The sequence below is a fragment of the Salarias fasciatus genome, unplaced genomic scaffold (genome assembly GCF_902148845.1).
Source record: "Salarias fasciatus unplaced genomic scaffold, fSalaFa1.1, whole genome shotgun sequence".
Lineage (NCBI taxonomy): Eukaryota > Metazoa > Chordata > Actinopteri > Blenniiformes > Blenniidae > Salarias > Salarias fasciatus.
Genome location: NW_021941374.1, coordinates 989,461 through 1,055,372, shown reverse-complemented (window position 1 = coordinate 1,055,372; position 65,912 = coordinate 989,461). Strand labels below are relative to the sequence as shown.

Genomic DNA, 65,912 nt, shown 5'->3' with positions numbered 1-65,912 from the left:
GCGACTGCGTGTTTTGCCGGAGGAGACGTAACCCCGCCCCCCAGGGCCTGACAGCCAATCCGTGGCCGGGGCCAGACCGGAGCCTGAGCTGGCCCAGCTCCGGAGTGGTGCCAGAAAAGCCCCAGTTTTTGGGAGCCAGAGCCAGGGCCGTGGTTGGTGCGAACACAAGGAACCGGTTCGAAGTTGGGACTAGCCCCGATTTGGCCCTGGAACCAGTTTGGTCAAAAAGGGGTATTATATCCTCCTACATCGGAGTGGTAAACGCCCCCGACTCAACAAAGCCCATCTTCAAAAGAACAAGACTGATGGTGGCTTGGCACTTCCAAATTTATTGGTACTATAGAGTAGCTGACGTTACACACCTGGCCCCGCAATGCATGCTGGGATGTCGCCGCCATGTTGGAAGGAAACAAACCCGGAGCGCCACAGTGTTTCTGGTGTGTTCAGCAGAGAAATCTGCATCAAAGTAGCGAAAAAATGGTTCTTAGCCGTGTAGCAGCTGGTTTAGCGACTACAGAGAGAAGAAGGCAGGATCGCCGCTTCACAGGTTTCTGGTCGATGTAGAACGAGAGAGAAGTGGATCGCTGCACTTCAGCCTGCTGGTGAGGAACGCACAACGGAGCAGTGGCGACCAGTAAGAACCAGTGGAACGTTTTGTTGGAGGTGTGTGTGCTATTATATATTTGCCCTCTTCCTATGTTAAACCGATGATTGATAGGATCAGGCGTCTCTTCCTCCAGTGCTGTCCTGTAAACCTCTCACCGGCGGCAGAACCAGCCATGGCTGCACTGAGACCAAAAATAGATCCGCAAACACTATGCAGGCTTGAACACTACTTTGTCTCTTTAAAAAATATGTTGAACGCCTTCCGAATTGTCCGTCCTGTTAGTCCGTGCTGATCGGAGCCTTAACCTGTCATTTTCCTCTCTTCCTCGAGGCTCTTGCTCGCTTCTCTCCCCTCCCCTCGGGTCTCCTCTGCACCCAGACTAATGTGGACCGCACGTTTAATGTCCTCATGTTAGTCTCAAAGCTGCAAGCCGCTCAGCTTTTACTTGATCCAAATTAATTCATATGAATCACGAACCAATCGTGATCCATATTAATTCATTGTAATCTGGACTCGGTACATCAGCCTCAGCAGTGATCATAACGGTATCTGAGTGGCATATGCACTGTTTAATGTTGATTTTCTTATTTCCCCGTTTCTAAATTATTTCAGGACCTGTCAGCAGCGATCCTGTCTGTCCTGCATACTACCACATCCATCTTCCAACACCTGCCATCCTCCAAAAAACCACGAAGACAGCGAGCTCTTCAAGCTCCATGCACAGAGAGGACGCAAAAAAAGAAGGGCGATTCAGAGACACACTGAAGCTGCAGAGTGTTGTTAACCCTGCAGGAAGCCTTTCAGGACGTCCCCAGCCAGAATTCTTGTGAGAACCAGCATGAGGCGGTAGTGAGTTGGGCTGCCCAATAGTACCACAGGAGGTTGGGATTTTCAGCCCTCCTCTGTCATAAGGAAGATACAGCAAAGATAAACGAAGTCTAGCCCGTCTGTTGTTCCAAACAAAATTACTAAACATGACTCTCGTCTTTGAAAAAAAATAAGCAGGAGGACTAAGGGGAATAGACTGGAAGAGGTAAAGAAATTTCGTAAGAACATTCATTTTAAAGGTCCCATATTTGCAAAATCCACTTTACAATGGTTTTGTAACAGTAATATGCGTCCTGAGGCTGTGCACAAACCCCCCAAAATGAGAAAAATCCAGTTCTCTCCTTCTCGCTTGCTCCACCTTTCTGAAAATGTGTGCTCAAACACTCCGTTTTGAAATTCCCTGGTTGTGACGTCATAAACCCAAAGCGCTCCTCCTCGGGTTGGTAACACTACTCACACTAATGTTTATTCAGCACCCCGGAAAACGCTGCTGGTTCAGTGAACATGGCGAAGGAACATGCGAAGCCCGGCAGCTGCTCTGTTGTCGGCTGCACTAGCCAGCACCGCAGTCTGTTTTGCCTCCTTTGTCTGAGGGTTTGAGGGCCCAGTGGATTCATTTCATTTTCGAGGGCAATGCACCCGCAAGAACGCCTAAGAAGTTGTACATGTGTGCTCACCACTTCACTCCGGACTGCTTTCACAACGAGGGCCAGTTCACATCAGGATTCGCCAAGAAGCTGAAGCTAAAGCCTGGATCGGTTCCAGCTGTCCGTGACCAAGCTACAAACGTGGAAGCTGTAAGTTTTACCATGTTATGTTGCTTTACGATATCATCCTTCCGAGTGTTATAGCCTGTTGAAAGTGGTTTTAGCATGGCAGCTAACGTAAGTTACTGTTGCTAACATAGAGTCCTCTCTTCACATTACTTTAACACACAACGGTAAATAATATCAGGGGACGATGAAGAGAAGACGTATCAGGGTTTCCACCAGAGAGAGAAAAAAAAAAACTCTCCGACAGTCGAACACGGCAGTGTTGGCAGCATTAGCAGTTAGCATCGTTAGCGGCGACACCACATGCCCCCCCCCCCCCCCCAGCCAAACTTCTTTGCTTGCAGGAAACACTGCCATATGAACATATATTTCATGTAAAACCAGCATTATATACGTAAGGGATAATGTGGACGATGCGGACGGTGATAATGTACACCTCATCCATTTACTTAGCACCAAGATGCTAACGATAGTTTTTGTTCCCTGATAGTAGTAGTAGTTGAATTACAGGGAATAAGTGAAAGGGGGGATACAGTGGTCGAGATGCACAGCTCCACTACTCCTGAAGTTCTGACAGAACCTTTATTTCCAGTCTTTCATGACAGGATGAACTGGTCAGACACACCTGGATGAATCAGTTCATCCTATCATGAAAGACAGTAAACAAAGGTGCTGTCAGAACTCCAGGAAGTAATGGAGCTGTGCACATGTACTTTTTGCAGTATTTGTTGCTGTAGTAACTATGTATTTGAGAGGATGCAGGTGTAACCTCGGTTTCCTGTATGCAGGCCAGCACATCAACTGCAGCCACAGATGTTCCTGCATGGAGGGATGCTGCCTGCCAGACTGACCCAGTGGAGACCCGTTCTGGAGGCACACAGCTGTCCTGGAGGACTCTACAGTCTCATGTCAGAAGTAAAGGTCTGTAGCCAAGTGTAGTTCATTTACTGTTGATGAAGTTAGTAACCATTCACCTGTTATAATACTATTCACCTATAATGTAATGTATTACTGTCTGTGTGTCATGGAAAGACTTCCTTTAGTAAAATTGTATTTTTCACAGGTGTCCAGGCTACTGTGTCAAACACCAGGATGTTAGGAAAGAACTCTGTCATTGTAAAATTAAAAAACCAAAACAAAAACAAGTTTCTTTGTGCATGTCTTTTCTGAAACAGGGTATGTTGCTGAGATGATGGACCTCATTTTTGAAGAAATCTTCAAGGATCCGGCTCCACACACAGAGGCAGTCCTGGCCATCCCCTTCCAGAGGACCTCACTGCACAGTTCAGCGGCCGGACAGAGGAGGTCACCGCCAGTGGCTGGCCCCGTCTTATGGTTATATGTAAAGTGTGTGATGTCAATAAAAGCTTGTCTGCAGAAGTGACTCTGTGATTACATGAATGATGCACAGATCAACGGCTTTTGGAAGAAATATGCAGTTTTAAAAAAAGCAAAATCAATTCACATTCATCACGTTTTGTTACAACTGTAAGATTATGCTCACTGAAGCAAAGTAAACTACATCTTTGATTTAGATACAAAGCATAACATACTGGTGTATTCCTCTCAGCTGTGAAGGACCACAGTCAGCACCATACATCTGGCAGGCTTTCTGCAGAGAGTACACACTGAGGCAAACAGGCTCCAACCCAGGATGGTCCACCATACAGGACGGCTGCTGCTCCACCTCCCGCAGCCGTCTGTTGACCTACAGGGAGTTACAGAAGGTAAATGTATGTACTGTATTTTATACTGTAAAGTAACATGGAGCCTAATCAAGACACATTATTTCAGTTTGGGTATGGATGAAGCTACCTGTGGTATCTCCAACAGCAGATGTTCTCAGCTTCTGTGGGCATGGTAGCTCAGTTTCCACAGCTGCACCTGTCCAATGAGAAAGTGAACATTTCAACAAAAAATGAGTGGACAAGCAGAGGTGGATCAGAAGTAACCTTAATCTAACCACTTCAGGTGCAAGAAATATCTAATTTATAGCATGTGACTAATGTGGACATGGAGAACAGTGTAGTTTACACAACACTGTGCACTGACTCCAATTATGAAACTGACTAAAAGATTATTGATACAGTCATATTTACGCTAAATTAGTACATAATGATGTGAAAAAGAAACGGCAGGGAGCTGTTATGACAAACGACTCTGCTCTAAACATCACAAAACAAGACTTTTTCTGGCCTTCTTTGTCAGCAACAGCGGAGGCTAGTAACAGTCCTCTGACGACACCTTTTCTCCGTAGGCTGCAAGAATACAGTCATGACAGATAACTATCAGCTTTTCACAATCGTGCTCATTAAACAAAAGAGCTCCAAGTAACGAGACGACAGCGGAGATGTAACCGTTAGCAGGAGCTAACGTAACCTAGCTGCATAAGTTACTGTGCAACAACACACACAAAAAAAGTAAAAAGAAAAATATCAGGGACACATAATATCGAGAACTTATCATTCAGAAACGTCCTCAGGGGCCTTCAGGGGCCTCTCCTTCTGGGTCAGACTCTGGATCAGATCGGTACGGCTGAACCACAGAGTTCATAGCAGACATGCCGGCTCTGCGTGTGTCAACATTACAGCGTGATACCAGAGCAGAGCCACGCCCTCTCCCATATATGGTGTGGAGGAGGCGTGGTCAGAGCAGCTCATTAGAATGTAAAGCTACAGACCAGAAACAGCCTGTTCTCAGCAGAGCTCAGGAGAGGGGACTTCAGGCTGGCTGAAGTCCAGGAAAAAAATGGATTTTTAGGCAAAAAACATCAAATAGACTGGTGTTGGACCTCTGAGACCCACTGGAACTTGCTGAAACTTAGCATAATATGGGACCTTTAAGTATATTGATCCGCCCTATCATGGAACTCGGTAATGTCGACCATCTGTTAATGGATTCTGAAACTGATTTTATGACTGGATGATAATTTGTCTCCACTAAATCGTTGATTTTAGGAGTGGTTTTTATACTGAGATAGGTAAAATTGTCCCTAACTATTTGAATGTTGTTTGAATTGGGGATTTATTCTTTCAGAATCCCTAAGAAAGAGGATAGTAGATTTTGATTCATTAATTTTGTAACCAGAGATTTTACCAAAAGAGCCAAAAGTGTCAAGCAAGTAATGAAATGATTTTTGTAGGTGGGATATAAAAATAACAATGTCATCCGCGAACATGCCTATTTGTTCTCAATTTCATTTATTGTAATTCCGGAAATATTGCGGTTGCTCCTAATGGCAATAGCCAAGGGCTCGACTGCTAACACAAACAGAAGGGGTGAGAGGGGACAGCCTTGGCGTGTACCTCTTGAAAGATTGAAAGGTTTGGATATGATATCATTTGTTAACACAGATGCAACAGAATTGTTGTATAAAACTTTGATCCAGTTGCAAAAATTATTTAAAGCCAAATCGCGTGAGTACCTCATGGAGATATGGATGTTCAACTTGATGAAATGCTTTTTCTCCGTCTAATGACATTATTGCTGTGTCTGGATGTTCTGTCTTGGCGTATATAATATTAAGGACCCTGCGAACACAGTGAAAGGCTTGACGCCCCTTAACAAACCCATTTTGGTCTGGATCACAGAGAAAAGGCAAGTATTTCTCCAGCCTTCGTGCGAGTATTTTAGCGAGAATTTTAGCGTCAGAATTAATTAAAGAAATTGGTCGATAAGATTCACATTTCGTCGCTGGTTTTCCAGGTTTTAGTATCAAAATAACGAGTGCATTACACAAAGAGGGTGGAAGTTTACCAGAGTCAAAGCTTTCTACAAACATATCTAATAGAGGTGTTAACAACTTGTTCTTAAACATTTTATAGACGTCAGTTGGCAGCCCGTCTGGACCAGAGGCCTTACCCCCTTTTAATTTGTCAATTGCTTCAGATATTTCAGCTGCTGTTATGGGGGAATCTAAATCAGCTTTAGCCTCCTCACTTTGAGATGGGAGAGCTAACTGATTAAAAAAATTCGAAAAAGAATTATCAGTAGCTGAGCCCTCTGCTGAATATAACTGTGCATATTAAGTTTCAAAAAGTGTATTACTAATTTGAGGATCAATGTTTTGCCCCCCTCAGAAGTATCCATCTCAGTGATAGTTCTGTCATTTTGTAGTGTTTTTAATCGCCATGAAAGTAGCTTCCCTGCCTTCTCTCCTTGATCATAATAGGTCTGTTTTAATCTTGTCAAACCTGCCAGGGCTTTATTGCTGGATAAGTCATTGTACTTTGCTTTCAGCATTGCTAGTTTCTGTTGTTTTCCTTGCTATTACCACCAGTTACTTCAATTTCAAGTTCCTGTATATCTCTTTCTAGCTGCATCTCAAATAATTTTTATTAGATTTATTTCGTGTGTATCCCATCATATGTCCCCTAATAAAGGCTTTGAAAGCTTCCCATCTTATTGAAGCAGTCGTTTCTGTAGTGTTCAATAAAAATAATCATCAATATTTTGTCCAACATAATCAAGGAATTTGGGATTGTGTAACCAATGTGGTTTTAGGCGCCATAGAGTTTTCCTTTTGACCGTAGCCGTAACAGAATAGTTGAACTGTAGTAGTGCATGATCTGAAATGATAATACTCTTGTATGCAAAATTACTAATATTTTGAGCGAGTGATTTGGATACGATAAAGTAATCTATGCGACTGTAAGTATTATGTGTAGCTGAAAAACAGGAATATTCTTTCTTTGTGGGGTTTTCTACTCTCCAAATATCAATAAGATTAAGATCCTGCATAAATTGGTGGATAATTTTACGGCTCCTTGCATGAGTCGGATCTTTACCGGAAGAGCGATCAAGTTTTGGATCAGGCGTGCAGTTAAAATCACCACCAATCATTATGGCTCCACTAAGAGAAGAAGTCAATAGAAATAAATTGTTGTAGAAATTCGGATCGTCATCATTTGGGCCTATAAATTCACAAGAATCAAGTCCTGATTCATAAGTGAAGCTTGTATAATAATAAATCTTCCTGCAGGATCCAGAATGGTCTTTTGAATACGTGAAGGAACTGACTTGTGAATCAGCACTGCAGTACCCCTGGCATGTGATGAGAAAGCGCAGGTGATTACCTGGCCTGGCCCCGCCATCTACTCTTTAAACGACCATTTTCATTTGAAAGCAAGTGTGTTTCTTGTAGGAAGACAATTTTTGGATGAAACTGTTTACAGTTTTTCACAATTGCTAAAACACTAAACTCCACTGCCTGAACCAAACTCTCAGTGGCCTAAACTCATTTTTCGAATCAAACACTCTTTTGGCAAAAACTTAAACACTGTTCAGGTCCTATGCTCAATTTTCAAAACCGATCTGCTCTTTTTTGCAAAACCTGAGACACATTCTCAGTCACTAAACACATTTCACAACATTTTTGCAAAATTGTACTCACTGGCAGCAAAATGTGACACAACTCCAACACAACTGTCATCTTTACACACAACAGCTCAAAACTGAACACACATATTTCTAATGATGAGATCAGACCAAGTGTGCACAAAGACAAGATGCTGGAGACTGAATCTCCAGGACCGTGACCATGCAGGAGTCTGCTTTTGTTTTGTTTGGTTCGTATTTATTTTTTGTTATGACAGTGAATTTAGATATCACTTTGACTTAGATGCTTTTTTTTTCTAAACGCATTTCCTATGTAAAATAAAAAATTTCTGTGCACTACACACTCTGAAAACTGCTGGGTTATTGTAAAAATAACCCACATTGGGTGGAATTGTTAACCCAGTGCTGGGCCCAAAAGGGACCGAGCCAATGTTGGGTGATTTCTACCCAGCTGTTTGGGTTGAAGCTTTGACCCTGATGCTGGGTCAAGATTTATCAGCAGGTCTGGGAAGGTTACTTTACTGTAAAAATGTAAACCCTTAGAATTCAGAAACATGTGCCCTCTGCCATGCAAGACTGTCAAACCCTCCACTGGAAGCCAGCTGGGGTTCAGGGCAGTTCATTGACATGTAGAGGAAAAGATTTGAACTAGCAACGTCACAACTGCTGGACAACCACACTACCAACTGAGCCACAGCCACACATGAGTATAAGGAGAGGGATGTCGTATGTCTTTTCCTTCTTAGCCATTTCAATAATCCTCTGTGAGAACACAGGACTCCAGTTTTCTGTTGCGTTTGTTGCCAGAAGTCTCCAGATGCGAGAAGGAGAAGGAGTTGCAGGAGTGTTCAAAATGGTGATTTTGTTCAAATCATCAACTCACTCTGCTGGGTCGACACAATTCATCTAATTTGGGGTAAAAGTGACTCAATCTGCACAAAATCTAGGACTACCCAGGAAATGTGTTGGGAAAATAACCCAGCAGGTTTAAAAGTGAGGACTGCTGCTGTGTCCTCAGTGATTTCATGTAGTGTCTAATGAATGATCTGAGGTGAACATGTTTTTACTTGCTGTGTGTGAGATCTGAAGCCAGAGTGTGGTTTTGATCACAAGAGAACTGGTATTGAGGCGATAATTCGATTTTGACAGAAATGTCTGAGGTTTTTGTGAATGTAGTGTGGATTTTTGGATTTGTGTTTAAGGTTTGAGAAAATAGATGGAGGTTTCAAGAAATGTGTCTTAGCAATTGTGAAAACTGTTTAATCCTATTCATTACTTGTTTGACTTTAACTAATTTACGCAAACCTCTGACGTTCCAGGAGATTATCTGAAGGTCTAAATTCTGACTCAATATAACGGAGAACTTATGGAATGGTCCTGATAAAAGTACTTTGCCTGTCTGTGAGAACATGCACCTCCACGTACACTAAGAACATAAACCCATATAGCAACATATAACAGAACCTTCATAACAACACAGAACAAGTATCCTTCCCTCACCCTCAGTTCTGACTACACAGAAAACCCTCCCCTCTTGTGACGACTTGGTTAACGTCATTGTTCCTTTAAAAGGAGCAATGAAGAAAAAAGAGGAAAAAAAATTTTTTTTGCCAAAACAATCCACCTGAACTCGGTCCATCACTCCCTCCCTGTGACTAACGGTGATTATCACCCATCTCCCTTCGTGTCAGCTGTGCTAATGTGAAACCCGTTATAATAAGCCCAACAATTAAATCTTATGGGAATATTCATTCACCACACTTGCGTGGTATAAATATGTTAAACATAATATGTTGTGGCGATCGAGCACATATGCTGCAGTAGTAACGCTGGCCGTTTTTTACCCATCGTTTTCCTGGTGAAGCCGCTGAATGAAAGCTTCCACGTCCTCCGGTGTGTGGAACAGGTGTCGGCTCCCTTTGTGCATGATCCTCATCGCTGGGATACAAGTCCAAAGTCCAATTTCAACTCGTGGTTTCCGCTTCACATCGTTGAACTGCCGTCGTTGTTTCTGTACCTCCACGGATAGATCTGGAAAGAACATGATCTGGCGCTCCCGGTACATCACTTTTTCTTTCTGTCGAGCTGCTCTCATTACTCTCACTTTACCTTGATAGTTAAGAAACTTCATGATGAGAGCGCGGGGGTCCGCTCGGGTCCTGGCGGCCTGGCAGGCGGTGGGGCACGTTCAACAACGACCGGGCTCGGAAGCTTGTCTGGTCCGAGGACCTCGGGTAGCCAGGCCTGAAGAAATGCAGCCGCATCTCCTCCTTCACTTTTCTCGGGCAAGCCAATCAGCCGTGGGTTCGATCGTCGGCTTCTCGAGGTCATCAAGTTTAGCGTGAGCTCTTGAACTTTCTTTTCCAGCTGTTTGTCTTTGCCTGTTAGCGCTGTGATGTCATCCTCAGCTTCACCGATGCGGGCCTCCGCTGCAGGCAGTCTCTCGGAGAAGACGTTAGTTGAATCTTTTATCTCTTGCTTGGAAGAAGCGAGCTCCTTGAGTTGCACAGAGATGTCTGCTTTCATTAAATGAATAGCAGTTAAAATGCCGGCGCCATCCTGTTGCTCCGCTTCGGTGTCCGCCGAGTGCAGCTCGCCATCTGCCGAGGAGAGTTTCATGCTGGCTTCGTCGTCGTTTTCGTCACGTTGTTGGAAGTTTCTATTTTGATTTCTTGTATTTGGCCTTTCTGTTAACAAACTTAACAAGCAGCCGTAGTTGAGTAAAAACAGTTACCCCTAAATTCCACATCCTCCGGTCCGCTCCGTCTGCGCTCAGCTCAGCTCCGGTCCGACCGCCGCAGCAAATACGTTGCTATGTTAATGACTGTAGCTGATTTCATAGCCTCCGTTCTGCTCCGGTCCGCTGCGCCCCTCTCCGCTCCGTCAGTCCAAAATAGAGCCGAGGTCTATTTTTCTCTCCGGTCCGGTCCGTCAGGTCTCCGTACGCATAAATTTCCACAGTTCAGATGCACTAACAGGAAAGAGAACTCCAACAACCTCCGGTTTTATACAAAATAAAATCATTTTGTCTTTATTAAAAACTTTAAACTGTTAAAAGACTTTTTTTTTCCGTCACATTAATTGTCGGATATATCACGAATAGACATACCATACTGATTAAAATATACACTTTAAAAAGCGGGCAAACAAAAATTAAACACACTATCAAATTTTATTTGACAAACTTCTGTTTTGCCTGTAATCAAACTATAGTCGAACGTTTCTGAATGTTTACACAGCTGCATATATGGCCCATTTGCAGGCTATTGTCCATAAATTTCGTGTTTTCTACAAAATACATAGCCTATTCAGGACCATGCATGCATTTTATTCTGAATGGCCCGAATGTCAACATCCTGTTGCATGAAATTCAGCGTGTGGAAGCACAACAACCAGGATGAAGAGACGCTGATTTTGGAAGTGGAGAATCATAAAATTTTATATGACCCCATCATCCTTTTTACAGGATGTACAGAGAAAGATGCCAGTGTGGCCCAGACTGCTCAGCTTCTGGAGGTTGATGCGAAATAGCGCATGCGCTGCTCTGCTTCTCCCCGGGCGGAATAGAGACGCAGCGGAGCAAAGCGCACGCTGTGGGTTTTGAACAAACGGAGCAGTCCGGAGCGCAGCGGAGCAGAGACGCACGCAGTGGAATTAAGCAGTTAGTCGAAGGTCGAACAGGCAAAATGGAAGTGCAAAGTATAGCACAAGGGATCGGAGCTCAGAGACCTGCTTCTGCTCAGGCAGACGCCATAACCGGCAATAAGACAAATCTTTACTAAACTCATACACTTGATCAAAGCTCTAATATTAAACTCCCCTTCAGGAAGCATGTACACAGTGTTTAAAGTTCATGCTTCACTCACAATTATGAGGTAAAACAAGGATGACTTGACTCCAAATTCAACCTGTCTCCTTTACATAGCTGATGTGTCTACAACTTTGTCTGCTGGTGTCATAGAAACAGTTAAGTGTTGATCATCAGAATTTGTTGTATAAACGTCTGGTGCATGAAAACTATCACTCGAACCAATACTTTGGTGCTATTTTGTGAATAAAGCTTGAAGCGTCCCACAGAGAATAGAGTCAAGCAACACTTTGGACTGAACTGCCGTCATGGTGACCTCCGCCAGGAGGTGATGGAATCACGTCGGCTTGTTGGTTGGTTGGTTTGTTAGCTAGATTCCGGAAAAAGTAATGGACAGATCGCAATGAAACTTAGTGGAAAGGTGGGTCTTGGGCTAACTTAGAATCCATTAAGCCCGGGTAATGCGTGCGTGCGTGTGTGCACGCGATCATGTGCGTGCGTGTTGGAATCCTCTCGCAGGCCAGATTGGACGGTTTGGCGATCCCTGATATCAGGTGTTCTTATTGTTGGTGAGTGATTTGAGCTGTGGCGGAGGTCTGCCTCTCTGAGGGCCACATTCTAGTTTATTAGTCAGATCGATCAGGAGAAGCATTTAATTTAATAAACAGACATATCAAGACATATTCAAAGCTGTTGGAGCCTGTTGATCAAATTATTATTATTTAAATGACGATGATGATGAGTCTGAATCTGAAGTCATGGCGCTATTCTTTGTTCTGATTGGTTGCTAAAAACCACTCACCTGCCTCCTCCTCCGGGCTGACGGCCCTCTCCAGTAATTAAGAGAGAGGATCAGCTGTTTGGGAGAGGTAATGCCCTTTGTGTGGAAGGAGTGAGGAGTAACAGTTTTTTCAACCACTCTAAACACATTATTTATATATTTTCTTTGGAAAGTCAACCACGGAGCCGATATGATTTTGGTTGGAAATAAATATAATCTCTTTTGACATATAGATCTCCGCGAGTGCTTTTTGTTTAAGTGAGTCACAAACCTCCTCCATGAAGACGAGACAACTCTTTTGACGTCTTTTTTCAAGACTACAAGGGCCGTATCAAAAGCTTTTATATACAGATGTATTGAAAACAAAGTGGTTAAGAACAACACATAAAACATTTTAATGTCAGTTATTGTTAACAAGAAAAAAAATCTAATGAATGAGGCACAGCTATTTTCATGACATCCTTCTTCATATGTCTTTGGAGTTAGATACAAACTGAAAAAAAATTAAGCACAGAATGAGGTGTTACATCCTGTCTATCAGATCCCAAGTTATTTACAGATATAAAGGGTTATTTTTAATTAGGGACAGACACAGTATTAAACCTCCCAAGAAGCATTTGTTGAAGTAAAAATCATGTCAGTCATGTTGGTTTTCATTTCCATATTCAAGCAATCTGCCAGTGAGAGCTGTGGCTTCTCCTTCAGTCGTCATCTACTGAGCGCTTTAGGTTTGTGGTTTTGCTTCAGGTGGAGACGCGGCGTCCACAGACTGTTGTTACTTTAAGGGGATTCTTTCTTTTCGATACCTTGGTCATGAACTCTGCTTTCTCCTTCATGGCCATCAGAGCGTTAATTCGTTCTTTAAAGCCAGGTTTTCCTTCTCTTTTCTCTCCCTCAATCAGCATGTCAATGTACTCTGGAGTGGACAGAGGGTTGGGCTTCAGCGCGATCTCTTTCAGCCTGTTCAGACATTTGGCAGACCGGGAGATCAGTTTCCCCACCTCAGTCTGCATCTGCCTGTAATCAGCCTTTAGGCCATGAATGATCCCCTCAACTGATATTTTCTCTCCTTTAGCTTTCCGGTACTTCTGTTCCAGCTCACCAATGGTTTGTTTTTCTTGAACCTCCTCATACGACCATTTGTACTTTTGGTTGAAGTGCACACTCCAGTAGCACTTGCCTGGACACTGTTCGCAGTGTCCATCTGATCCCATTGCACTGCAGCGATGTTTATCTTTGTCATCAGCATAGATACATGGGTAATGGCAGGTGAAATGACACTGCTGACAGTTGGTGATGTAGTGCCCAGTTCCGGAGATATCCTCCTGTTTGGGCTTCTTGACAGGAACGTAGAACTCAAAGTTCTTGTTTCTGCTGATTTCTGCCTCGTGGTCTTTGAGCTGTTTCTCTGTTTCATTTATCTCCTCCATCTTTGCTAACCCCAGTTTAACCCGAGTCTGCAGATTTTCGATTGAAACTTCAAGCTGCTGCCGCTCTCTGAGCACCTCCTGGGTCAGTGTCAAGCTTTTGGTGGTTATGACGTTCAGAGCATTAAAGAATCTCTTCATGCTTTTTGCCCCCATGTCCCAGAACATCTTGTCAAAACCACCATCTTCACCACCATCATCATCATCATCATCTGTGTTGTTGGCCGCTGAGGACTTGTTGTCTGCAAACAAAGCTGAATTATTGAATTTGAAGTGAATCGGCAGCCCGTCTTTGGATTTGGGACATAGGACACCTGAAGCATTGATCGCCTCCAGGACTGGTGGACGTTGACCATCTGCAAATGTCACCAGGATCCTGATGTTTTCTGCCACATCTTTGCCAAAGATTGACAGCACTGAATCAAACACATATTTCTGAGTGGCTGTGAGACGTGCCAAGGAGGCCTGAGCTACAAAGCAAACGGCGTCGATTTCAGTGACTCCAGAATCAGAAGAGAAGAGGTTCCGCAGCTGCTCGACTATCTTCCTGTCTCTGTCTATGCCTCTCGTGTCCCCAAACCCTGGAGTGTCCACAATGGTCAGGGAGAAGGGGACTTTAAATCCATCTTGGTGGTTGAGTTTGTACACAGTAACCTCAGAGGTCTGGCTGTGAGCTTGTGATTTGGACGCATCTTCATCAACTAACTTGAATCGATATGAGTCCTCAAACTGAACACCGAGGATATAGTTGATCATCCCATTGATGAGGGTTGACTTCCCAGCACCAGTGGCTCCGAGGACCATGATGGTACGGTTGTGTTTGGTTGAAGATTTTCCATAACTGAAACGTTTGCAACCACCTACATCAATTCTGTTCTTCTCCAGAGGAATGACGTAAACAGGTAGAGGCCCTGGGTCTGATTTAAGCAGCCTAATTTTGTCTTTGACAGCTTCACAAAGACGTTTGGGACTTGACTCTCCCAAAAGAAACTCACATGATCTTTTAGCAGGTTTGTTTTCATCAGGTTGTGCCAACTTAAGTTTGGTTGTGGAAACATGAACAGTGATGCTTTCTTTGCTGCTGCCATCAACACCACAGTCACATCTGACCCTGACTGCGTATTCGGTCTCTGATTGAAGCTTTGAAATGACTGCCTTCTCACCTGTAGCCATCATCTGTTTCCACTGGAGATCTTTCTCTTCTTCACCTCTGGATTTTTTGGCGTACTCCACAATGTAGCTCAGTATCACAACATCCTGTCCGAGCTCCGCCGGTTTCTCCCACTTGACAGATATCTCACATGAGTTTGACTCCACTTGAGGTTCTCCAGGAGGACTGCAAGGTAAGGTTTTAATGGACTCACTGACGATGGTGGCGGGTCCAACACCCACTGAGGTGGCCGCTCTGCATCTGAACACATACTCAGTGTTCGGTCTCAGACCTCTCACTGTGACTTCTTCAGCTTTTGACTCAGTCTTTTGTTGCCATTCTTCCTCTCCACTGACGCAGTATTCAACAGAGTAGGACGTGATGTTTTCTGCTCCAAATCTGGGAGGAGAGATCTTCAGCGTCACACTGTTGTGGTTTATGTCAGCTGCTGCCACTGTTTTAGGTTTTGAAGGCGGCTCAAAGTTTTCAGTCACAGTGAAGCCGTCTTTATAAAGGTAAATGCTGGAACCTTTGTGTGTGTCATTTGTTAAGCCCACTGTCAGGAACTTCACCTTCTGGTTCTCTCTGTTGGCATCAGCAAAGTCACTGAAGAGCCTCAGTGTCCTCATGTGATCAGCCACTTGGTTTGAAAGGTACCACTGGTCCCTCTCGATGTCATGAGTGTGTGGATTTAGATCCTCAGGTTTGGCTGCTCCTGTCAGATAGTTTGATAAAGCTGAAAGGTACGGCTCGGCACCTCCCAGTGAGGTGAAAACAAAGCATAGCGCATGTTCCACACTGAGGACTTCTTCATGAAAAACACTCTGAGATGAGATCACCTTGGTGTTTTTCATCATATTGGTGAAAGATTTCAAGAAGATTATCTCTTTCTCTTTGCAGTCCATCCACTCAGTCAGGTTTTTGCTGCTGAATGGAGACGAATGTCTCTTCTTCAGGATGGCAGCAAGATCAGACTCCTCTTCTCCTCCTCCTCTGATTCGAGGAAGTTTCCTCGCTAGGGTTCGTTGAAATTCAAGTCTGAACTCAGAGCACATTTCTTTAAAACTTTTCAGGTTTTTGCGGATCTGAGGGAACTGCTGTGCAGTGGCACTTCTCATTGAATCATTGCATCTCATTTCAAGCTCACTGAAGTCTTCCAGGAGACTCTGTGCTTCCTGAACCAATCTTATACTTATCTGACGCACAAGTTTAGCGGCAGCAGAATCTAAAGTGGTCAGGGGCAAGAGCCAGACCTTCACTGGAACAGCATTTTCTCCATTGGCTCCCAGTAATTTCGGCAGGCTTCGGTAGACTTCAATCGCATCCTGAAAGGATGTCGGAGTGTTCTGAAGACAAAAGTCTCCGTGGAATTTGCAGGAGAATCTGTCAACATTTGCTTTGTCCTTGTCTTCCATTTTCAGGGACCCCTCACCCTCTATGGCAAGGAGGGGGATTTTCTTGATGACCACCTTCAAGTTTCCCTGAACATCTTGATGATTTTCTGTTTGAGACACCTCACGGTCAAACACAAAGAAGGCTTGAGCCCCGTAGAGTATCCCTGTGACTACATGTGTTGCTATGCCTTTCTCAAACACATAAGGATGCTTCACCTTGCTTATTCCAAGATGATTCATTGACAACTCCTGGAACTTTGTTGTTGTTCCATACTTCAGTGTTACTCTGGCCTGATTGCTGGATGTCCGTTGATCATTTAGATATTTGGCTGATCCCTCAACCTGAACCAGTCCACCCAAGAAACTCGCCTTTAGAGATGCTTCAATATTCAGGGCTGATGATTTATCTTCGATTGATTCAGATGCAACTATCTCAAAGTCACTGTTGGGTTTTGGTCTTTCTCTTATATATTTCTCGAGGTCATCACGGTCCCATAGTGTCATTCCTGTCAAAACATGAACAGATGGCATTAAAGACTAACATTATGCTCAGTAACTAATAGTGAGTAATTAAATGAGTTATCTTTTTTAATTGCCCAGTTTCATCAGTGGCATCAGGTACAGTATATGTTTTGGACATGTTTCCCTTGTTTGTAAATGTTTCAAATATTTCAGTGGTTATCAGCTGCACAGTGCATGAAGGAGTTGTTGCAGTCTGAGCTCAGTTGAACTCTTGTAAACACCAAAATGCATCTGAACTATTGAATTCAAAAGGACATTATGTCATCAATGGAGCATTGTTCCACTGTTCAACACACAATATTATTTTTCTTATGGAACAAAAGAAGTGACTTATACTATGAATGAAGTATTATTATCCTTCCATCCATTTTCTACCACTTTTCCTTTTCAGGAAAAAGTGGCTGGAGTCGATCCCAGCTGCTGTGGGCGAGGTCGCGGTGTCCCTGGACAGGTCGCCAGTCTGTCGCAGGGCACACATAGAGGCATACAACCATTCACACCTGGGGTCAATTTAGAGTGATCAATTAACCTGATATGCATGTGTTTGGTGATAGGAAGCCAGAGGACCCAGAGGGAACCCACGCACACACGGGGAGAACATGCAAACTTCACACATAAAGGCCTCGAGCCCCACCCGGTATTTCAACCCAGGACCTTCTTGCTGTGAGGCAAGAGAGCTAATCACTGCGCCACCGTGCAGCCTGAAGTATTATTAGTTTAGTTTATTGATTTATTTGACAGGGACCATGTACAAATACATTAACCTTTCAATAGAAAAGATGCTTTGTACCAGATTTAACAAATGCTAATTTCCATCTGCAGTCCTGATCCTTCTGACTGTTTGGGTTTTAAGCAGGAGGTGTCAGAAAAGTTCCCACAGGGATAACTGGCTCGTGGCGGCCAAGCGTTCATAGTGACGTCGCTTTTTGATCCTTCGATGTCGGCTCTTCCTGTCATTGTGAAGCAGAATTCACCAAGCGGTGGATTGTTCACCCACTAATAGGGAACGTGAGCTGGGTTTTACCCTGCTGGTGATGTGTTGTTGCAGTAGTAATCCTATGATTTCTAAAATAATGTTGTTAAAAAAAATGCAGTTATTTATATTTCAGAGTCATGGGTGGCTTGTTTGGTTGACCCGTCATACACTACATTTCGCTGCAATCTCAGAACGGGGGAGTTCGAGGATGAAGCTGAAATTGTATCTTATACTAGAAACTGTGAAAAATGCCTGAAATTAATTTGCAAAATATATGAAAATAGATCTTCAAACTATTCTCAGTTCATTCAGCTATTTCCTATTCGCACCTTATCCAGACTAAGGTTCTAGGTATCTGCAGCTAATGCAACCCAGTGTTGATGAAATGTTTAAATTGTTTGTTGCAATAGAAATTGAGGAGTTACTCTATAACAATTTTCCGGTCAGAGGCAGTATTCACACCTTCATCCAGTTGAAAGTTACTCATAAAACAAAATACAGAACCTGCAAATTTGTACACACTCTTAGGCCCAATCCCAATTCTCTGCTTAATCCTCACTCCTCAACCTTGATCCTCAATCTCAAATTAAGTGCCTCCTAAAAACAAGTGTTAAGGAATGTAATGTCACTTGGAAATGGGACAACCCTTAAAGACAGTTACGTCCTTGGATCACAGGGGGCAGCACTGCGCAAGAGGGTAGAAGAAAGCCGAAAGAAGTGCAGCGTTTCCTGCAGGAAAAAAGTTTAGCCAGGGGGGAGCGCGCAGCGGGGAGTTTTTGGACCGTCGGGAGGGGGCTAGGGGCTCGCGCGACGCTTCTTTGGACCGTCCGAAGGAGAGAGAGAGCGCACACGCGTGGACCGCTGTTTTTTTCCCCTCTCCGTTGTCAAGGCGCTGCAGAATTTAGTGCGGTAGCGGTGGTGGTGGTGGTGGTGGGGGGGGGGGGGGGGGGGGGGGGGGCGGGGGGGCTGGCAGCAGTGATAATTTTGGTCAATGATCCATAACAACGCCCTTTATAATTGTAAGTAATGCGCCCTGCATTAGAAATGTTTAACATTTTGCATGTGTGACCTTGTTAATAAATGCATTCAAATGAATTTTCTTGATTTCTTTCTAATAGCCTTTGTAAATATTATCTGTGATAGAAAGTTAATACAACTACTCCCAAAGTAATATACACCATTTGTTATTAATAAAATAACAGCAAAACGAACTATTTAACAAGCATTCTGGGTTCTCCTTAACTCCAAGGTAGGTCTGGTAGAATCTCAAAATTAAGGGAGATAACGGTCCTTAGTCTCGCTCCTTTCCTCAACTTGTTTAGGAATGGGACACCACTTAACCTCACGGGAGCGCGCATTTTGAGGAATGAGGAGTAAGATTGAGGATTAAGCAGAGAATTGGGATTCGCCCTTAGCCTGAGGTGGAAGCTCCTTGATGCCCCAACCAAAGAGTCATCAATCAGGATGAAGATTTAAGAAACATGTTTTTTACAGTTTAGTTTAGTTTAGTTTAGTTTAGTTTATTTAGCACATACAATGAAATATATCACATTAACCAGTGCAGAAAAAAGAAACAGTGCAGGGAGGAGCGGGCAAGCCAAAGGCTTATGAAGAGCCCCCACCTAATAAAATCATGCAGATATCGTCAAAAAAAACAAAACAAAACAAAAAAACAACAAATAAATAAAATACATAAATAAATAAAATAAAATACAAAACAACAAAAAGCATCATAAACTCTCATGCAAAACATAAAAGAAAGAAAGAAGAAAAAAAGACAAATGCTGTTGACCTTATATGGACATGCTCATAAAAATGGACATTTTTGTTGATCATTATAGGCAACACTGAAAATAAACTAAAAAGAAGTTAGCAGTCTACAGAAAAGCTAAAGTACAGAGCTCTCCTGGCTACACTTTTGAATTAGATGCTCTCTTGCGCGACTTTTGAAGATAGATAAAAATCTACAATTGTTGGCAATGTGGTACCAACTGTTCCAAACTTTGACACCTCTATACCTAAACAAAAACTGGCTTGTAAGATTTAAGATATTTGGGCGGATGTAGAGCTGAGGCCTGTCGTGTTGAGTAAGAATGAAAATGAGAATTTGCTGCAAAGTACGTCCTAAAATGCTCAGGGACCTTGTCTTCTGAAGAAAATATCTTGTACGTAAAAATGCATATTTGATAACTGTTATTATCATAAATAGTGAGAATCTGGAGATTTTTAAATAAGGGAGCAGCAGTAGCGTCCCAGACAGATCGAGATGCAAGTCTAACAAAGCGATTCTGAAGAATTAAGATTTTTTTAAGAGTGGTTGTAAATGTACTCCCCCTAACAATATTACAATATGAAAGATGCGGATAGATGAGACTGTAATAAAGAGTAAGAAGACACTGTTTAATAACAGGTTGGCTGACTTTCCTTATTATACCAAGAGATTTGTATATTTTCTTACTCACACAGTAAACCTGTTCTCTCCAACTCAAACTCTCATCAATAATTATTCCTAAGAATCTTGTAGATGATACTTGGGGCATCTCTATGGACTCAATTATAATTTTAGATAAATCCTTATTGTATGATTTTTTCCCACTGAAGATAATAAAGTTAGATTTTTTTATATTCAAAGATAATTTGTTCATTTTGAACCATGTGACAAAGGCATCTAAACCATCATTCACATCCCTTATTAAGGAATTGAAGTTTGGGTTTGAGAGAACCAGTGTTGTGTCATCTGCAAACATAATTGGAGAAACGATGTTTGAGATGTTACACAAATCATTTATGTAAACAAGGAATAATAGTGGACCAAGGATGGATCCTTGTGGAACTCCACAGTGAAGTTGTGCTCTGTTGGAATGGCAGCCCTTTACACAAACAAACTGAGTTCTGTTTGAAACATAATTTGACAACCATTGATGAGTATCTTTATGGAAACCATATCTGTGAAGCTTAGCCAATAGGATACTGTGATTTATCGTATCAAAGGCTTTTGAGAGATCTAGGAAGACACTACAAGCAAACTCACCCTTTTCTAGCGCTGATGCAATCTTATCAACCAGGTGAATTAAAGCCATAGATGTGGAATGATTTGTTCGGAAGCCATACTGATGTTTAAAAAGAATTTCATTAGAATTCAGATGAAAAATAATCCTTTTGTAAACTATTTTTTCTAAAATCTTTGAGAAGCATGGCAAAATAGAAATAGGCCTGTAGTTATTGAAACAACAAGGATCCTTTGCTTTAAACAAGGGAATAACTTTTGCAATCTTTAAGTCATATGGTACAACTCCCGTCTTCAGAGACAGGGAAAAAATATGATGAAGAGGTTGCAAGATTGATTGCTTCACCCGCTTGACAAGGAACGCTGAAATATTGTCATGGCCTGCTGCAGACAACTTCAGCTGGTCAATTACATCACTTATTTCCTGGGTGTCGGGGAGCTCAAAGCTGGAAATAACAGGAAAAGTTCCTTTTAAGGAATCCAGTGGGTTTCCATCACAGGAGGGGATGCTATCTGCTAGTTTCAGACCAATGTTTACAAAGAATTCGTTAAACTTTTCGGCGATATCAAATGGGTTGATTAAAGATTCTTCACCATTTCGAAAGGCAGAAGGCAGTGTAGTGGTAGCCCTCTCTCTTTGAAGCAGCTGATTTATGACTTTCCAAGTGGATTTAATATTGTTTGAACACCTACTAAATTCATCACTGAAATACTTTGGTTTTGCAGATCTAATTTCATGAATATATATATTTCAGTGGGATTTATACACACTGTGATTGAGAGGAGTGGGAACGTTGACATATCTTTTATATAGTTTGTTCTTTTTCTTCAACAACTTCAACAAATCAGGTGAAAACCATGGTTTTTTGAAATCTGAGTGGTGTTTCTTTACAAGACTTGTTACAGGAAAACATTCCTCAAAACAAGAGCTGAATACATCCATGAATGCTTGATATGCTGACTCAGCATTGTTCTCCTCATATAGGTTATCCCAGGATTTGGAGTCAAGCCTGTCTTTAAACTTGGAAATATTTTTATCGCTCATTATTCTTTTAGAAATGTTTTCTTTAATGTTCTTAGCTTTGTTAGTCTTGATTTCAGAAAACTGAAAAATAGCTAAACGATCTGACAAGTCCAGATACAAAACACCAGATTTCATACAACCAGTCAGAGAGTTTGAGAGGATGCTGTCGATAAGAGTTGCTGATGTCTCTTTAACTCGTGTTGCTTTATGAATAAGAGGGAAAAAATAATTATAATACAAAACATGAAGGTAGTCCTCAACAAGGGTATCTGACTTGTGTTTAAGGAGATGTAAGTTAAAGTCACCTAAGATGAAACAATATTTATTCTCACGGTTCACACGGTCAAGTAAGCAAAACAAACCTTCATTAAAGTCTTTGATGACAGAATGTGGAGGGCGGTATATCGCTCCAACAATAATACTTTTACACCAGTGACAGGAAGTTCAACAAAAATAGACTCAACGTCGGACATGTCTGTTCTCAGAGAAAGATCATGTCTTATTTTGAAATCATAATCAGAATGAATAAACAGAGAAACTCCGCCTCTTATTCTGTTTTCTCTTACATCATGGACTGAATTGAGTGTTGAGATAAATGAAATGCAAACAGAATTAAGATCTAAACAAATAAGCTATCAACATGGGGCGACAGTAGCTCAGATGCTCAGATGGCAGAGGGAGTCGTCTCATAACCGGAAGGTTGGCGGTTCGATCCCTGCTCCCGCACACGTAAAACTGTCGTTGTGTCCTTGGGCAAGACACTTCATCCATGTTGCCTCGTATGAAAGTTGTGAGAGCGAATGGTTGGTGGCCTTGAAATTGGCCTTTGGTGCATCATTAATGTATCAAAAAGATATTTATGTGGCTAAGAATTTTTTTTAGTTATTTTATATATTTTGTGTCATACTTTAAGCTTTGATTTTTGTTTTGTATTTATTTATTTATTTATTTATTTATTCATTAGAGATTGGATCCCCATTAGCTGTCACCAGGGTGACAACTCGTCTTCCTGGGGTCCATAACTGCATAAAACAATCACAACTTTCGCAATAAGAACATGAGTAAAGTACACAAACAGTGAACAGAATAGATTGAATAAACACTCATAAAATGCAATGCATAAAACCATTAAACAGTAGAATACAAGAAAAAAAGAACTAAATGGAATATAAACACACAATTTAACTGAATAAGATAGAACAAGGCAATGATACAATTAAAACATAAAACAAAGACTAAAAATGCACCTACAATACAACCAAGCTCAGCGACAACCTCATCAAGCAGGCTGGCATCACAACCCGGTCTGGACGCAAATGGGCTGCCAACACAGCTGTGGAGCAGGCCATCAGCTCCCTGAAGCTGCAGGACATAGTTGGCAACCAATGCGTCCAACGACAAGGTCTTGACTCTGAACAGTTTCAAACCTGGGGAGGTGCTAATGCAAGGACCAGGCGAGGCATGGTGCAGGCGGAAGTGAGGAGCAGGGAGGAAGAGAAGCGAGTAGCCAGAGCAGTACAGCAAGGATCCCAGGGGGCCTGGACAAAATGGGATTTGCCCAGGCGCAAAGTCACGTGGACAGAGTCGTGGCGCCTGGAGCCTTATCGCATCTCCTTCCTCTTGCGGTTGGTCTGTGACACCCTCCCCTCCCCAGTACATCTGCACACATGGGGCCTAAGAGAGGATCCACTTTGCAAGCTGTGCAGCCAGAAGGGGACCCTGGCCCATATACTCACATGGTGTAAAACATCTTTAACCCAAGGGAGGTATAGATGGCGCCACGACAAAGTGCTCCTCTCATTGGCTGACACCATAGTGCGGGAGAGAATCAAGAAGAGACCGACCCACACAACCGCAGAGAGAGCGATCACCTTCCTTCAGGAAGGAGCCAGGCCTGTACAGTCCACCAGAGGGAAAGACCCTGCATCCTTCATGCCTCAAGCTCCTGGGAGATGAGGGTGGATCTTGGGAGGCGGTTGCAGTTTCCTGAGGTGGTGCAAACATCCCTCCGCCCCGACATAGTGCTGTGGTCAACAAAGGACCAGAAGATCATCCTGGCCGAGCTGACCGTGCCATGGGAGGAGGGCTGCGAGAAGGCCCATGAAAGGAAGGCTGCAAAATACCATCACCTGGCCCAAGAATGCCGTGACAAGGGCTGGCAGGCCTGGGTTTTCCCTGTGGAGATAGGGTGTAGGGGCTTCCTAGCAAAGTCCACATGGAGTCTCCTTTCTGCCATGGGGATGGACGAGCGGAGCCAAAAGCAAGCAGCTCGCCGGATGGGGAGGAGGCAGAACGCGCCTCTTGCTGGATCTGGAGCAAAAGGGAAGAGGAAAGCTGGAAGCCAGGGGCAGATGGGCAGTGAGCTGGCCACTCACTGCGGGCCCACCAACCGGACGGTGTTGTGGTTGAGGGCCGAAACACCCAGTGAAGGTTGGACACCACCTGACGACATCTGCCCCTGGTCTGAAGGCACAGCTACCTGCTACGGTAGCTGAGGAAGGCACCAACATTGTATTCATCAAGTCAACCCTATTCCACACATCCAGGATTTCTCGGTCCACCTGGCAGGGAAAGTTATCTTTTCCAAGGTGGATTTGGTGAAAGGCTACCACCAGGTCCTGGTCCACTCCCAGGATGTACCAAAGACTGTGGTGATCACTCCGTTTGGGCTGTTTGAGTTCCTGCGGATGCCATTTGGGCTTAAGGGTGCAGCGCAGACTTTCCAGCAGCCGATGGACTCTGTGTTACGGGGGTTGCCGTTCCTGTTTGTGTACCTGGATGACATCCTGGTGACCAGCGCCTCGGCCGAGGAGCACCTGTTACACTTGCGACAGCTCTTCGGGAGGCTTACTGAGCACAGACTGATCATTAATCCAGCCAAATGCCGGTTCGGACTCTCAGAGGTGGAGTTCCTGGGTCATCATGTCTCCTCGCGTGGGGTGGTTCCATTACCCGCTAAACTGGAGGCAATCGCTGTTTTTCTGCGTCCTCGCACCATCAAGTCCCTGCAGGAGTTCCTTGGCATGGTGAACTTCTAAAACCTGCTTTATCGTACACGCGGCTCACCTAATGCGCCCCCTGTATTAGGCGCTGAGGGGTGCAATGGCTAAGCAGGACGTGGACTGGACACCCGAGATGTAACGACCGCGGAGGGCCCTACATGTTTCACCCAGCAGGGGTGATAAAATGTGTTCCTGTGCTGTCATTCTAATATGTAAACCTTGGGTCACTGTGGCTACTTAATCTGGGGCACGGATTTGTGTTTTGAAACCGTGTCACAATCATAATTATCAGGACATTGGTACCGGGGCGGGGAGACTATTTAAGGTGAAGCAGCGCACCTGCTTTGGGGGGAGTGACGTCACATGCCGTCCTGAGCAACTCACCTGCCGGAGGAGCGAGGCCGGGGAGCGTTTACCAGGGAGGACCAGCGCCACTGTGGAATATATAACTTGGTGTTTCTTTGTGGGATCTACTGGATTAAACCGTCATCTTTTCCACGGAGCTACCGGACTGGAGAGGAGGAGCTGTGGAGACCAGCGGACTGAGGTCTTGCCGGGGTGTGAGTAATTAACAGCCGCGGGCCGCTCAGTCGGTCCCCACGAAAGGACGTGGTACCCGGACTTTGGGGGATCTTTAGGCTATAAAAGACAGGACTTTCTTGAGCCCTTTCTGTTTATTTCTGGACTTTCCGCGTTGTGCGGCGTTTTCTGTTGAATTTATAAGGAGGAGCGCTCGAGCGGCGGGTCGCTTGTTTTCTGTTGGGGGGCGGTGTGTTAGAGTAAATGCGGGTTTCTGTTACCAATTTTAAGTTTGTCTTCTGCCTGTTAATCACCCCTGCTGATTGGTGTTTTCCACCCGTGGCAGCTGGGGGTGTATTATGATGCGATGGCCCCCGACCAGCAGACTGATGCAGAGGTCCAAGCGTATAGGACAGCCGCTGCAGGGTTGCAGCTGCAGGATGTGGCGTTTCAGGGATCAAACGTGTCGCTCCTCTGCGATGTCTCCACAAGTCTGCCCTGCCCTACGGTGCCTGTCGGCTGGCGCTGCCAGGTGTTTTATGCCATCCATGCACTGTCACATCCTGGAGTGAGGGCGTCAGTGAAGCTGGTGGGGGCGAAGTTCGTCTGGCCGGGCCTCAGAAAGGACGTCAGAAGCTGGGCAGCTTCCTGCGTGGCATGTCAGCGGTCCAAGGTTCACCACCACACCAGGCTGGAGCCGTTCTCTGTGCAGGAAAGGAGGTTCAACCACGTCCACCTGGACTTGGTGGGTCCGCTGCCCCCCTCCCACGGTTTTACTCACCTCCTGACTATGGTGGACCGGAGCACCAGAGGGCCGGAGGTGGTTCCGATGGCTTCCACGATGGCGGCAGAGGTGGCACGGGCCTTCATTTCCACCTGGGTGGCCCGTTTCGGCACGCCGCTGCATGTCGCATCTGACAGAGGCCCCCAGTTCACCTCTGAGCTCTGGACTGCAGTAGCGAGGAGGCTCGGGGTGAGGCTCCACCACACCACAGCATTCAACCCCCAGGCTAATGGCAAAGATGAGAGGAGACGCCGAGGTCTACTTGCTGGACAGCGAGGGGCGACGTGTGAAAACGAGGCTGAAGCAAGCGCTCTACATCCCATCGTTTCCTCAGAACATTTTTTCAGTCAAAGCAGCGACAGCCAACGGAGCAGAGGTCCACTTCAAAGATGGCAATGACTGGTTGATCCACAGAGATGGCACAAAATTCAAGATGGATGTGTATGGTAAGCTGTATTACCTGAACACAGCAGAGGCTGAACATGTTGATGGAGTGTTTAGTTGTCATGATATCCAGACGTGACATAAAATACTGGGTCACTGCAATTTTGATGATGTTGCAAAATTAGAAAACGTGGTTGAAGGGATGAAGATAAAAGGGAAAGATGACAAGACCAATCAAAACTGTGAAATATGCACACAGGGCAAGTTCACACAAGTCAGAAACAGACAGGCGGATGCTAAAGCCACAACAGTGCTGGAGCTAGTACACACAGACTTATGTGGCCCCATTGAAGCAGCAGATAAAGATGGATACAGGTATGCTGTATCATTTACTGATGATTACAGTGGGATGATTTTTCCTTACTTTATCAAAACAAAAGGTGACACAACAAAAGCTACAGAAAAGTTCATTGCAGATGTAGCTCCACATGGAAAGATAAAATGCATCAGGTCCGATAATGGTACAGAATTCACACAGGAGTTCAGTCTTTACTCAGGAGTAAAGGGATAAGGCACGAGACTCACCACATCAAAACGGAACTGCAGAAAGGGGTTGGAGAACCTTATTTGAGATGTCACGATGCATGTTACTGGAGAGTAACCTCCCAAAGCATCTGTGGACACATGCTGTGCAAACCGCAGCTCAGATCCGTAACAGGTGTTACAACAAACACCTTACTGTGTTTTCACAGGAAAAACACCGAACTTATCAAACATGAAGGTTTCTGGCTCTGAATGCTATGCATATAAACAGGACAAGAAGAAGCTGGATTCCAGATGTGATAAGGGAATTTTTGTTGGCTATGACAAATACAGTGCAGCATATAATGTGTATTTCCCTGAAACAGGAAACGTCTCAAAACACAGACTTATAAAAACCGTCACCAAATGCAGCACTGACAGCCAGACTCAGACAGGTTGTGACATGAGGGGTGACATTGAGTGTTATGGAGATGCACCACAGAGGATTGTGAATCAAGGCCTAAAGAGAGTAAAGAGTCCAGAGTTGAGGAAAATGTTGAAACAGGTGTGGCTCGGACTGAGAGTGCTCAGAAAGAAGAGGGAGAAAGAAGGTATCCCGAGAGGCAAAGAAAAGCACCTGAGTATTTAAAAGAGTACCAGTGTAAAGCTGAGTGTAATGATGTCAAAGGGGGAATATTGATTATTTGTACCGGGTGGCCTACGGCACACCTAAAACATTCAAGGAAGCAATGGACTCTGGGAGGTCAAACATGTGGGCTGATGCCATGAAAGAGGAGATGAACTCTCTGACAGAAAATGAAACTTTCACTCTGACCTCACTGCCGAAGGGCAAACAAGCAGTGGGAGGCCGCTGGGTATGCACAATGAAAGAAAGCCCAGAAGGATCCGAGCCCTGTAAAGCCAGGTATGTTGCAAAGGGTTATGGTCAAGTGGAAGGGATCGACTACAAAGAGACATTTTCCCCAACTGCCAACATGACTTCTGTTGGAGCTCTCATGCAGGTCGCTGTACAGGAGGATCTCATCCTGCACCACATGGATGTGAAGACTGCCTACCTCCACGCTCCATGGACTGTGAAGTGTATATGGAGCAACCGGAAGGTTTTGAGGTGAAATCAGAAACAGGTGAACATTTGGTGTGCAAACTCAACAAGTCACTGTATGGCCTAAAACAATCCGGGCGTAACTGGAACATGTTACTGCACGATCATCTCACAGAGAATGGATTTGTACAAAATGATGCTGATCATTGTGTCTACAGAAGAAAGTCTGAGAATGAAAAAGTGATCCTGTTAATTTGGGTTGATGACTTAATCACTGCAGCGAGTAACAACAAATTACTCCGTGATGTGAAAGAAATGTTGAAGCGAAGGTTTAAGATGAAGGATATGGGTCCACTTAAACACTTCCCTGGTGTCAACTTTGATCAGAGAAAGGGGAGAGATCAGAATGACTCAAAAGAAACACATCGAGGGGATGCTGGCAAAGTTTGGAAAGTCAGAATGCAAACCAAGATCAACACCCTGTGAACAAAAGTTAAACTTTGACAGTGAGGGTGAAGTGATTAACCCAACAGGATGCAGGGAGGTGGTAGGAAGTTTGATCTACATTAGGACATGTACCAGGCCTGATCTGAGCTGGGCTGTAAGAAAACTTTCCCAACACCTTGCAGAGTCAAAACAGCAGCATTGGACTGCAGTCAAACATGATGAGGTGCTTAAAAGGTACTGTGGATCAGAAACTGCACTACAGGAAAAGTGAGAAACACCTGCAGCTTGAAGAATATAGCGATGCTGATTGGGCAGCAGATAAGGATGACAGGAAGAGCACAACCGGATATTGTTTCAGTTTAAGTCAAAATGGTCCAGTTATATCCTGGAAGAGCAAGAAACAGCCAACAGTGGCACTATCCACCTGCGAAGCTGAGTACGTTGCACTGGCGTCCGCTACACAGGAGAGTTTGTATCTTGTACAACTACTGAAAGGGATGGACAGTGAAAATCAGCATGCACCAGTCAGGATATATGAGCAGAATTCTATCAAGTATCACACAGATCCGTTCACGACTGCTGCTCCAGCTGGATACAGGGCCCAGTGATGCAGAGCACTGAAATAAATCTATGCTGCTGTTTCTGCAGCTCCAGTTGCTCTGTGAACTGTGGATGTTTACGCTGAACAGCTCTCCTCGTCCAGTGTTACAGTGAACACAAACTGGTGAAGCAGCAAAAACTGCTGGACAAACAACAATAGATCATATTGAATCCATTACAGAAGAGCAGAGCAGTCAGCTGATCGGCCACACTCTGCTATTACCCCCTGAATTACATCCAGCAGTGTTACTGTCCAGGAACGTCTCCACCAGCTGCACCACAGGGCCTGATGGGTGGAGGCAGGGTGTGGGTGGCAGTGCCTTGCTTAATGGTCTTTTTCCCCCTTTGCTTCTTACCCAGGGGGAGGCTGGAGCTCCACCCAGACCTGACGGAGCCCTGAGAGAAATCCGGGCTTCAGGTGAGCTGGGAGCTGCAGCGAGATGAACGGCATGTCCATCAGGAGGAGGAGGAGGAGGAGGAGGAGGAGGAGGAGGAGGAGGAGGAGGAGGAGGAGTGGCGTCTGAACCTGCAGTTCCTTGAAGGTGAAGCAGGGCAGTGAGGCTGATTTGTCCTCTCAGCAGCAGCAGAGCCAGGCCTTCAGACGGTCCTGCAGCAGGTCTCTCTGCTGGTCCAGACCCCGAGAACCCAGTGTTACACAGGAGTAACTCCACTACTGGTGGTGTCGATGTCCTTTCCAATAAAAACAGTTTTCACCCCCATATGTGTCTGAATTCACTGGTTCCTGCTCAACACAAGCACAGCAGTGTTTTGCATTTCTTTCTCAGTAGTGGAGCTGAATGGAGATGAAATCACTTCATTTGTAAAGGTTGCATGTGGTGTTTTGAATATTTTATATGGTGATTATCATGAACTTCTGACAATTCTGCGCTGTAACAGGCTGCTTTATGGAAACACACTTCAGTCTGACTGCTGTTGAAGAGCGAAAGGTAAGCTGGAGCCAGAGTCATGTACATGTAGGGAGAAGCCAGTACTGATTTAATATTACCCTGTTACAGCTATAAACACAACTGTCACTAAATACAGCCTTATAAAACAATTCTCCTGTCATCAACCAGCTCTTCTTCTGAGCTGGCCTCATGGTGACAAGCATGTAGTCTCTGCGCAATTCCTAAGACTGGTTTGAAACTAAACCTTTAACAGCAAACTTCTGTCTGTCAGAAAAAAAATGATGACTTTTACCCAGATGTGAGCAGATCTGTGCTTCATATAGAACAGAATAGACTATTTATCTCACCGTGGAGACATTCAGTTATGGAGGCTCGTAGAACAAACGGCTGCAAATAAATGAAATCTGCAAATAAAGAATAAATAATAGAAATCTGAAAGAAGAAAAGACCTAACTTGATATACAACAGATCTAAAATATAACACTTCTACTACTACTAAAATAAAACTGGAGCTATAATATATAGAAACGTGTGCAGTTATGCTTTAGAGCAACAGAATGCGTGGATAATGAAGTGTCCATGGTTGATTTGGGGTTCTACAGTGACCATAATATAATATCTATATAGTGTCAACACGGTTCAGACACTTTCTCACCTCTGATCTTCAATGACTTCATAATTTGTTACCGAATTTCCACGACCACAACACAGCCTCACGCTTCACTGAAATGTAATTTTATTCAGCACTGAAACATCACGAGCTGAGCAGAGCTCCTCATAGCTCCTCCACTCCTCCGTCTGATGTCTTGTTTTGCCGGTGTGTAATGACGTCACTTCCTGTGGCCGTACATCACCCCGCCTACATTACAACAGGAACCCCGCAAATGGAAACGCGACACGTGATTTGTGCCTGGTACGCTTTAACCGACCCGATCCTACCAGACCCGACCCGTACTGTCACCAGCTGCGCAGTGGGAAAGAAGCTTTAAACTCCTCCACTTGGGCCAGAGTCTCTCCACCGACCTGGAGAGGACAGACCATCTTCTTCTGGTCCAGGACCACGGCCTCGGATTTGGAGGTGCTGATCCTCATCCCTGTCGCTTCACACTCGGCTGCGAACCGCCCCAGTGCATGCTGCAGGTCCTGGTTCGATGAAGCCAACAGGACAACATCATCTGCAAAAAGCAGAGATGAAATCCTGTGTTTCCCGAACCGGACCCCCTCCGGCCCCTGGTCCCTGAACCGGACCCCCTCCAGCTCCTGGTCCCTGAACCAGACCCCCTCCAGCCCCTGGTCCCTGAACCGGACCCCCTCCGGCCCCTGGTCCCTGAACCGGACCCCCTCCGGCCCCTGGTCCCTGAACCGGACCCCCTCCAGCTCCTGGTCCCTGAACCAGACCCCCTCCAGCCCCTGGTCCCTGAACCAGACCCCCTCCAGCCCCTGGTCCCTGAACCGGACCCCCTCCGGCCCCTGGTCCCTGAACCGGACCCCCTCCGGCCCCTGGTCCCTGAACCGGACCCCCTCCGGCCCCTGGTCCCTGAACTGGACCCCCTCCGGCCCCTGGCTGCACCTAGAAATTCTGTCCATAAAAATGATGAACAGAACCGGTGACAAAGGGCAGCCCTGCCGGAGTCCAACATGCACCGGGAACAGGTCCGACTTACTGCCGGCAATGTGGACCAGACTCCTACTCCGGTCATGCAGAGACTGGACGGCCCTTAACAAGGGGCCCTGGACTCTGTATTCCCGGAGCACCCCCCACAAGACACCACGAGGGACGCGGTCGAATGCCTTCTCCAAGTCCACAAAACACATGTGGACTGGTCAGGCGAACTCCCACGAACCCTCGAGCCCCTATGGAGGGTATAGAGCTGGTCCACTGTTCCACGACCAGGACGTAATCTACATTGTTCCTCCTGGATCTGAGGTTCGACTATCTGTTAAATCCTCCTCTACAATACCCTGGAATAGACTTTCCCAGGGAGGTCACACAATTTTTTTTGAAAAAAAAAAACAGTGAATGGAAATAAATTCTGCTGATATTACATCAAAATAATATCAAATCATAATATGTTTGAAGGTTTTAAAGGTCCCATTTTATGATATTTTTCAATCACGTCATATACAAGGGGCGACCCAAAAGAAACCGGACTGTGGTTATAAAAAAAAACCAAGAATGATTTCAGACTTTTGGCTAGAGGTCGACCGATATGGGTTTTTTGGGGGCCGATGCCGATGCCGATATTTTCCAAATTTGGGCAGCCGATTTTTCCAATTTGATATTTAGGCCGATTTTTTAATATACATACATATATATATATATATATATATATATATATATATATATATATATATATATATATATACATATATATATATATATATATATAGATAGATATATATCACATCTTTGTGAAATGCAGCAAATTCTGAGCAAGTAAAAGAAATCTATTACAGCAAGAGGTGTCCAGTCCTCTGAACATTTATTCAGCTTTCAAAACAATGAAATATGTTGTCTGAGTAAACACACAATGTAACAAGCAGTAGTAAACATTCACACTCTTCTGAAAGTGTCAAAAAAGAAATTTAAACTTTAATATAATTTGAACAAAAGTAGAAGAAACAAGGCTGTAAAAAAAGCCATACATACAAATAAAAACAGAACTCCGGTCATGCATTATGTGGAGGAATTTGCAGGTGGCTAATACATGCTTCAGAAAAAGCCCCATGATTGATTATTTACTCTTTTATTTACTCTCGCCATTTCCTCCTATTTACTTTGTTCTGTTGTTAACTACAGTAGTGGTGTGTTTTCACCAACAGGGCTGAACACGCACAAGTAAAGTCAGCTCAGACCAGCTGATCTCTACTGCTAAAACTGATCACAAAGTAGCATTTGAAGTTAACAATATGCAGGGTTTCTGCCAGACCTTTTCAGTCCGGGCGCCCTGCCCGCGCTAAATTGTGCAGCGACCGGACAACGGAGAAGAAGAAGAAAAAAATAACTCTCCGACGGTCGAACACGGCAGCGTTAGCAGCGGTTGGCAGCGTTAGCAGCGTTAGCAGCGGTTAGTAGCGGTTAGCAGTGTTAGCACCGCGGCACGACGCGCTCCCCGGCCAAACTTTTCTTCTGCAGTAAACACTGATAAGCTGCAGACTGGAGCCATAGAGCCACAAAAACATTGAAATGTTCAACAAATCCATTCTTCACTGCAGATGCAACAGATGCAGGTTTTTCCCACAGCCTGGATTCCACCGGGCACGCTCCGCTCTGACATAATGCAGCAGCGTGCCACAGGGGTCCTTTCTTGAGCGGCAGCTTTAGCTGCCCGCACATGTGCCTGATCAAAAATTGCGTCATTTTATACAGCGGATCAAAAATCGGCTTTTTAAAAGAAAATACGGCCGATGGAGAAAAATGTCCAAATATCGGCCCGATATATCGGCCGGCCGATAAATCTGTCGACCTCTTCTTTTGGCCGTTATATGTCGCTATAGCATAGCCTTCAGCATAACTGTGAAAAATTTCACCTCCCAAAGACACACAGGCAGCTCACAGCCAGTGTTTATGTTATTACAGTCCCGCCCCCTTCTTTGAAAAATTCCAAAATGGCGGAACCCACTGATAAGCGAGACCAGCGCGCTAGCATCAGATTTTGTTTTCTACTGGGAAAAACGGCAGCAGAAACAGTCACCATGATCCAGACCGCGTACAAAGATGAGGCTCTGGGGAGAACACAGGTCCTTGGAGTGGTATGGCGCTTCAAGAGTGGTCAGATGTCCATTGAAGACTTGCCTCACTCCTCCACCTCCCGCACAGAGGTAAATGTCCGCAAAATCGAAGCTGTGGTCATGGCAGATCGACGCAGGACCATCGAGGAGATCGAGCATTTGACAGGGATCTCCTGGAGCTCCTGCCAGAGGATCCCTCATGAGGATTTGGGCTTGAGGCGGGTCGCTGCCAAAATGGTCCCGCGGCTCTTAACCATGGAGCAGAAACGGGCTGGCGTGGCCAGGAGGTGAAAAGGTAGCTGGAGGACGATGGAGGCTGTTTGAGAAGATCATCACCGGGGACGAGACATGGTGCTATGGTTACAATCTGGAGACCAAGCAGCAGTCCACCCAATGGCGCCATCAGGGATCATCACGGCCGAAGAAAGCGCGTCAGGTCAGATCAGCTATTAAGACCAGGCTGATCTGCTTTTTCGGCGTCAGAGGAACGGTCCACAGCGAGTTTGTGCTGCCGGGGCAAACCGTCAACCAGGACTTTAACCTGGAAGCGCTGCGGCGCTCTGGGAGGCGGTCAGGCTGAAGCGGCGGCGCTGTGGGGGAGGGGGACTGGTGGCTCCATCATGACAAGGCGCCGGCGCACAGGGCTCTGCGGTAAAACAGTTCCTGGTGAAAAACAGCATGGCCCTGCTGCCCCATCCGCCGTATTCCCTCCATTTAGCCCCGTGAGACTTCTGTCTCTTCCCAAGAATGAAAAAGGCACTGAAGGGGTGGAGATTTGATGATGAGGAAGAGGTGCAGAAAAAAATCGAAGGAGGCTCTTGAATGGATCATTACGCTCGAGTTTGCCGACTGCTTTGAGCAGTGGAAATCCCGGCTGCAGCGCTGGATTCAAGCCGAAGGAGACTTTGAAGGTGACAGCTTTGATTAAATGTGAAAATAAAAAGTTATAACCACAGTCCGGTTTCTTTTGGGTCCCCCCTCGTAGGTCTCAGAAGCCCAAAAGCATAATATTTAGGGGCATGTTCACGTTGCATGTTGGCTCAAGCCAGGACCCCTTCTTGGAAGTGTGAATTTGTAAATCAGCCTCCTCATAAATAACTGAATCGTGTTCTCACCGTCGACCCACAGGGGCGTCAAACTAGACAGAAGCAAGTCGGTGCCGGAAGGAAACGCGATACTTGTTCCAAAATAAGTGATTTCAAAATGAAAACTGTGTCGTGTTTTTGCCTTAACATTCTATTTTTCTACTTCTTCTGGTAGAATCCAGAACAAACAACGTGATGTAGTCATTATACGCTTTAGAAGAATGAACACTTTTGTACCTCATCACTGCAGGACAGTCGAAGAACTCCAGAATTACACAAAACAGCTCTCTGACCGGAGCAGATTTGTGTCGCCAGATTGGGCAGGTTTCTGCCAAATCAAGCTTCTTTTTTGAACACAAGGGCAGACTGGCCATCGGGAGCACCGGGAGGTTTCCCGGTGGGCCGCTGCCTCAGTGGGCCGGTACGGCCAAGACTGAGGGGAAAAAAAGGACTCCGCCGCTGGTTTACCGCTTCTCTCGTGTCTGGCTAATCAACATTGGCCCACATGGTGTGTCAATCACCATGTGGGCCAATCACAGCCGAAGGCCGAGGGCCGCGGCCCCTCCTCCCTCTGCATGTGGCAATCAATCAATCTGCAAACATGGATAAGAAAAGTAAAGGTGGAGCGGAGAACAAGAGGGAGAAAAGAGACAGGCGCTACAAGCAGATGCTGCCAAGAGCAAAAAATTGACGGATGTATTCGCCAGTTCTGCTGCAGCAGGACCGTCAACATTTACAGCAGCACCTGCAGCTCTGACGTGGCGGCATCGCCGATGACGTTTGGAGGAGGAGGAGGAGGAGGACACCGGGGTGATGCTAGTGAAGTAACCTATATGCTAAATGATAGCTTGTTAACTTTTAGCACAAGGCTGTAGGCTAGTTTAGATGTCAAAACGTCATTGTAGAGTTCAGCTCAGTGGCATCAACCAACATCAACATGGCAGCTGATTAACTAAAAAAAACAGCTGAATATCTGTATCTCTTGTGTATTTCCCTTAAAGCGATACTTCAACATTTTGGCAAATTGGCCCATCTAGGGCAATTCTCTAGTCATTTAGAACAGCATACTTACTTTTTTTGTGAGGGCGAGCTGTTGTTTATTCAGCGGTGCGTCTGAGGAGAGCTTCACGGCGGACATAATGGAAGTGGACGGTACAGCTGCTTCCCTCGTCAAACTCATCAAATACACAATCCAACAACCCCAAAACACTTTGGTGGACACGTTATAATCCACACATTCACTACGCTGTGGAATATTAATGCAAAATTACCAGATTGAGTTGTTTATGTGAAGATTGCTAAGACGGAACTACTTACTAAACATGGCGTCTGGGTGTAGTGATTTCAAAAGAAAAAGTAGTTCCCAGTATTTGCTTCAGTGTCGTAACGCTACAATATTATTTGTAGGTGTTTCACAGCGTAGTGAATGTGTGGATTATAACGTGTCCACCAAAGTGTTTTGGGGTTGTTGGATTGTGTATTTGATGAGTTTGACGAGGGAAGCAGCTGTACCATCCACTTCCATTATGTCCGCCGTGAAGCTCTCCTCAGAGCCACCGCTGAATAAACAACAGCTCGCCCTCACAAAAAAAGTAAGTATGCTGTTCTAAATGACTGGGGAATTGCCCTAGATGGGCCAATTTGCCAAAATGTTGAAGTATCGCTTTAACGCTGGCGAGCTAAATGCTGCTCTGCTGTTTTTAATTCTTTCCCTGCCAAACTCCTGTTTTCATGTGTTTTCTCTGAAGGTGTCTTCTCTCAGAAAGCAAAAAAATATTCAAACATGCCTCATTCAGCTGTCAATATCTAAACACCAGAACATGCTATGGCCTCACTTCTTTTTTCTAGAGAAAGAAGACCCTTTGTTCTTTCTTTTGGGTGATCTGGTGTCTTCATAGTCACAACAGAAAATATTCTGTGGGTCCTGAAAAAGAGTGAATATGCTCAAATTTCCTGGCAGTTGCTGCACTCAGTTGTGAAAAACCCTGGCAGGGAAACAGTTAATTACTTTGCTAATTCATCAACCTTAAACTGATTGTCTGGTTTATTCTTTTTGTGTGGATATTGTTGGATAACATAGAAAGTGAGACAGTCTACATGCACTGTGAAGGGGAACTGTGTATTAATGCGTTGTTCTTAAAGTGTATTATTTAACGCTAAACTCAAGCTGTACTTATTCAGGATATACTTAAGATCATGTAATTGTGCTGATGAGGCACCATAGGTTAATGAGTTAAACATTTTTCTATATAGACTCTATATCATCATTTGTAACTGTCATATCAACAAATTGTTATTTCTCTTGGTAAAAAAAACCTCAATAAACAGACTGTTAAAAACTAACATTTTCTATGTAATATAAATGAAATTTAAATATTCAAACAGTAATATTCCTGCATATTTAAAGCAAATATCAAACAGTGCATCTTGACACTTCATGTGCATTTACTATAGGTTAACAGTTGGGTTACAGAATAATATATTCACTCACATGCAGCCTGCATAAAATCAACTTAATGGCGACTCAGATGAAGTGTATTGTTGTATTTTCACAACAGTTGGATGTGTTGGATGAATTTGTTGACCTCATCTTTTTGAAGCATTCAGACAAGACCATCACAGCCTTTTACTAACTTTTACTAAACCTGGTTTAGAGAAGATTGTCTACTTGGGGATAAAACACATACTGTATAGTACATTACAAAATACACTTTTTTCACCTGTGTTTACTTATCTATTCAACCATAATTTTCCATACTATATTGTTGATTGCAGTGCAGCTTCTTGCCACCTAAACATCTGAGAATTCCCCAAGGCTTCAACTTAATGTCTCTCCTCATATCTCCTGCCAGGTTGAGCCACCACCGTCCTCTCAGAAGGAAAGTGCCTGCAGGGAGGCCATCATCCACCGCCACCATCAGCCACCAGCATTCACTGCCACCAGCATTTGCCGTCATCAGCCGCCGCCCCGGGCCCCTGAGTGGGCCAGTCAGACACTAAACTCCCGGGCCTCTTTTTTGCCCCAGTCCGCCCCTGTTTGAACACGTCTGACGGGTTGATGAAATGATTATGTGTTTATGAAGTGTTTTTTTTTTATTATACAAATATGGTTTTAACGTGCATTTTCAACCAAGATGGCGGTTTGGGTTGCTTTCTATTGAGTTAAACGGGTTTATGGTGGGAGATCGACAGATCTGGCAACCTCCTCCAGCGGACTGCAGACACACCCAGACGGTGCTGCGGTGATTCCGCTCTGCAGACGGAACGCAGCCAGAAGAACGGTGGTTCTGTTGTACATGATTTTTCTGCAGGTCGTACAAATCGCTGACTTTCAGAAGGAAGACAGACTCTCCTCTCCGCCGAGCTTGATGTGCGCTCAGAATAACAGTCCGTGTTGTGCGTTACGGAAGCCTCACACGGACAAAAGTGTGGCAAACGAGGAAAGCTGGCTGGACCCAGGGAGCGACCGTGTTCTCACCGCATCTAGATGGAGCCGGGGTCGACCTCGGACCTCGTCCTCGAAGCGGCCCCGGCTCCACCCAAAAGTAGGTCGACCCATCATGAAAAACGTGTTCACACTGTGGCTCCCGGCTCCACCACGTCATTTAGGGTGAGCCAAATGCTTTGGTGTGAACACAGCCTAAGTGTGTTCACCCCAAATTCATCCTTTGTTTGGAGTTTCAGCGGTCTTAAAAGTCGCTCTGACGAGCCCTACTGATTCTGAGCCTGCTTCCCGGTATGCACAGGAGCGTGTCTGCCCCCCCCCCCCCCCCCCCCTCGAGGTCTGGAGGAGGAGTTAAATCACATGTGGTGCAGCAAGACAGGGAGGAAACTGACAGTTTTCAAATGTGAACTTCATCATGAGGCTACTGCAACACACACTACTATAAGAAACCCTTCACACAGTGAAAAAAGCATAATATGGGACCTTTAATGAAGGTCATGTATGATCCTGTGGACAAATTAATAATACAGAATGTGACAGGAACACAGTAATAAATGAAGACATGTTGTCCACCAATAAAATCATTATTTCAGTATGAAAGCTGCAGTTTATTTGAAAGCTGGAGCTCAGTGCGACCCTGTGAAGCTCTTACCAGGGACCAGTGAGTCTTGGCGACAGTCGTACAGCATGCCGAGGCCAAACGGTCGGCCGAGGGCCGCCAGCTCCATGGTGCTGCCGGCTTCAGGGTCCATCTCTCAAGCTCTGAAATACAAACAGCTCTGAATGTTGGTTCATGTCTGTCAGTACACTTTAGATGTCTGAGTGATGAGACATCGGACATCTTTGTAGAATGTTATGAACTCATGAGCTGTAGCTGATTTCAGAATGAAGAGCTTTTGGTAACACTTTACTTGAAGCACCAGGTATAACACATTATAAGTAGTTATAAACATAAATGATCATAATGCTTCATAATTCACTATACAGCATAGGGTTAAGGTTAGGGTTTGGGTTGGGATTAGGCTTAGGTCCTGATGTTAAAAAGCATTGTGATCATTTCAGAGTGTTTATAGCTGTAGTTACACAGTGCTATAATATACTCAGAATGTGTTATCCAGGGGTGCTTCAAGTAAAGCGTTGTCGAGCTTTTATTTGTTGGGCAAGGACATTGTACAAATAGTGTTATCAGTTCTAAAGTCTGAATATGTGATGAGCCCCATCAGTTGAGTTGTGTTGAGGTAGAGTTGTTCTCATTCATACATGTTCACTTTGTGAGGTGTTTTTGTCTCATCTGTAGTGATTCAGATCAACAAACCTGCTGTAAATGGCCATTTTTAAGGTCAGGTCAGGTCAGGTCAGGTCAGGTTTCCTTCTTTTATGACCCTCTGTCTACAACTGATGAGTTCACAGTCATTCAGATCAAGGCTGACAGGAAAATGGAAAGACGAATCGCCCTCAAGGACCATTTCTGGACCAAAGCACTTGCTGCTTGTAGCATTCTAAACAGTGCACCGCCCCTTTAAGACGCACATGGCCACATCATGCTGCAGTTTTTTTGGTCGCTTGTGCAGTACTTTTTGTAAAGAAATGGACGACTGGTGCCGAGCTTTTATTTTACTTTTCGTCTCTTAGTGATGATCCAGACCTTAGATCTCTGTCCTAAACGTGTGTCCAGGAAGCAGCCAGGTCTCACAGCGTTGGTGAGTTGATCTGGAAGCATGTAATAAACCACACACTGTGGATGCTCATAGATGTTTAGAGTTTTTTGCTTCACCCTCATCATCAGCTTTGGCGTTTGGACCCAAACCATCACATGCTGTTCATTCTTCCACCTGCGCCAGCCTGTCTCTCATCCAGTTTGAAGCACCTGTGATGTGTGTGTATTTGTGTGTATTTACATCCATTATCACGGCACGATACAGGCAGACAGTTCTCCATTAATCTTCTTCTTCTTCTTCTTCCTTGGGACAATGGCGGGTGGCGACCAACAACTTAGGTGCATACCGCCACCTACTGTATCTCTGGGTAGATGTACTTCCGGTTACATTCTAATCACTGTATTCGCAAAAAAAAAAAAAAAAAAAAACAGACCCTGATATCTTGTGGAACAGCCCTGTTCCCTTTATAAACCCCATCAATGCCCTCACACCTTTGTGATTACCCCTACCTAACACACCTTGTGGGCTCCATCCCCTTTCTAATTCATACAGCCTGTCCTTCAAAACTCTTCTCTGAGATTCATACTCTTTGCACGCCATCAGTACATGTTCCACACTTTCTTGAACATTACACACGTCGCACTGATCCGAGTCCACTTTACCTATCAAATACAAAGTTTTCCTCAACCCTGTGTGACCCAATCTTAGCCGTGAATACACCACCTCCTCCTTCCCGCGCTGGGGATACGGCAGCCGCACAGGGACAAAAAGCTCGCAGCGCCTCCAATGAAGCCCTCTGGCGCCCCCCAGGGGAGGCGCGCCTCACACTTTGAAAACCGCTGGTTTGAGTGATAAAAAGCAGATACTGTACGAGCACTTTTATTTTTCAGAACTTTAAACACCATTATATCATGTGAAAGTTACAAGGTTACATTCTGTTGCTGCTTCTCTTCATTTTCAGGTGAAATTAAAGCAGCTATGTAACATTGTCCACACATCCCTCTATTTTGTTCTTCCTGTAGGTCGGCGTGGGAAAACATGTATTTAAAAATGTGAGGACCAAGCAACATCCCAAGGTTCTCCCCTGAGAACCAGACAAAAAATATTGTGTGCACCCCTGACTATAATAATTCTTCTTTACATATTCTTCAACTAGAGATGCACCATTAACCCCACTCCAGTAATTCCTTCTGCTAGTCAGATTGATATTTACATTTGGACAAGGCAGAGTCCAAGGAGGGACTGAGCCCCAGACCTGTGCTGGACCAGCCTCCAGTTCACTGAGCCCATACTTGCTGACTACAGCATCTATCGTCCACCCAAAGCCTCTACATTTTTGAGTTTGTAAGTACTCCCAGCAGTTATTCAACATGCTATTTGCTGACTGGTCTGCTCCTGAACCTTTTAACTTTACCCAAAAAACTAGAGATAGTTTGATCCTTCTTAAACTCAGTGGAGTCTCTCCTCCCTCCACCAGCAATGCGTTAATGGGGGTTGTTCTCATTGCTCCAGTGCTGATCCTGAGAGCTCTATACTGGATCCTGTCTAGCTTAATCAGAGTACTACAAGCTGCTGCTCCATACACAATGCACCCATAATCAAAGCTTGACCGAATCATTGCTCTGTAGATGCTCATCAGTGACTGTCTATCTGCTCCCCAATCATAGCTCGATATTGACCTCATGAGATTTAATACCTGTTTACATTTTGTCTCTATCTTATCTACCTGGGTTTTCCAGAGGCACTTTTCATCAAACCATAGTCCAAGATACTTGAATTCTTTAACTCTTTCAATATTTTGACCATACGTTTTCAGATTAATATTTCTAATATTCCTTTTCTTTGTGAAAATCATATAGCACGTCTTACTCACTGACATTTTAAAGCCCCAGTGGTAGGACCACTCCTCTACTTTATTAATGGCACCCTGAATTATATCAACAGCATAATGAACATTTTTGGCCCTTTTCCAGATAGCGCCGTCGTCAGCATACAGCAGAGATCCCATGCCACTGCCCATATTCTGAAAAATATTCTCTGTTAATCATACAGGCATTACTTCCTATATTGCTCTCTGCGCATGCTCACTTCTAGGAGTGTTGCGTTCAATGACAGCAGCATGGCTCGTAAAAAACAAAACTCTAAACATTACAGCACCCCACAGACTTCATTATCACAAACAGAACCTCTCCAGAATATTAACAGACACAACTGATGAAAACTGTGTTCGATGCTCCCAGAACCCTTGCACCCTGGCCCTGCTCTAAATGAGTTAATTTCTGGCAGTCTGGAAGTCTCTTTCTGATAGCTTCGGTTTAGGTTTAAAGATTAATTCATCCCCTCATATTTTTTATTGGCTCATATTGGCTTGTCACCTGGTAACCTTACCACCTCTATCACTCAGGACATTGTTGCTACCTTTGTCTCTTTGGTCGCCTGCAGGAAGATCATGCACAGTAAATTCTCCATTGTAAAAGTATGTCGGCTCTATTAGAGTTCGTTCAACAACAGTAACTTTAAGGCAGTACTGTGCAACTTTTGCTTTAGCGCTCTCCCTACTGGTCTCCTGTGAAAGCTCACTGTCGGAAACGTTCTTCGCACCCCCCCCCCGATCAAGTGTAAAAATGAATCAAGAACTTTTTCCAGTGCTAAAGTGGCACAGTGGGTGTAAAATATGAACTTTGAGAGAGTTGTATTAACTCTGAAATCTCAACACTATGCTGAGTGTCACGTTAACACTGAGCAGCATGTGGAACCTGATTCACTGTTAGAACTAACTCTTTAAGTTTTAAATTAATGCTTCTGAATTTACTGTCTGCTTACACCCAAAGGATGAATCCAGGACGCTCACTTCCTCCTGAAAGCCTTATAATTTATTTGCTGTTATTATTTTTGGTTGTTAAATGGCTAAATGAGCAGACGCTGCGGGTCTCACACACATAACATCTTGAACAAATTCTGTACTTACAGGAGAAATGTCCGTGGCCTTCTTGTTGGAGCAGCAGTTTCAGACTCTGTGAAAGGACCAGCCCTCTCTGCCCTCTTATTCAATGGAAGGAGGCTGTCCAGACAAGAAAGCAGGTGACTTCTTGGAAATGGGTTGCTGGGATAATAAAGAGATCAAAAGAGCATTTTTATGACTATATCCATAGGGAGGGGGCATAAATGTTATCTGTTGATCTGGAAGACACACCTTTTGTAGGACAAGCAGCAGCAGGACACGTCTTCAGGCTTGAGTCATAGTCCAACAAACATCAGTCAACAGCAAAGGAATGAGACTCTCGTCGCCTAGAAAATGACCACAGTGGTCATTAATTCCTCAAATTACAATGAAGAGTTATGTTTTAACATCAATTGACTCCTGGTGGACATTCGTCTGTTTAATTTTCCAAAATAAATCCGAGGATTTTATTTATTCCTCGTACAGATGTTGTGAGTCAGCTTTGTGACTATAATCAGTCCTGTTTGAGTGTTTTCATTCAGGTTTCAGAGCTCATCATAGCACAGAGACAGCTCTGGGAAAAGTTAATCATGACCTCATGGCTGCAGACAGATGACTGGTCTCTGTTCTGGTCCTGTTAGATCTCAGTGCTGCATCTGATCCTACTGACCATGACATCCTTTTTACAGAGACGAGAATATATTATTGGGCTCAAAGGTTCAGCATTAAACTGGTTTTGGTCATACTTAGCAGAAAGGTTCCACTTCAACAATGTTAACAATGACTCTTCAGCTCAGATTAGTTTAGCTTGGAGTTCCACAGGGTTCGGTTTTAGGACCTATACTCTTCACACTGTACACGCTCCCTGCAGGGAATATCATCTGGAAACACTCCCACATTAAACAGGTCGGCAGGACCTCCTTCTTTCACCTGCGCCATATTTCTAAAATCAGGAACATGTTGAGTCAAAGCAATGCTGAGAGATTAATCCATACCTCAAGTGTAGACTACTGTAATTCACTTTCATGGATGACCCTGGATGACTCTAAGAAGTTATTAAGTTTCGGTGTCAGCGCAGGCTCGGCTCCTACAGAGTCTTTGCACGTGACCATGAGGATTCTGAGTGACCGAGCACTCTGGCGGTCATCTGGCATCCCTAGAACCATAGTTGCATTAAGTGTTGTTCTATTTAATCCCTACTGACCGCCAGAAGGCAGTGCTGAAAGCTCTGAATGAAGTAAGCCAGCATAGTCTCGAGGAATCCTGGAGATCAGCCTCACTGAGAAGATGTGGACGACACCGCTCTGGTGGAGTGGGCACACACACCTGATGGCAGAGGCCAGTTTGCCACCTGACCAGGGTGGTGAATGGTATCCACAGTCCAGTGGGATAAGCACTGCTTGGAGAGAGCAGAGCCTACGTCAGGGCCTCCATAACCAGAGTTGGGGTCCGTTACTAAAAAAGTAAAGAGTTACCCCTTACTCGTTACTTTTGAAAAGAGTAGTGCCTTACACGACTTGATTACTCCATGGAAATAGTAAAGAAGTTACACTACTTGTTGCACTACTTTATCCCCCTGATACATCACAACTGTAAAGAATTTGATTCTCACACAACTATAAGCATTTCCAAGAAAATAGTTATTGCCTCATGGTTTACGTGAGTCTGTTGCTGAACATTGAGGCAACTGGAACTAGAAAATATGTCTTTACACACAACTTTAAACAGACATCAAGGTGCTTGGCCTATTTTAAAGTCTCTCTCTTGTACCAAAACAAACAAAGAAACAAACTGAAGTTACTGAGCAGTGGTTCTAGAACTGATGTGTGTAACCCAGGTGTCAAATCTTGACAGCCTGTCACTTTGTTATTCTGTCTTGTCCACATCCAGTCATTCACACATCTGCTACACGCACTCTCTCTCAAATCCCGCGGCATTTAATATATTCCCGTTGGCTTAGCGATTAGCCAATCAGATCGCTTCATTTACGATGACGTCACGCAGTCACGTGACCTAGCGCCGGCTATCATTAGCAGAATCATGCCGGGGAGTCGTGAGACACAGAGAGGCAGTGGGGGGGGGGGGACGCCAGGAGAGGGCTGTGCTCAGGTCGGTTTCAGTCAAATCTTTGCATTTAAACTGTCTTTGTTCTGCTCCATACTTAACTATGCACTGAACCGTAGGAGTCTGTCCACTGTGTCCGTAATCCTGTGATTCGGGCTTTTTTGAGGCCGATGCCGATTCCGATATTTGACAGAAAAAAATTCCGATATCCGATCTATCAACCGATTAATTCACAAATTATTTAAAGAATAAAATAACTTTGGTCCCTTAACACTTACAACAACAAAAATATGAATTGCAGGCAGAATATTTGACTGTTTTACAACACTTAGTACTTCAGTATTTCTTTAACTTTACAACAGAGAGAAATTTTCAAGTACAAAAACATGTCGTCTTTGACAGAGTTGCTTTTTCAGTTCAATTCAGTTCAGCTTTATTTATGAAGTGCCAATTACAACATGGTCGTTTCAGACACTTTTACAGAGAAACCCAACAACATGAGCGACTGTGGAAAGGAAAAACTCCCTTTTAACAGGAAGAACCCTGCAGAACCAGGCTCAGAGGAGGAGAACCCTGCAGAACCAGGCTCAGAGGAGGAGAACCCTGCAGAACCAGGCTCAGAGGAGGAGAACCCTGCAGAACCAGGCTCAGAGGAGAACCCTGCAGAACCAGGCTCAGAGGAGTAGAACCCTGCAGAACCAGGCTCAGAGGAGCAGAACCCTGCAGAACCAGGCTCAGAGGAGAACCCTGCAGAACCAGGCTCAGAGGAGAACCCTGCAGAACCAGGCCCAGAGGAGAACCCTGCAGAACCAGGCTCAGAGGAGGAGAACCCTGCAGAACCAGGCTCAGAGGAGGAGAACCCTGCAGAACCAGGCTCAGAGGAGCAGAACCCTGCAGAACCAGGCTCAGAGGAGGAGAACCCTGCAGAACCAGGCTCAGAGGAGGAGAACCCTGCAGAACCAGGCTCAGAGGAGAACCCTGCAGAACCAGGCTCAGAGGAGAACCCTGCAGAACCAGGCTCAGAGGAGGAGAACCCTGCAGAACCAGGCTCAGAGGAGGAGAACCCTGCAGAACCAGGCTCAGAGGAGAACCCTGCAGAACCAGGCTCAGAGGAGAACCCTGCAGAACCAGGCCCAGAGGAGAACCCTGCAGAACCAGGCTCAGAGGAGGAGAACCCTGCAGAACCAGGCTCAGAGGAGGAGAACCCTGCAGAACCAGGCTCAGAGGAGGAGAACCCTGCAGAACCAGGCTCAGAGGAGAACCCTGCAGAACCAGGCTCAGAGGAGAACCCTGCAGAACCAGGCCCAGAGGAGAACCCTGCAGAACCAGGCTCAGAGGAGCAGAACCCTGCAGAACCAGGCTCAGAGGAGGAGAACCCTGCAGAACCAGGCTCAGAGGAGGAGAACCCTGCAGAACCAGGCTCAGAGGAGGAGAACCCTGCAGAACCAGGCTCAGAGGAGAACCCTGCAGAACCAGGCTCAGAGGAGAACCCTGCAGAACCAGGCCCAGAGGAGAACCCTGCAGAACCAGGCTCAGAGGAGCAGAACCCTGCAGAACCAGGCTCAGAGGTGGTCTTTCTGCTGTCCCGGTTGGGGTGAGGGGACAGAAGACAGACAGGTTCTTGTCTCTACATACAGTTCATATATAAACAGGGTACAGAGGCTACAGGAGGAACAATCATCAGTGACATGTAGCAATACAATGAAATTACATTGAAACGAGAGAAGGAGCAGAACTGGGAGTCGGTTCCACATGGTCGGAGCCCGGCTTCAGTAAAACAGTACAGAGTGAGGACATTAGATGTGTCTTGTACGTTCATGTTTTGCTGCTCATGTTGGTGCTTTCTGTTTCATAGCAGTGGGTTTAGATAACTGGGTGTTTTTTTCCACAGCCTTTGGACAGCCTTTGTGTAACAGGGGGGATTGCTGGGGTGTCAATAGATGTTAGTGGCCAGTGAAGTTGTGAAATTGGATGAGTGAGAGCAAGGTGTGACCAAACAAAGAGCCAACCAAGTAGCGGAATACAGGGTGCAGTTTTTTTGGTCTAAAACATAAATTCAGCTAAAACTATAAATTGTGTTAAAAGAAGAATAAAGGGTTACAACAATACAATGGTTGAAACCGTTCTGAAAGTGTCTTTAAAATACTGCGTGGGAGGTCCGCGCACTCCCAACATCAGTTCCTGGGTGCTGCTCCGGGGGCAGGGCTTCTCCACACCGCGTGGATGGAGGCTGGATTCCCAAGGCAATCCCAACGCCGTCCGGTGTGGGGTGTAGTTCCTCCTTCTCCTGTTGCTCCGACCACCGGGGGACGTCCGGACGGCGCCTGCCACGTACACAAACCGGGCCAGCACAAAGCAGGGACCAAGCGACTCCAAGCTCCAGGCCATGTAGTGAGCGCCACACCTGACCAGTATAATACTCAGGGGCGTGGCAGGGTTTCCTCCCTGCTGCTGCACGTCAACAGTGTGTGGTGCTCGAATTGGATTGCTCCGCTGGTCCCCGTCACGGCTCCGTCCTGGTCCCGTCACGGCTCCGTCCTGGTCCCGTCACGGCTCCGTCCTGGTCCCGTCACGGCTCCGTCCTGGTCCCGTCACGGCTCCGTCCTGGTCCCGTCCTGGTCCCGTCCTGGTCCCGTCCTGGTCCCGTCCTGGTCCCGTCACGGCTCCGTCCTGGTCCCGTCACGGCTCCGTCCTGGTCCCGTCACGGCTCCGTCCTGGTCCCGTCACGGCTCCGTCCTGGTCCCGTCACGGCTCCGTCCTGGTCCCGTCCTGGTCCCGTCCTGGTCCCGTCCTGGTCCCGTCCTGGTCCCGTCACGGCTCCGTCCTGGTCCCGTCACGGCTCCGTCCTGGTCCCGTCCTGGTTCCGTCCTGGTTCTGTCCTGGTTCCGTCCTGGTCCCGTCCTGGTCCCGTCCTGGTCCCGTCCTGGTCCCGTCCTGGTTCCGTCACGGCTCCAGAGTGTGCTCCCTTGGCGGTGTGGCTGCTCTCCTCCCGGTGCGCTGCTTCCCCTGTGTCTGCTGCTCCACTGCTGCCAACAGCCTTTTATGCACCTGTCAATTTGCCACAGCCCAGGAGCGCTGATTGAACACAGGATTGCTAGAGTCTCACATGGACAGGGGTTCCAATCAAGGTGAAAGGGGAAGAGCTTATTTCAGAAAAAAAAAAAAAAAGAAAACCAAAGGCAAACACAGCAAACCACAGCACTCAAAATAAAAACAAAACCCTTTCCCAGGCGCCCGATCACATTTGGACAGCCCTTTGGACAGCCATCTTTGCTGCATCACCTCATCTTACCATCCATTCATCCATTCATTCATCTGTTTTGCTTGTTCTCCCTCTCTTGCTCTCTCTCTCTCACTCCCTCTCTCCCTCTCTCTCTTTTCCTCTTCCTCTCCCTCTCCTTCTCTCTCTCTCTCTCAGCAAATGTTCTTCACAGGTAAGTGTGTCAGTAGCTGTGTCAGCATTGTATTTGAAATACTGTTCTACACGGTGTTAGCTGAACAGATTTTGGATGATTAGTAAAACTGTGTCGTGGTAAAAGTTATTTTATTCCATGATGAAGCATTTGTGTGGGAACATTTGTAAATCCATAGCTCTATTTTTCAGCTCTTTGTGCTGTGTTTTTGTCTGTCTTTTTGATGTTGTCAGTTTGAATCGCAGTGACTGTTTGGTGTGGTCCTGTTAGCAGAGTGTTGCATGGCGTTAGCACGGCGTTACCAGGCGTTAGCATGGTGTGTAAATCATGTGTTCTCCAGAAGCATATTTGCTGAGCTGTTTCTCGTGTCAGCTGCATTGAATTTTAGTCTTCTCTCCTGTGTGTTACAGTCTTTATGAGTATTTTGAGGAGGCTTTGTGTTAATTTTGATGTCTTTCATGTCCGTGTATTAGAATGGTGTTTGATGTGAGGTTTTGGGCCAGCTTCAGCTGAATGGAATTATTTATGTCTCCAAGTGTGTAGAGTATATTCTAATGAAATAATCAGGATTTTTTGTTGGCAAATTGTGAAGAGTTGTTGCAGCAAATGTTTTTGAAATGATGTGTGTGCGTGCAGTATTATTGTAGAATATGACAGCAGTTGTCCCGAGTTAGCTGTACTGATGTTGTGTGTCTGAAATTACAAATTTGCACATTTGGGAATTTTTTTTTTTTTTTTAATTTTTGGACTTTTGTCATACAAGGCAACAACATTTTTTGGTAAGGACAACACAAGGGTTAAAGCTGGTGTTCGGAGTTTCCTTTGTTTCCAATGTATGAATCATTTTTCAGCAGAGCTTCAATGTGTCAGTCTGGTTCCATACTACAATATATTAGCATAAAGCAATATAAAAATATATTTATGAGCCCCGCCTTCGTCTCATAGACCCCCATGTTATCCGAAAAAGCGCCGGTCAGCGTCAGCCAGTAGACTTCGAGCTTCCGCATTCTCCTGTTGTCAAACAACTTGTGCAGCCAGAGAGCACGGCCGCTCGCCCAGCAGAGGAGAGTTAGCTCTGCAGCAGATATATCCACCGTCTGCTGAACATCCACCGGAAACAGCTCAACATGGAGGATGCTGCAGGACTGGAGGCTCTCATTTTCACCCGACGGATAATAGCGTGCACAATTAAAGGGGCGTGGCTTGGTCGCTCATGAAAGCAGAGGGAGGGCGGAGCATCGAAACGTTGGATTAAAAAAAAACCTCCCTCTTTCAAAACTCCGGACACGAGCTTTAAGTGTTCGTGTGGAAGGTGTATTTGACTGGCGAGCACTGTGTGACTTTTTTCACTTCTTGCCAATAGCGGTGTATAAATCCTGGTAGTGGGTGTTTTTCATAGGCGTCAGTTTAGGGGAGGACGGGGGGGACGTGTCCCCCCCACTTTTTTTCAGGGGTATTTTTTCTCCACCTCACAAAAATCCTTCACGTGTAGCCTTTGTAACCCCGGTTATTTTCAGTAGTAATTAACATTCCGATGCTCCTGAACGCACCATCTGCTGATCGCAGACACACACAGGCATTCATGCAAAACAACGTGCGGCTGCTCCCCCAAATTCAAAGCGCCGCGCAGCGGAGCGCCAGGTCTTGTTCCCAGCAAGCTCTTTCTTCTGCAGCTCCTGTGGTGAGTTTGAAAACTTGGTTTTTCGTTTAACCCTGTGATTATCCCAGGTTATAAACATGTGCAAGAGGCGGCAGTCTGTTTTGAAATGTGGATATGACCTGAAGAACTTCACTGTCAACATGCTGACAGCAACATTTTGAGGCTGTTTGGCCTCATTCTAGTAGAACCTCAGCTTAACCTCATCATCAATATACTTATCATCCCTGGGGAACACCACATGTTGTTTTGATTAAGAGGAAATGGGATTTTTATTGAAAGATGTAAATTGGGATGAATTTAAAATTTTTATATTTGAACTGTAATGAAGAAGAATGCATCAAAGATACTTTAATTCATTAACTAAGTAGACAATTTATTTTAAGATTAGGTTTAAATGTCACACTTTAGTGCAGACTTTTCTATATATATATATATATATATATATATATATATATATATATATATATATATATATATATTTAGAGATGACTGCCCCTTGGTTCACAGATCACTGGTCATTTAACACTGAACATAGAAAACTGAGCTAAACAGACTCAGACACTGTCTTTTGTGTCCTACAGGTCCAGATATGTAGGCTACAAGGTAACATCTTCATTTATAAAAATGCCCAAAAACATTGTCCTGCCGTTCTGAAGTGCCAATGAAGACATGACATCTGTCCTCCTCGTCCTCCTCCCAGCTGGTCTCTGTGGACATGGCAGACAGCCACACTGCTGAGCCTCTCCTGGGACATCGTGGAGCAGAGCCTCGTTTTCAGACGCCACAGAGCCTGAGGCTTCTCTCTGCTTCTCTAGACGACACTGGACCACCGGCTAGACCCAGACCAGGGTCTGACCAGGGTCTCCACTGGGACCTCCAGCACCAGGGTCTCTGGATTATTTCTGTTGAACTCTGCTCCTGGACAAATAAAATAGTGGGAAACCCTCCTGAGACTGATGGTTCTCTGTGTCTAACACACCTTGGATGTTCAGTAATGTTTGTTCTTGTGTCGATGGTACAGTTAGTGTTTTAATATATTTCTTTAATGGTGGCAGAGCATCTTTACCAGGGCAGAGACATGTCAGTGTGTGTAGATCTGGTTCATTAGCTTGATCAGTCTAAAGCTATCTGAGGACGTCTGATGGTGATTCTGTGGATTAACAGACTGTCTCCTCTGATGCTTTTCTTTTTGACATGTTGATTTGTGATCAGGTTTTTCCTCAGATCTTATTACTGAGAGAAGGAAACAGAATGACTGGCCGTACGCAGGTTGTACAGGAGGCAGTGAACGCAGCACAGCAGAATCAAACCTTCCATGAAACACCAGAGAGCAGGAGAGGAAGAGGTCACGTCAGAGTTTTGCTCTGATAATTAAAGCTAATAATAATCGTAATAAATGTTTCCAGCCTAGTAACAACAAAGGTAAGACAATAAGGCTTCATGTTGTTCATCCTCTGCTGATCCACCAGGTTTTTGTGGCAAAGTTGACAAAGAGTCATCAGACTGATCACTGTGGTGTTTCTGTTGTGGCTGCCTGACTGTGTTTTTGTAATTTTTCCATTTACTCCTTGAGGGAATGGCTGGTTAGGCTTGAAGTCAAGATTCTTCCAGTCAGATATAACATGTTCTGGTAACAGCATGTGTTCTGGTGTAGCTCCAACTATCCTCCAGTGACCCGAGGTTTATTCTTTTATTCTGGAAATGCTTTAACCTCCTTCCTATTAGTGATGAATAGAGTTCAGTGGTTGTTTCTGAGCTGTAAATCCAGCTGACATGTAGCTGATGTATCTGACATGGAGCTGGTTTCAACATGAAGTTCAACATTGTTGGGTTTGTAATTCATATCAAAGTTTCAGGCCAGAGGATTTTATTCAAAACTTGACAGTTGCCTACAATATGAAATAATTCTCAGCATCTTAAGGCAGCCAAACCAAAAGTAAAATCAGTTAAACTCATCATCTCAAGCACTTCTCTAAAGCAGTGGTGACTGGTCATTAGGGGCAGGTGGAGAACAGCGCCACCAGGAGTCACCATAAAGGACTGCAGGCAAACTGTTATAAATTATTTAAGATGATCTGAAATATCTGCTGCTTCAAAGAGACCGAGCTATTTTTTTGACAAGTGGGGCTCAGACTGCAGCGTCATCTCCAAACTGAGAGCTGATCGGCTGCCGCCGATGTAGGCAGGTCCTGATTAGTGACTGGCAGGGAGCGTGGCAGCTTTGCGCTGCTAAAGCTAAAGCTAAAGCTAAAGCTAAAGCTAAAGCTAGCGGTCGGAAATCAAAATGAATGAAAGTCATTGAAAAGTTTGTCCAGAAGAAGAACCACGGTGGCCTTTCTTTTAAAGCGAGTCCTCAGCTTTGGTGAGTGAAAGCATATATTGTCAGTCTTTTTAGATGCGCGTGCACACGCACGCACGCACACTCACACACATACATGCACACACAGCTGTAAAGTCACTTTTTGCCAGTAGTTGCCCCCCCCACTTTTCAAAACAAACTGACGCCCTTGGTGTTTTTATGTTGCTGGCCTTGAAGTGTATGGTAATAATGAAGATGTTGTGTTATTTTGTAATAATATTGTAATGATGTAATATTTTGTATCTGGGCTGGTATTTGTGAGTTTTATGTGGTGTTGTTTTCCCTCTGTTTTTGTGAGTTTGTGTGCTACATTATTGAAGAATATGACAGCAACTGTCTCGCCTTAGCTATATTTATCTACTCTGTGGAGGTCTCTACTGTGAGTGCTTTTCTATTTTTATTAGGGCTGCAACTAACAACTATTTTAATAGTCTAGTTTTCGACTATTGGAACGATTATTTGAATAATGGATGATATATGTATTGAATTTAGAATGAGGCTGCTTTAATTATTTGTTCAGAACGAGTGACACGTTTGGTATCGTACTATAATTATTAGTGGTGTGTATCGCCTAGTATCTGGCGATACGATTCGCATCACGATTCATGGGTCACGATTCGATATATCCCGATATATCCCGATACCAATGTTCATGACGATTATTGCGATACTTTAGGAACAACAAATTTGTAAACTAGTAGTACTTCATGAGAAAACTTGTATGAAACACATTTTATTCATCCCAAATGCAACAGAAGCACTCAAGCAACTATATTTAACAGCAAACAAGCTGCAGGCTACTTTTTCATTTAAACAGTAAATAAAACTAAAGGCTACATATACCTTCAATAATGTAACATGTTTTGAGAAAATAAAGTGCAATCATTGTAAAACCTTGAACTGAATTGATTTGAAATTCCTTTATTTGTCTCACAGGGGGAAATTGCAATGAGGAAAAAAAAAGAAATGCAAAATATGAGAATTTACAAGGTCCAACCATACATAGAAAAATTAACTATAAATTTAGGATAAATATAATTAAATAACAGATACAAACTAAATGACATAATTTAAATATAGTTTAAATATAAGCTTCAGACAGATATAAAGAAATAAGATATACACTGACAGATATAAATCAAATATAAATTAAATATACATTTAAGACAGAACACATATGTAAACTATAATATTAATAACAGATATGAGTTATATATTATTTAAATATACATATAGGACAGACATATGTACAATATTATAGAAAAATGTGAGAGACATGAGAAGACAAATACACAGGAGTGTCATATAGAACAGTGTGTGGTGTTTGGACTGGTTGGAGCAGTGCTGGCTGTAGAGTCTGATAGCAGCAGGGAGGAAGGACCTGCTGAGGAGACAACGCTCCTTCTCACACCTGGGGGGACGCAGCCTGTCCCTCACAGCTGTCCAGAGCCCTCAGGATGTCCTGCATGGGGACATCCTGCTCAAATGCATGTGGGTTGGTGGTGTTTCCGCGGTATTTGACTTTTGAAAAGCACATTTTACAAATGGCGTGGCTCTTATCTGTCCCTCCGTCCTGGTTGTAAAAGCCAAAGCGCGTCCAGATTCCGGCTTTATAAATATTCCTCGGAGCGTCTCCCACTTCCTCCGCCACGGGAGACTGTCGTGTGATCCAATTACCGCGAGACGGTAGTGTAAAGAAACCACCGGGAGAGCTCTCACGAGATGCTGTTCTTCCTCTGGCGGACTGGAGGCTCTGCAAAGCTCTTGGTGTGGTGTGCTGCCAACTAGTGGCCAGGAGTAAAAGTGCAGCACACAAAAAGACGCCGCAATGGATATTTGCCGGGTAAATAATTAAAAATCGATATGGACGTATTTTGAATCGATGCGAGAATCCCGTGACGTCATATCGCGATATATCACCGAATCGATTTTTTTAAACACCCCTAATAATTATATTAACATTGACTGATGTTGGTGTGGTTGAGATCTGGGTGTGGTCACAATCACAGTTCTGTTCCAGTGGAGGACAGTTTGTGCAGCTCGATGTGTCGCGGTCAAAAGGCAGCCGTTTTGTGTCCCACACCTGTAATGAGTCGTGGCTTTTCTGATGTAATGTTTGATACATTGAAGAGATTCCAGTTTCGTTGTACCTTTTGCAGTGACAAATGAAGTTCTGTTCTATTCAATGCAACACTCGGCAGACTGAACGTTTGTCCTTTCAGATGCCACGTGGGAAGGCACGCAAGCGCTCTCTTGCAGCGCAGAGGAGGAGAGCCATACAGCTTGAAGACTGGCTGAGCCGCCAAGTGGGTGGGTCTTTTTTTTTTTTTGTTTAACATTTCACACAAGTTTAAAACTTTGAAAGAATGGGCCATTTTCACAGCTCCACTACTTCCTGAAAATAGCTGTGCACATTCATTTCCTGTCTTGCATTATTGGCCAAAATTATTAATCCAGGTGTGTCTTGTTGCAGCAGTCTAAACCAGACACACCTGGATTAATCAGTTTGGCCAATAATGCAAGACAGGAAATGAATGTGCACAGCTATTTTCAGGAAGTAGTGAAGCTGTGAAAATACCCCATTTTCTGAATTGAATTGCTGTATTTTCAACGTGGAGGCACCGCAGCAGGCTGTGGCAGTGAGACCTGCCAGCTCTCCGTCTGCTATGGAGGAGGACCAGGTTATAGTTTCATGGCCACTGAATGCGTCTTTACAACTGTTTTTAGCATCAAACTGTGGCCTTTAGTAGAAACATTAACACACGTCATTCTTTTATGCAGCCTTATTATCATTTAGCTTTTATCTTTTCACATGCTGCACGGCAAGAATGCGACAATGGGGGCTGAGCTCTTCGTGGGGCAGTCTGCTTCTTCTGGTGCGCTGGGGGGGGGGGGGGGGGGGGGGGGGGCTTTTCTTCAGAGAAGAAGGTAAGCATTATATCTCATGTTAAAGGTGCATTAAGGAGTTTGCACGTTTTATGCGAAATACCGCCCCCTGCAGGCCTTGGGCGTAACGCAGCTTAGTGAAACGCTTGTGTCTGTGGCTTGTGTCCACGGAAGAGAGGAACTCCTTCCTCACTCTTTTAGCAGCGCTCCAGTAAAATGTAAGTGTCTTCTCCCTGGTGGAGTCTGTGTGGAGCTGTGGCAGTGCTAGAAGCCAGTCTGTTCTGACTTTCTGGAAGATCCTGCTCAGTTGTTGCTCACTAAGCATCTGGCGGAGTAATGGCGGACAAAATGAAACTTAAGGATATCAGGCCAGCCGGAGCGTACATTACGTCATTCCTTTCAAATTCTCCCCCCAAAAAACTCTGGAGCCGGACCGGCACTGTGACTTTCAAGTGACAGTTTAGCCTGTTAGAGGTTCTTGTAATGAATATGTCAGGGCACATTGGACACATCATTGAACATGTGTAACGTATTTATGGTGGAAAATAAGTATTTTTAAAGTTGAAAAACTCCTTAATGCACCTTTAAATGTAGTCTTCTCTTGAGCACAGAATGTAACCTTTGTGCTTTTTGTTTTTCCTACACACATCAGTCAAAGCGTCGCAAGCATGCTGCATCAAAGAGACGTCGACCAAGACGCCAGGTGGGTGTTTTTCAGATGTTGCACACACGTTTAAAGGTCAAGGCAGCACAAGAAATGGTTGCAGTGAGACCCAGCTCACTTCCCAGCTCCGTGTCGGCCGGTCACCACGTTCGTCGAGGTTTATGGCTGTTGAATGTGTGTTTACAGTTTATTTCTTTGGTTGTGTTTTAGATGGAGGCAGTGACAACAGAAATGTTGTCCACCTCTGTGGTCATCCGGGACAGCTTCCTGGAGGATGAGGTGTGTGTGTGTGTGTGTGTGTGTCTTCTGCTATCATCACCATTCAAGGGCCTTTTGTAGAATAATGTGTAACACATTCTTTTGTGCAGCTCCAGTTCGGTGATGTAGGGGTGATGCCATCTGGTAGTTCCAGGGACAGGCCAGTCATCTTTATGGACCAGGTGAGTTGTATTTTTATATTATGTACTGCTTTAAAAACATGTCTACTGGACATTGTGAGAAAAATTTACATTTGAGAGGGTCTGATAATTCTGTGCTTGTCTTACATCCTGCAGATGACCAGCATGGCTCCATCAACCAGTCAGCCTTCTCTGCGTCGCAGCATTCCACCGACTGCCCACGAGGAGAGAGCTTCTGACAATGGGGACAAAGGTCGGTCTTGCATTTGTTGTGCACACTCTGATGTAGATATTAGTGAAAGTGTGGTGACATTTGGTACTGGTGATGCTGAAGTGATGGAGATAGTTAGTCCTGTTGTGTCGAGCGACGTTCTGAGGGAGGTCAGTGAGTTGGTTTGTCTTCCGAGCTGCATTAGGGGTAGCTTCCATCAGGGCCATGGCAGGTTCAAGTACAGGGGAGTACAGTGTGCAGCAATAGCTTTAACAGCATGAGCTAAGCATACAGCTTCCAGTGTGTTGTCATGGGCACAACAGGATTTAGATCGGACTTTGGAAGTGGGTGATGGACTGTACACTTGTCTTAGGGACAATAACTTGACTCATGGCAATGAGCTGTTGCTTGCCACTGATTTACCAAAAGAGTCAGTTATTGAAGGTCAGCTGTATCAGTTTGAGTTCAGCCAGCCAGTTAATGGGGCTGCAAACATAGTAGAGCATGAGTTTATTGAGGCAGGCAGCTGGGTTACGCTGGATGCAGGACTAGAGCAGATGTTGGCGCACTATAACACATGTGTACTGACGCTGTGTGCCAACACTGTTGCTGTCATTAGAGACAGAGGTAGATATGCAGTAGTGGATTCTCACATGCGTAGTGCTACAGGGATGGTAGATTCAAAAGAGGGCAACAGTGTAGTGTTGTATTTCAGGTCTGTAGATGAGTTGTATGTCCATTTTTGTGAGCTGGCAGGTTGTTTTCAGATGGATGTTAAACAGTTTGAGATTACAGGTGTGGTTGTTACAGCTGTTGGACAGAAGCAGGATGAGTCTGAGGCCGTTCCACCTCAGACTCATCCTGCTTCTGTCCAAAAGACAGGATGTAAAAGGTCAGCTCCGAGTGAATTGACATCTGTTTCCGGAAGCGCACACACACTCAAAAAAGCAAAGCATGACCATGAATCTGATGTTGATTTTGATGTGGTGTTTTCCAGTGCCGTCACTGAAACCCATAATTTCAGCCCACTTTGGGAAAATGTCTGTAGGACATTGTGTAGAAATCTAAATACTGACTATGAGAGACATGTTGTAGCAGAACCAAAAACTGGTTCTATGGGACCATTAGGTGTGCCATGTACAAAAGATAAAATTGTTCCCGACGGTAATTGTTTCTTTCGATCGATTTCACAGGCCATTAGCGGAACACAAAAATCTCATAGGAAAATTAGACTTGCGGTCGTTAAACATCTGGAAAATAATTTTTTACAATACTAAAGTATTTTGCGTGATGGCCGCTCATCAGTGGTCGAATATATTAACAGCACAAATATGCGTAAAGTAAACATGTGGGCCACTGAAGTCGAGATCCAAGCAGCAGCAGATCTTTTATGGTGCGTTCACACCGGACGCGTGGCAAGCGTCGTGAGCGGCGCTTTTCTATGCAAAGTCTATGGTGGACGAGCGTCGTGGAGCGGCGGGCGGCGGGGCGGCGCATCAGGAGCGTCATGAGCGTCGCTTTTCAAGCATTTCGAGCGTCGACGCCCACGACGCTCGTCCCCGGCGTCAGGAGCGTCGTGAGCGTCGCTTTTTGAGAGTTGGGAAAACTGAACTTTCGACGCGCTGCCGCCGAGCGTCAACCAATCAGAGACGATCCCTCCGGTGCTACGTCACTACGAGTGATCCGAGCACCGATGCGGGCCAACCAGCCAGTGTTGCTAAGTTGACGACTTTCTCGCTAAATCTGGCGACTTTCCAAAGCCTCTTGGCGACGTTTTTTTGTCAAAAGCAACTAGTGACAAATCTAGCAACCTTCTCTGGTGCTCTGGAGACGTGACAGGACGTCTCGCTGCTGTCGTCAATGAGCAGCGGGTGCTGCGTGAGCCCCTCCCCCGTCCCAAAGCGCTCACAGCGGTCAGTCTCAGCAGCGCCCCCTGCTGCAGTCAGAGCAGAGAGGAGCAGAGCAGCCAATAGCCACTTTTCCGACGACGACGCGGTCTAGCTTTATTTAACATATAAAGCCAAGCCGCTCTCCTGATGTGATCCGCCATAGCTGGAAACAGAAATCAGCCTCCCGCGCGCCAATAAACTGACGTGCATCAAGAGCGTCGCGAGCTTTGTGACCACCCGGTGTCAAGCGTCGTGTTTGAAGCGTCACAAGCGTCAGCTTCGAGGCGTCCCAAGCGTCGACGACGCCCGCGATGCGTCCGGTGTGAACGCACCATTAGGCGTTGACATTTATACATTTTTGAGTGGGCGTTGGCTTAAATTTGGTTGTACTACCAGGCCTTTGTCCACAAATGGCATTTATCTGGAAAATATTAACAACATTCATTATGAAGTAGCTACTTGTGTAAAAAACCCTGTGACCCACAACTGTTATGGATGCTGCCAAGTTAGTGAGCTTGTGGGTTACAACATTAGATCTAGACAGATAGATGCCTCAGTTGATCGTCTGAAACTAAAAAGCAAAAATGTGCCATGTAGGTTGTCAAAGTACATTCAGAAGAAAAAACAAAAATATGTTACAACCAAATATGACACATGTAAAGAGATGGTGCTTGAAAGACTTCGAAAGAAATACAAAGAAAATGTAAATTATAGATTTAAAGTAAAGAGACTAAACAAAATTAAATATGCACTCAATATAATGTTGAAAGAGAAAAAGAAGGCTGCGATCAATCTGAAATACAGAGAGAATTTAGACTATCAAAAGAAAAAGAAAGCCACAGCCTGACTTAAGTATAGGGGCAATGTAGATATAGAGAGAAAAATAAGATGACCACAAGAGCAGCAATTATGCTGAAATATCAAGACAATGTAGAATAAAAGATGATGATTTTCAACATAAAAAAATGTAAAAAGCTATAGTTAAGTAAAATATACCAGAAACAATCAATACAAAAATCAAACTCGGGCTGCATATATAAATAGAAAAAGGCAAATTAAACAAAAACAGGCAGATGACTTTGATTTGGTCAAGGAACAATTTTTGAAAGCAGTAGAAAACGGCCCTGAGTATATCTGTTGCGTTTGTTTCAAATTATTATTTGTGAAACAAGTCTTACCTTGTCGAAAGGAAGACTTTATGGTTGATCCAAAATCTGCTGCTGTTGCAGATGTTTGTATTTCAGAGGCCTATTTACATACTTGTGTCAGTAGTTGTCCATCGCCGTGCCCGTTGTCGAGCTGCAGAGGTAGTTTGTGGATCTGCTACACTTGTAACTCCAAAGTCAAAAAGGGTGAAATGCCAGCTGAATGCTCAATGAACAATTTACAGTTAGACGACATTCCTCCAGAACTTGCATGTTTAAATACCGTCCAACAACATATAGTGGCGCTTAATATCATCTTTACGCAAATGCATGCTCTGCCAAAGGGAGGACAAGGGGGGGTTCACGGCCCTGTGACCTGCGTACCTGCCAACATTGTGGAATCCACAAAGTTGTTGCCGCGTCGTAACATGGACGGATGGTTATTACCTGTGAAATTAAAGCGTAAACTTTCTTATAAGGGTCACTACGAATATCAATATCTAGACACGGATCGAATTTGGCGCGCGATAGCGTTTCTGAAAGCTAATAATAAACATTATTTAGACAATGAGTTTGATGAAGAGTGGGTTAATGAATTTATTTGGCAAGAGGACGAATCTAAAATCACGGGTGCGTCAGGCCAGGGAGCGTCGGAAAAAGAGGGAGGACAGGCTCTGCAGGGGCAGAAAAAGCAGGGAAAGCAAAAGGCAGGGGAAGGAGAAGAAGAAGGGGAGCAAGAAATAGAGGATGATTTAGATGATGAGCACCTCCACGATAGGCAGCGTCACTGCATGTTCCAGGACACATTTTTTATGCCCATAGATATAGCTCAGGAGGCTCTTGACAACTACTTCCAGGGTGTATTAAATTTGGCTCCAGCAGAAGGGAACAGTCCAGTAAGTTTACTTACAGATGAGGAGAATGAAGCTAAATGCTTCCCCAAAGAGTTCCCCTTTGGGAGTAACACATTTCACACCAAAAGGCGCGTTCGTATTACTTTATGTCGATATTTCATCAACAGGCTTTTACATGCAGATGGGAGATTTGCGCGAAATCTCAAATTTCTTTTCATGGCTCTGTACATGCTGGAAGTAGAGCAGGTTGTCTCAAAGGTCTCAATAGCTTTGCGTAAAGGACATGCGTGTCAGGGCCCAGGTAATGCTGCTGCAGAGAAGGAAAACTTGGAAAATTTGTTACAATGTGATGATGGTTTTCGTTTTATGAAGCCTATTAGAGGCACGCCCCCATACTGGCAATCCGCTTTAAAAGACTTAATTGCGATGGTGCGCCAGTTGGGTATTCCAACGTGGTTTTGTTCCTTTAGTTCAGCAGATCTCCGTTGGCCAAATCTCCTGAAGGCGTTATTAAAAATAGAAGGCAGTACCAGGAAAGAAGAAGATCTAAATTGGGCAGAGAGATGTGATCTATTACGTCGGAACCCTGTAACTGCAGCTCGAATGTTTGACGCGCGTTGGCGGCAATTCCTAAACAAAGTCCTTAAATCTCCTGCTCATCCAATTGGCGAAATAATTGATTATTTTTATCGCGTAGCATTTCAGCAGCGCGGGTCACCACATGTACACTGTTTGTTTTGGATAAAAAAATGCTCCGAAGATTGGCGTAAACACAGACGAAGAGGTAGTTGAATTTGTTGATAAATACGTTTCCTGCGAGCTACCTTCTGACCCAAATTTATTAGAAAAAGTTACTTCAGTGCAGCAGCATTCCAAACGTCACTCCAAAATGTGCAAAAAAGGCAAAAAGACGTGTCGCTTTAATTTCCCACGACCTCCGTCCATGCGTACAAACAAACAAACAGAAGAAGATTTAATGCCAAAAGAAAAAGCTCTCACGATCATGACTGCGCTTAATTTCCATAGTTGCCCCCGTAGTCTTTCATACCAGTGCAGTAACCACACAGCACTGGTTAACCTTAACTATGAAATCACAGTACCAGACATGGACTTAGAATGTTTAGTGAATTATTTTGCAGAGCACCAAATCGTCATAGCAGTAGTTTACCGTCCACCGTCTTACCCCATGTCTCTATTCAAGTATAATTTAGACAGATTATTGACTTGTCTGAGTTCACTTTGTGCCACTGTGGCTGTGACGGGAGATTTTAATGACGACATATTGAAATCTACAAGTCTCTGCAATTTTATGTTAGAAAGAGGTTATATTCAATATGTCACATCTCCCACAGCTGAGAGGGGGACATTAATTGATCATTTCTGCCTAAATTCTAATCAATATGATGTAGACTGTTCAGTCGTGCCAACTTACTTTAGCGACCATGAAGGGATTGTGTGTTTTTTTAAGGGGAAATCCATATAAATTGTGTGCCTACATCAACAGTTTCAAATTAAAATGGACAGCTGTTGCTGATTGTGCTGACTCATCACATGGCTTTTCTTTAATGGCTGGTTTTCAGTTTGTCACAAATTTGTCATCCCCATGCTGTTTCCATCATGCCTTCAAAGTCTATTTCTCTTGCAATTGTTGAGCATTCAGCTTTTTCACCCTTTGCCTAAATTGTAAAAACATAGAGGAGAGTGGGGTAAGTAGTGCCAATTTTTACTTAAAGTGCCTTTTACACAAGGGGATAACAGGAATGCCTGCAACTAAAATATGTTCATACAGTTTAGGATGTTGTGCATCCCTGGGAGAATTGACTTTGGATCTTAAATAAACTGTGTGAGAAATATAGCTGCTGCCGCGGCCTGGGTCGGTGCACGCCCTGGTGTCTGGTTGCTGCCCCGGAATTCAGGGCATCGGGGTGGGTGGTTGTGGTGGTGGGGGACAGGGGGGTGGGGTGGATGGGTGGGGGGTGGCGGGGGAGGTGGGTGGGTGGTGGGGGACGGGGCGGGGTGGATGGGGGGGTAGATAGGGGGGTGGTGGGCTGTGGGGGTTAGGGGGTTGGGGAAGGTGCGTGTACGTGTATGTGTATATGTGTGTGGGTGTGTATGTGTGAGTATGTATATATGTTTTTGTATGTGTGGGTATTTATGTAGGTGTATGTGAGTGTGTGGGTGTGTATCTGGATATGTATGTGTATGTGTGCGACTATGTATGTGTAAGTGTGTATGTGTGTGTGGGTATGTATCTGTGAGCGGGGTATGTATGTGTGTGTCCTTTCGCTGCCCCCTGTCTGTCCTCACCTTCACGCCTCCTGATGCATGATGGGTGTGTGCTTCTTGGATCGGAGGCTCTCTGGCCATGGTCGCTGCACCGCCGTAGCTTTCTGATAAAAAAAAAATGGCGACTGCGTGTTTTGCCGGAGGAGACGTAACCCCGCCCCCCAGGGCCTGACAGCCAATCCGTGGCCGGGGCCAGACTGGAGCCTGAGCTGGCCCAGCTCCGGAGTGGTGCCAGAAAAGCCCCAGTTTTTGGGAGCCAGAGCCAGGGCCGCGGTTGGTGCGAACACAAGGAACCGGTTCAAAGTTGGGACTAGCCCCGATTTGGCCCTGGAACCAGTTTGGTCGAAAAGGGGTATTATATCCTCCTACATCGGGAGTGGTAAACGCCCCCGACTCAACAAAGCCCATCTTCAAAAGAACAAGACTGATGGTGGCTTGGCACTTCCAAACTTTTACTGGTACTATAGAGTATTTGCAGCTGACGTCACACACCCGGCCCCGCAATGCATGCTGGGATGTCGCCGCCATGTTGGAAGGAAAACAAACCCGGAGCGCCACAGTGTTTCTGGTGTGTTCAGCAGAGAAGTCTGCATCAAAGTAGCGAAAAAATGGTTCTTAGCCGTGTAGCAGCTGGTGTAGCGACGACAGAGAGAAGAAGGCAGGATCGTCGTTTCACAGGTTTCCGGCCGATGTAGAACGGAGAGAGAAGTGGATCGCTGCACTTCAGCCTGCTGGTGAGGAACGCACAACGAAGCAGTGGCGACCAGCAGGAACCAGTGGAACGTTTTGTTGGAGGTGTGTGAGCTTTTATATATTTGCCCTCTTCCTCTGTTAAACCGATGATTGATAGGATCAGGCGTCTCTTCCTCCAGTGCTGTTCTGTAAACCTCACACCGGCGGCAGAACCAGCCATGGCCGCACTCTGACACCAAAAATAGATCCGCAAACACTATGCAGGCTTGAACACTACTTTGTCTCTTTAAAAAATATGTTTAATGCATTTCGAATTGTCCGTCCTGTGTTGGTCCGTGCTGATCAGAGCCTTAACCTGTCATTTTCCTCTCTTCATCGAGGCTCTTGCTCGCTTCTCTCCCTCCCCTCGGGTCTCCTCTGCACCCAGACTAATGTGGACCGCACGTTTAATGTCCTCATGTTAGTCTCAAAGCTGCCAGCCGCTCAGCTTTTACTTGATCCAAATTAATTAATATGGATCACAAACTAATCGTGATCCATATTAATTAATTTAGTAATCTGGACTCGGTACATCAGCCTCAGCAGTGATCATAACGTTATCTGAGTGGCATATCCACTGTTTAATGTTGATTTTCTTTTTTCCCCGTTTCTAAATTATTTCAGGACCTGTCAGCAGCGATCCTGTCTCTCCTGCATACTACATACCATCCATCTTCCAACACCTGCCATCCCCCAAAAAACCAGGAAGACAGCGAGCTCTTCAAGCTACATGCACAGAGAGGACGCAAAAAAAAAAACAGAAGGGCGATTCAGAGACACACTGAAGCTGCAGAGTGTTGTTAACCCTGTATGAAGCTTTTCAGGACGTCCCCAGCCAGAAGACACAGCAGAGACAGTGGTGGACCCGGAAATGGAAGCTGATGGGAACAACTGTGCTTTTCTAGTCACTGTTTTTATGGATAAATACTTACTGGTGGAATCCAGACATGAGGAACATTTTTATAGAACAGGTGAGAAATGATGGGGAGACTTGAAAGTACAGATGGATTTTATTGTTTGACATTTAACCCTGAAGAATGTAAAGAATGACAAACACTGCAATAAATGTCTTTGTTAATAAGCCACACAAGATCAGTCTTTCTCTCTCCTCACATGCTTTTTTAGTTCTAAACATCACAGAACATTTATTAACCTGATTATGAAAGACCTGGAGACTTGAGAATATGGTTTGTCAGCAGAATGGCCTCTCAGCTGCAAATTGTTTAATTCTGTCATCTTCTCTGCAGTAGGGACACTTGATTCAAGGATCAATGTCCACAACAAAGACATTTTATCATGAGTCTGGAGCGGCCCCTCAGGGTGGATGATCTGGCAGGATGTGCAGGCCGACGTCTTCAACCGCTGCAGCGTCAGCTTCCTGGTGGATCTGCTGCACAGCATTCTGGGACTGTGACAGGCTGTGTTTTCATGGTCTCACCCCCACCTGAAAGTTTTAAACAATGAAACCTTTACAAACACATTAAAGACATCACTGGAAAGGACAAACAAGCTCCAATATATCATGCTCCCATGTAAGATCCCCCACATATGTTATTATTACCAATTTTATGAACTACTTATCTTGTATCATCCAAATATCCAGAGAAGAAATGTCATTAAAAAATCGACCATTATTCATGAGCGTGTGCAAGACATTTGGCACTGTGGTTTCAATGTCAGTATTTCAAATAATTTCACAAAACAGACACAAATGACCTGATGTGATGTGACAGTGTTCACACCTGTTTGCCTCAGAACTGAATTTGTGCGACTCTGGGAAGGAGGTTCTCTTCAGTACAGGTCAGGAGGGATTCTGGGAGGTCCTGCTGCTGACACTCTGCGGCTGTGTTCAGACCAGAGTGTGTGTTGCTCTGTTCTTCACTCAGCTTCACTCTGCAGAGTTAAAAAAAATGTAGCGCCCCCTTGCGGCGGTGGCAAATAGTGGGGGTAGCTGTCCTGGGTTCTTCAACAGGTGTGATCTCTAACAAATTTAATCTCAAAATGAGTCTTTCCTGAAGCACTTATCCTGTGGTTTTACTCTCCAATGACAACTTGAAATGAGTAACTTTGATCCTCTTTCCACACACAAACACAACTCAGCTGAAAGTTTAACAATTTAATAACAGGAACGACAACACACAAGTGAACAAAATATTCTTTCAGGTTTCAATCAACTTTTGATTAAAAAAAACACCAATGAGTCCTTCACACTCAGATCAAAAAACAAATCAGTCCTTCAAGCTCAGATGAAAAACAAAAGGAAACTTAAAGCCGGCAGATCTATTCAAAAAACTGAAATAAAACCCCAAGTTCACGTTGCAGGCCTGATCCTCCGGTTCCTCCTTGTACTCACGCTTCCCTGCTGCTCCTCACTCCAAGCAGGGCATCAATATGAAGTTCCAAGCCCCACGAACCTCCACAGCACAAGCAAAGCTCTTTCTGAAGAACCTCTGCTTGGCGTGTCCGCGAACCAGGGACACTCCTTGTCCTCCTCTCCAGAGCAGAAGACGGCCAGTCCCCGGGCCGGCGAACGCTGTCCTCTCACGGCTCGGGGCGGCTCACACGCGGCCATGTGCAGCAATGGCGACGGTGAAGACGGCGGGCACGATTATTCCTCCTCGGAAATG

At 44.9% G+C, this 65,912-nt stretch overlaps 1 protein-coding gene across 1 annotated transcript; it reads right to left on the bottom strand.

Annotated features, from left to right (window-relative positions):
- Positions 1-12,600: 12,600 nt before the first annotated feature.
- Positions 12,601-38,877, bottom strand: LOC115385020 (uncharacterized). The gene is made up of 4 exons (XM_030087100.1): positions 38,778-38,877; positions 25,937-26,105; positions 12,941-14,432; positions 12,601-12,627 (listed from the first exon to the last, which is right to left on the bottom strand). The coding sequence occupies exons 1-4, from the start codon at positions 38,875-38,877 to the stop codon at positions 12,601-12,603; spliced, it is 1,788 nt and encodes a 595-aa protein (XP_029942960.1).
- Positions 38,878-65,912: the final 27,035 nt, after the last annotated feature.

Excerpts from the sequence above, each read along its gene's own strand:
- LOC115385020 (XM_030087100.1), bottom strand. The coding sequence starts at position 38,877 with ATGGACCCTGAAGCCGGCAGCACCATGGAGCTGGCGGCCCTCGGCCGA. Across the intron at positions 14,433-25,936 it reads CGGTCCACCATAGTCAGGAG|AATTGATGTAGGTGGTTGCA; the intron begins GTGAGTAAAACC and ends GGAGAAGAACAG. Across the intron at positions 12,628-12,940 it reads AAGCAGAGTTCATGACCAAG|TTTGTATCTAACTCCAAAGA; the intron begins GTATCGAAAAGA and ends ATTTTTTTTCAG.